This window comes from Peromyscus maniculatus, chromosome 21 (assembly GCF_049852395.1).
Source record: "Peromyscus maniculatus bairdii isolate BWxNUB_F1_BW_parent chromosome 21, HU_Pman_BW_mat_3.1, whole genome shotgun sequence".
NCBI lineage: Eukaryota > Metazoa > Chordata > Mammalia > Rodentia > Cricetidae > Peromyscus > Peromyscus maniculatus.
In genome coordinates, this window is record NC_134872.1 from 34,797,918 (window position 1) to 34,870,006 (window position 72,089).

The following is a 72,089-nucleotide window of genomic DNA, read 5'->3' on the forward strand; positions in this document are numbered from 1 at the left end:
TCATTGGATGACCTTCCTTAAAGGGAATATAGGAAATAGAGCACATTTCTCTCTCTCTCTCTCTCTCTCTCTCTCTCTCTCTCTCTCTCTCTCTCTCTCTCTCTCTCTTTCATTTCTAGCCGTGAGATACACAGGCTTTCTCTAATATATACTATAACAGGTCCCCAAATCATAGAGATAAATAGATTATAGTTTGACACTCCAAAACTGTGAATCTAAATAAACCATTTGTCTTCTAGGATATATTGGTGTTTTTACCAGCAACAGAAAACTGGTTAACACTGATGATTAAAATGTAGGCAGTTTCTATGACTATGAAATGTGGTAATTGCCATATTCTGAAAATATCTCTTATATTATAAGAGACTGGAACTTTTGCTAAACCTCACAGACAGAATAAATATTATACCTTGAGGCCACTTAAGACTTGAGACTGTTAGTTCACTGTCTACTCAGCCCATTTGTTCATCCTGCCTTTAAGAGAACAGTACAATAAATTAACTTTACTTGCCATTGCATTTTCCACATAATCAGTCTTAAGTCATGGTCTCTTCCTGACCCAAGAGTAATGCATGTGCATTTGTATGTGTGTTATGATAACAATTTGCTGAAAACAGAAGATACAAGTCCAAAGCAATCTTACAAAGTAAATGTCCACCATGAATGTTGAGGACCACATACAGACATTGTTGGATAAACAGTGTTATTTGTTATCTGGGTCATTTGGAGCCAGCTGCAGTCAGGGACTTAATCCCTTGTAAACACTATTAAACATTCCTGCAAAGTATCCTTCTCTCCTTCTCCATGTAACACTTTTTGTGAGTCTCAATAAAAGAGAGAACAAAGCTCTTTGTTAGGGGCAGGCATGTAAGGACAGACACAGGGACAGGAATCAACTGGCAAGACAGCAGGCAAGCAGGCATGGACTCAGACTGCAGATAGACAAGAACACCAGAAGACACTGGGAGACTCAAATGGAGAATTCAGAACTGGACTCACTCTTGGTTATGTGACACCAAGAAGAGCTATGGTTTCTTTCCTTAATGTGTCATTGATGCATTATTGGGGACTCTGAGTTTATTATTGATGTTTCTCAAAAAGACACCTTTTGATGATTTGTGTGAAGAATCAATGCAACAGATCTCTGTGATAAAAAAAAATGCTTAGCATTTAAAATGTATTTTTGAAGGAATCATAAAAGAAATGAATAGTTTGGAGATAATAAAAACTCTAGACATTAATAGACATTTATATAAGCACTTCCCTTTCAAGGTTTTGAAGTTCAGTATATTCAAAATGTTCTTCCTGTTTTAACTTTAGCTTCTTTGCTTTAAACTTGTATTTGAAGTCAGCAAGTATAGTTTTGTATAAAATGCAGAATTCAAAACCAGAAAATAATATTTTAAGTAGACTACCCTTGAAATATTACCTTGTCCTGGCCATTAACAGTTAATACTTTATTTCAATAAGAAGAGACATTGGCCTCTGATATTGCCAAACTTATGTTTTAGCAGATGTGGAAAAATGTTGACAGCAAGAGTACATATTGCCTGAAAATTCAAGTGAAAAAACATTCTATATAAAAATAACTGAGTCAACAACTTTTGAATTGAATTGAACTTTTTGACACACTTCAACTATTCTTTTACAAATAAAATGATGAAAACAATAACAACTTAAAACTAGGAAATAACTTTTTATTATAATGTTGGCATTAATTTTATGCTAATTTATCTTAACGCCCTTATTCAAAGATTTCATAAGTCATTTTGTTACTGTTAGACAGTGAAGCTAGGAGATGACATACTCTCAACTCACATTAAGTAAAACCTGGATGTGGTGGTGTAAATAGGAATGGTCACAGTAGTCTCATTTATTTGAATGCTTAGTCACCAGGAAGTGGCACATGAATCATTATGTATCACTCGGCTACTGCTCCAGCATCTGTCTGCATTATCTCCATTCTCCCTGTCATGATGATAATGGACTAAAACTCTAAAACTGTATGCAAGTCCCCAATTAAATACTTTCTTTTATAAGAGCTACCCTAGTCATTGTGTCTCTTCACAGTAATAAAATTAATGATTAGCACTGAGCTTTGATTAAGCATATATAATATATGCCTTTAAAATGCTACATAGAGTGAATTTTTATCATATCATTTTCCCTTCATCCAACTATTCTCAAATTCTGTCCATCTCTCTACTCACTTAGCTTCATTTCTTTTCTCTTTTTCATAAAAAAGACAAATATACAAAAACAGAAAAAACAAAAAGATGAAAATACTATACTAAATTAATACAAAGCCGCCGCCACCATCACCATCTCAAATAATCACACACACACACACACACACACACACACACACACACACACACACACACAAAACAAAAACAAAAACATGAAGTCCATTTTGTGTTGGCCAAATATTCTGATCATGGGACCTTCTTTGGCATGTGGTTGGTATACACAGCATCACTCCTTTGGAGAAAATAGATTTCCCCTCACTTAGATTATATAAATTGCAAGTAGTTTCTTGGTTAGGGTTAAGGCTTTGCCTCTGCTTTCCTTTCTCCATGCTGAGATTTTTGTCCGGCCTAAACTCGTGAAGAACTGGTGCATGCTACTATAGTCTCTGTGAACTCATATGTACATCAGCCTGTTGTGTGGAAGTAATCACAACTTCTCATTCTCCCTACCATGATATTTCTCCCTCTTCTCTAAAGATATCTGAGCCCTTAGGGTGGAAGGCTTTCATGAAGACATCACATCTAAGACTGAGTGCTCCATAGTCTTTGATTCTCTCAAAAATTTCCAGTTGTAGGTCTCTGTGTTAACTGTCAGCTAATGTAAGAAGAAGCTTTTCGGATAAAATGTGAGCACAGATGCATGAGTCATGTGTCATTAGTATATTTATTGCTTTGATCACTTAGCAGAAGAATAATCATAGGTTTTCCTCTAGAGCCCATGACCTACCCAGTCTCAGTTTCTTGTACTTTAGCAGTACCAGGTGTGGGATCTATTTATAGGGAACATACCTTAAATTAAAAAAATCATGGTTGGTTACTCTCATAATATTTGTGCCACTACTACACAAATAAATTTTGATTGAAGATGAATGTTGTAGGGTTGTAGGTCATGGGATTCATGTCTGAGTAATATTGATGATTCCTTTTCTCCTCTAGTAGTGTGTACCATACTTTCCTGCACCATGAACACTAGTCAATAGAGGTAAAGCTCCTAGTTGGCTACCAGGTTGATTTCTCCATGTTTGATGTATAAGTAAATAGTGTTTTGAGCAATAGGGTCTTATCATCAGGGTGTGAAAGGTAAACAATAATTATGGAAATAGCCTCTGATGTTTATGAGGGATTATGGGACTCCTTTGGGCAATGACTCAACAAGATATAATCTATTCCTAGCACTGGAAGTTTTACTTGGTGGCATAAGATGTTTAGTTGGGGCATTATTCCCCTCATTGTAAAATGACTCACACTTAAATTTACTTAATATATATATATATATATTTTAGGATGTATCTACAGTAGTAGGTGAGTCAGAAAAGAGGATATACAGCTCACTGTTTTAATAGTTATAAATTTGTCAAGATATTTTGTGTGTATGTATGTAATGGACAAGTATATAAAAATGTAACTGAAAATGAAAGTTTAGAGTCCTAAATGAAACTCCATGGGTTAAGAATGGCTACTCTAACTATATAAAAGTTCATTTAGATGTATAGACTTTGTGTCTCTGCAAGTATTTGTGTGAGTGTTTTCCTCAACTTAGCTATATGAGATTTTATTATTTACAAATTAATTAAAGTTATTTTATAAAAAATAGAAATAATATTTTAAGGGTTTACTGTTAACATTCTTTGTTTTATTCTTAAAGAAACAATTTATCCCCATTTAGTATGGGATTGATTATACATTTTTGTATGTAATCTTATTATTTTAAACTATGTTCTTGTTATAGCCCTTTTGCTGAAGTATTCTGTTTTTATATAAATGGAGATTGAATCTTGTGTCATTTATGTATATATTAAAATGATGATGAATTTTTAAAACAAAAAAAATATTTTAAGGGTTTAAAGTTCAAAAGAAATAAAACTGCACAGATATAATAAATTGTAATACCAGTTTTTTAATTCTTTCTATCCCATGCTCAGTGTTTCTACAAGCTGAAAATTACTGAATGTCTGAGTTTCATTGACAATTTATCTGCTTGTGGTTTGTATGAAAGTGAGATAAGTTTAAATGCCGACAGGAAATATTATGAACAATGTAGGTAAATAATATGGGGAACTTCTAGGCCCACTTATACTTTCAAGATTTTGAAAGATATATATTTTTTCATGGAGATTTAACTACATCCCTCTCATTAATAAGATCAGCTCTGCTTAAGAAAATAGCAACAATAAAAAATTCCATTTTATATGGGTCCATCTTCCCTCCATTCAGTTGCTCACTTTAGAGGAAAGACAGATGCTCAACCTATTGAAAAAATATTTATAACATGCAGACAAACATAAAACTACCTACCTCAAAAACGTCAGAATGAGGTGAGCCTTTGGAAAAGTTCTTCTTAGAAGTATTACATAACCATTAACTATAACTTTCAAGAACTACAAAATACCATTGCAAAGCTGACCTGTGCAGATCTCAAAAGGTTCTAGTTGACATGGATTTGGGAAAGCCAGAGAAGGAGCCTCACCAGTAGAAACCATCAGCATTATGGATAGAGGAAAGAACACATTTCCCACGGGTAGGACAGAAACATTACCTCTGTGAGGGAACCTGTGATGCAAGTTCTGGCAGAAGATTATTGGGGGACCTGAATCTTCTCCCAGTGCTGTGCTGTTTTGTCTCCTTCTCCCCTTCAGTTTTCAGCACACCTATTCACTGACTCCATGTGATAAACATGTACTAAAAAATTGTTTGTAAATAGTTGTCATGACTTGGCCAGCACTAATAGAACCCAAGCCCTAACACCTATGAACAAGTTAAGCATATTAGTAGCCAAGAAGAACATGAGGTTATGATGATTCAAGACAGTTGGCCTATCACATGAATAATTCTGAGTTTTATTGCAAAACCTATATTTCTATATCATATTATTTCTATATAGAAATCAGATATAGAATCAGATAATTAGAGAGGAATCTATCCAATGAGCAAACATTGTTGTGCTGGGAATGCTGGGAATGTGTTGCTCTGATTGACTGATAAATAAAACAATGATTGGCCAGTAGTCAGGCAGGAAGTATAGTGTAGGCAGGATAAGGAGAGAGGAGAAGACTGAGAAGTAGAAGGCTGAGGAGGAGATGCTGCCAGCTGCAGCCATGACAAGCAACATGTAAGATACCGGTAAGCCACAAGCCATGTGGCAATGTATAGATTAATAGAAATGGGTTAATTTAAGATATAAGAACTAGATAGCAAGAAGCCTGAGCCATTAGGTCAGTTTAAATAATATAAGCGTCTATGTGTTTATTTGAGTCTAAGTGGCTGCCGGCCCTGGCAGGATTAGAGATAACTCTAGCTACATTGTTGAGTCACTTTTAAGGATAGCTTGGTACAAAGACCTCAAGCAAAGGAGAAAGGCTTTATCTAAAGGGCCTAGGTATCATATTACAGAAATACATACTTCTAAGTCTCAGAACTGAACAATATTATAAATTAAGGAACAAAGAATATGTTTTAAAACCTTATGGAAAATACCCATAGAACCTCTTTAGATTTTTAGTCAATTCAGACCATCTTAATGAAGCATTGAAAGTGTGATTCTCACAGTTCCAGAATCTGGTAAGTCAAACTTTGAAGTGCCAGCACCATTTCTGTTTCATTGTGGCCTGCCTTCTGGGATATAGATGATGCAATTTTTTTTCTGTGTCTTTATTTGGTCAAAGGAGCAAGCCATGTTTGCCAAGGCAGTGTGTTCTAACAGGACTAATCCCAATCAGAAGCTCTTCACTGCAGAGATCCACTTTCCTTCCAAAGGCTCCTCTGGTTGCTCAGAGTTTGAAGAAGCCCCATACTGGGTGGAAAATATTGCTGAAGAAATTGTTTCTTCATTGGAGTCCCACTCTCTTTAATGAAAGAATTCTAAAGCAGATTCAATAATAAATTTCAGGTCAAATTAATTAAAGTTTGAGAGAAAAAAAGCAGGGAGAGTATACTGTCAAACTTGGTACCTACAGGGTGAAAGTATACAAGGCCGAGCAGGAGAGAGAGACATTTTTTTTTTTGAGACAGGCTAGCATGCTCAACCATAGAGGTCAATAAGCAGCCACAGAGAATTAATGTAGCTACATAGCATAAAGTGGTAGCTTTAGAGAAAGCCCAGAGTGTAAGAAAAAAAATATACTAAGAAAACAGAACAAAATAGGGAAGAGAAGTATTTTAGGAGTTAGACATCAGAACACCAGGCAGGCACCACAAGGGTCAATATCAAGGGTGTATTTCTAGGAAGGAAAGAGGCATCAATTCATTAGGGGATAATTATTTACCCTTTCTTTTTAGCATGGATTTAGATTAAACAATCCCCTTGAGGCATGACCTCCTGGTCAGGTGATTAAAAAGGAAAACTGAACTGATGCATGCCATGTTGTAATCTTTGGAGCAGATCAGAATATCTTGTCCCCACCGGAAACAGAGTTGTTCTATTGTTTGGATCAGGTCATAAGATTTATTGCTGTGATTAAATGTCCTGACAAACTCATCTTAGAGAAGAAAGGAGCTGTTTATTATTATTATTATTATTATTATTATTATTTTTTGTTTTGTTTTTGTTTTGATGGAATTCCAGAGGGATGAACTTCATCACAGCAAGGAAGCCATAAGAGCAGGTGAAGAAAGCAGGGAGGCTGGAGCAGGAATCTGGATGATTGTATTTTCAACCTCATCCAGTAAGCAGAGAGAATGGGAAGGGGGATGAAGCCAACTAATCTCAAAACCTATCCCCAGTCATGTACTTCCTTCAGCAAGGCTCCACCTCCTAAAGATTCCTCTTAAACTTTCACAAACAGTCCCACTACCTGGGGATAAAGTATTTAAAGGCATCAGCCTAGGAGTATAGTTCTGATTCAAACCACACACACACACACACACACACACACACACACACACACACACACACACACACTGAAGGAATAAACTTGCCAGCAAGAGCAAGGCCAAGCAGGCAAAGAGCAAAAGCTCCTTTCTTATCCTTTACATAGGCTGCCATGAAAAGGTGTAGCCCAGATTTAAGGTAGTAAGGTCTTCAGACCTCAAATAATCAGGATTTAACGTGAGACTTACTATTTCAAACAAACCGAAGAACTAAAAATTCCCCACAGGTGTGCATTGGCTTGGGTTTTTAGCTAATTCCAGATACAGTCAGGTGGACAACCAAGAATAGCCATCACAGCATCTTTGATAGAGGTTCTTTTTGTTGACAATGTTTTCCTTCGAGCACTTTCAATCTCACATTCTATTGACCTGTGGGATTCCATCTGACACATCTCCTAGTGGCCTTACTGAGATTCTGTTTACTCCTCTTATTTCTTGCTGTTTTCTGGAGATTCTCTTGGTTACTGATTTCTGGTGATGGGTACTTGTGAACTGTTCTTTGGCTTCTATATTGTTGTAGACCTCTGAGCCCCCCTACCTGAATATTGTCTTTCATTGGAAGATATTCATCTGTAATTGCTTTCTAACCTTGAATGTTTATATTCCACTTGCAATATGCATAAATACACATTTATGAGAAGCTTCTATAAGTGGGAAAGAAATGGAAGGGGGAAAGACCAGAACCAGGAAGGAAGGAGGGAAGGGAGAGAGGGAGGGAGGGAGGGAGGGAGGAAGGAAGGAAGGAAGGAAGGAAGGAAGGAAGGAAGGAAGGAAGGAAGGAAGGAAGGAAGGAAGGACATAAGATACCCAGAAAGAATGGAAGTGGCTAGATTCCTAGAGAAAACATTGCAATATTATGAGTCCACAAGGTAAGAAGAAGAAGTGGCCAGTACAAGGAAGGCTGAGATTCAGGTCTTGTAAGAATATTTCTTCCAGATATTTAATGAATAAAAGCACTCACCAGCAGAACCCCAAATCAAGGAAATGATAAATAAATGTCCACAGTGGATGTCAAGGGCATCTGTGATATGCTGCAAACATCAGGCTCATAATTGAATCCAGATTTACCTTCCTAAGTCATATATGGTTTAACACAGTCAGAGCAGTTTCTGAAGCTGCTGAATAGGGTTAGTCTAATGAGATAGTGTTTGGGAAGTTCTGTGCATCCTACGGCATGCAGTCATGGGATGGTAACCCTGAAACACTGACAAGTCCCTTCAGGACAGGAATTTATTTATGTATTTTTAAGTAGAAAAAAATGCTTGCATATGGTAAGCTCTAATTTAATATTTGAGGGAAAGCATGAATAAATAATTCAATCCTCAATGCAGTAATCTTGTTTTACTTATCTCTGCAGCATTCCAACAAATTCTTCCTCCCATTATTGATTCTGTAAATATTTCTTAATTGGATTCTCGAAGCAAACACTGACTTTCTTTGTGCATGTAGCATTTAGATTGGCAAAAACACACAAGCATCAAAGATACTAAATGTAGAGAATTATGTATTTTAAAAAGTTCTAAATGTAGATAATTTCTATCTTGCATTATTTCAGAAAGAGAAAGCAAATTGGTAGAAAATAAGAGCTGTCTAGAAATACAGGTTTTATAATTTATACTATTTATTAATGTAGTGGATCTACAGGTATTTAAAGCTATAGAAAAAAAGAACTACTCAGTCTATGGAGAGACCAGATTTTTTTTTTTTTTACATTGTCTTCATAAGTACTGCAGTAAAAAGTTCCAAACATTATAGGAATTACTTCTGAGCCAAAAGTAAGAACAATGGCAGCATAAGTACAACTCAGTAAAGTCCTTGTGACATGTACGGTATCCTTTGATTCTATTATAAAAATCATTATGATGGCTCTAAAGTTCATTAAAAAATTGTTTCATGTATGTCAATTACTAATAGGTGAATTTAGAAATTTTGTTTTGTTGACATTTTAGGCTATACTATGCCAGGTTTCATTTACTTTGCATATTGTTCTGAGTATAACATTACAAAAAAAGATATACTATGTAGAAAAAAACTTGTAGCAGGAATCTTAAAAGGTTTTATTAACAAAAACAAACCTGGAGCCAGGTATTGGGGTGAATGCTGGAAGATCAGAGAAACAGAACAAGCCACAGCTTTCTCACCTCACCAATTCCTCAGCTGATCCTGTTTCCTCAGACTGGAAGCCTCTGTGTCCTCATCCAAATGGGTCTCAGCTGAACTGCTGCTTAAAAGCCTAAAAGTGTAACCAGGCCTAGTTCCTGGTTTTCATGCTTTATATATCTTTCTGCTTTCTGCAATCACTTCCTGGGATTAAAGCCGTGAGTCACCGTGCCTGGCTGTTTCTAGTGTGGCTTTGAACTCACAGAAATCCGGAATGATCTCTGCCTCCCAAGTGTTAGGACTAAAGGCATGTGTGTCACCATTTTCTGGCCTCTATGTCTATCTAATGGCTGTTCTGTCCTCTGACCCCAGATAAGTTTATTAGGATGCACAATATATTGGGGGACACAATATATCACCACAAAGCTTCTTCACACCAGATGTAATCTTCACAGTGTCTTACGTTGTAACAAATCACTTTGGATTTTCTACAGTGAAAGTCCTAATTCAATGATAAATCCATTGTTCTTTATTAACATCTTTTGTCAAAGTATTAAATAATGAGTTTTTTTTTTTTACATTTTTCATTGTTCCATCTAGTAAAACCTGGGAGCTTTTCAGAGATGTATTTATCTGCAAGTAAAGGCTTCCCACATGTGTAACAGTTAATTAAGCCAAGCCTTTCTATTTCACAGTTGAAATAAAGATTCCAATTAAATATACATAAATAGCATAATTTCAGAGTATGTCTTTGCCTTTATTTTTGTTTCTTTTGGTAAATATTATCCTGGTGTTAAATATTTTAGAATATAATATTCTACATGTCAGTACAACACATCAGTCTCATAGCAGTCTTCATGATAGAGCTATGAATGAAACTCCATCTTTTTATAGATTTGCGTTTGTATTTTGTGAGGTTCAAGAGACCTGCATTACAAGAACTAACTCTTTTAAACACTTATTTATTAACCATATTTATGTTGAGCATCTGTTCATGAGCAAGAAGGAAGCTGTCCAAATGTATCTAAAGATTCTTACCACCGATTTCATTGGTCATGTGAGAAATGGATGAGGGGGTAGGGGTAAATCTCACTTTTGTACATATTTATGAAGTATAATTTCACTTATTAAAATTAAAAAGATTTTTATAACATAAATTAATAAATGACATTCATAAAGCCTACTCTTTGAGCAACTGTTAAAATTGTGCAACTATGTGACACCCTGCCACATTCACTGACTAGGATTGAAAAGTTGAGACCTATCTAGTAAGATAATAATTATTGTTTCTCTGTTTGGACGGTGAAGCAATGGTTGCACACTTTCATTTTACTTAATTTCTGTCTATATGCAATGTGGATGAATGTTAATTTATACATAAGGTAGAAGGAGCAAGTTGCCACTGTTTACTATAAGAAAGCATATGATTTGGAAGCTTTAGGGTCTCAAGTTTATTCATATGACAAGGTTCATTTTTGTACCATGTGGTAGGAGGACAAGAAAGTAAGCAGCTTGGTTTGCTGGCACTGCAGCAAAACATGGTTTTAATTAACTCATACAGAGGACACATTGAGGAAAAAGTGACATGTCATTGAGTAATATATTATTAAACACAACCCTCCTTGACCCGCCACTATGATAGTAGGAGCTAAAAACTGCATGACTGAGTAGAAGTCTTTTGGTGTCCTTTAACCCAGGGGCATATGGCTCATTTGCACAAACATTTATTTCAGGACTTTCTCAGTACCTTGAAATCTGACTACTGAGTATCTTCATATTCCCTCAGAGAATGAAACACCGATCTTTAATGAAATTAAAGGAATGGCAGTTATTTGCTGGAAAAAATGTAGTGATTAGGCAGAAAAGTTTCCAATTGCTAAATTAGTAATAGGTCACACGAAGTGTTTTGTTTCTGTTCAAAAGTTCCCTTGGGGGAAAACATCATTTACCTTGCTTTTATCAGTTGTCTGTTTGAAAGTTGGTATTAATAGTATATTATTCGAGCTTTCATGTTATTTAGGGCTTCTGGCCACTGTGGCTATTAAGGGTATATTGATTCTAGAAAATCACCCATGTCCTTCTCACTGTGGTTGTCCCTATGTAACTTGCATAGCTGTGTGATCCCAACAACCTTTAATAACCACTAGGAAAATCGTTTCTCTTTTAAAAAATTCTCCCAAAATACATAGATCTTTTATCCTGGGAATTTTGTTCTCATATCAATGATGGTTTCATTCATGGTACTGTAATTACTTAAATGTCTCTATTTTCTATAAAATATAAATACTTTCTACCTTTGCTGGAGTAAGTACAAATGTATTTAGCCCTTACACTATTTATTGAATTAATATATTCATGAATTAAAGCATATGAATTAGGCTAAAGGGAGCTAATAATATGCATTCATGAAAAGCATTTTTCTTGTATATTGTTTATACTGTCATAGCGTTTGAGACACTTAGTGTATGACAAGTCACTAACATTTGTACAGCTTTGTTAATAATAAACATAGCCAAATTTGTAAGTTGCTGAATGCCTGACTGGTTAGATAACCTAAAATTGCCATTAGTAATCACAAGGCATGTGACAACAAGGGCTTGAAATTCTATTGCAATCCCATTAAAATAGGAGAGGCTAATGTTTGAATAACTAAAATAGAAGAGAGATTATGTTGAACAGGAACTTCTTAAGAATCATTACAAGTTCATTTACAAAGTGAACTACTAGGAAACTCTTGAATATATTTTGCTTCCTAATTTCCATGAAACAAACTGGTCTTTGAATTGAAGGCTGACGAAGTGCACACTTTGCAGTCAGGCAAATCTGAGTAAATTCATGACTTTATTTAAATTTCTGGCCATTTCACTATTTTGAATTTTTACAATTTCATTAGGTACAGAGAAATAAATTGTAATCATGAACCCAGGCAGCAGAGTGAGCACAAGTTGCTTATAAGAAGAAATGTCACTGAGGACATTCAGTACTTCCTCAATCTTGCTTCCATGACTATGTTCATGATGGAAGTCCAAACCATTCTTCATACATATTTCTCTGCCACTCCTAACCACATTTAAAAGGATTAAGATGACGTGCTGAAAATTACTGACAGACAAATAGAGGAAGATGGTAATGGTAAATTATACTATTTCATTTATTGATTGAGTCACCACACAATTTTTAGATAATTGCTTTCCACTAGACACAAAAGATGATTGACATGCATTTAAGAGTTCCTAGTCTATGTAAATGTTAGTTTGTTTCATAGCTAGTCACTGCTGTGTTACAAGCCATGGATATAAGGCCAATCAAAATGTAGCAACTGTTCATTTAGGACGTTTGTGTCACTTGTGCGTTTTTGTGTTTCCAGGTTGTCACATAATTAACATGAATGGGAGAGAACACCTACCAATGGCAAGAGAAAGGGGGAACTACTTACTTCCAGTAGACATTGGTCATTAGCATCCTGTATGGATACAAGGTGTTTGAATCTTGAATAGTAGAAAGTGTAGGAAGATTATTGGATAGTATAAGGGTGGAGGGTGGAGGGTGTAAATGCAGAGATGGGCAAGCTACTTTGTGAAAGGCTGATATGTGTCATTGGTACCCTTTGATGGCAATGTACAGGTGTGGGAGATGTGTACTGTAGGATGCTAGATAGGACAGGGTATAAGGTTTGCAGGGTTAAACTCAAAAGCATGAAAATAATTACAGGATAACTACCAGTTAGTGTAAGAGATGCGAAGTATCTGAATGTGGAAGTGGCTGTGAACAAGATCAGGAAGAATGATGGAGACACATGGGAACTCATTGTGTGCCTTACTCATATCCATTTCAAAATCTTTGTTCAACCCAATACAATGTTTGACCTTTGTAGTAAGCAGGATGTAAAAAGGCTAAATAAAACCTGAGAGAATCCCCATTTTGTCCACAAAAATGTTGGCATCACAGGCTGATAAAGCCCTGATGATACCAGATTCTGTGGGTTCAGGCCTTCCACATTCACTGTAATTGCTGACAATGGTCACTCTTCTCATACCAACTGACCTAGTATTGGCCCCCTGCTGTGGGATGGTGTGTATATCAAATTGCTCTGATTGGTCAATAAATAAAACACTGATTGGCCAGTGGCCAGGTAGGAAGTATAGGCGGGACTAACAGAAAGGAGAATTGAGAAAACAGGAAGGCAGAGGGAGTTACTGCGAGCCGCCACCATGACAAGCAGCATGTGAAAATGCCGGTAAGACACAAGCCATGTGGCAAGGTATAGATTTATGGAAATGGATTAATTTAAGCTATGAGAACAGTTAGCAAGAAGCCTGCCACGGCCATACAGTTTGTAAGCAATATAAATCTCTGTGTTTACTTGGCTGTGGGACTAGCGGGTGACAGAGATTTGTCCTGACTGTGGGCAAGGCAGGAAAACTCTAGTTACAGCCCCCTACTTCCATATTGCTTCCCAGCCCAGTCCTCCAGCAAAGTCTTCCTAGAGATTTACATAGCAAAAACATCAAACTGTTTGCCAGTCCTCGTCTAAAATGTCTCTTTGCTTGAGTTTATCATCTCTGAATTACCATTCTGCTCTCATCATGCCTAACCAGGTATCTGACAATTAAGGATCCCATAATACACCATTTATGCTTATAAAAGTAGTTATTCAAACCAAGCAACTAGAAGCCTGCTTCTCTTTCCTCATATGTTCCATGAGGTGGTAAAACTGTTAAGAACAGTCACATACCAACTTCTCCACTCTCTGCCTCACCATAGATCCAGAGTTCACTAATGGAGTCACAATGCTTGCAGCATGTACACCCTTATGTTGGAAAATATAAATAGTAATGCATATGTTCTATACTACTTATCTCCTGAAATTTTGGCCTTCTTATACTTCAAAATTTTAATTAACACACACATTTTACAACACATTCAATAGGAAATGGCTATAAAGAGTTTATTTTTTTTTTAATTTTAACTTTTATTTCTTAAAGTAATGGTAATGCAAGTTTAATAAAAGATTGGTGATAACAAAAAATAAAGAATTAGAAAGGAAACTAAAACAATTAATATGTGGAATGAGGCCTGCGAGAAGTCTGGAAACAAAGGGATAGCTGAAGACACACAAAGAGCATACATCAAAGGCCTGTATTTACTTGGATCAAAGTTAAAAACATTTGTTCTTCAAATGACATTATTAAGAAAGGGAAAGGCAAGCAATGGCATAGGAGAAAATATTTGCAACAAATTTATCAAACAATAAACTTGTACCAGAATATATAAATAACTCATAATTCAATAATAGAAGGTTAAAAACAATCCATAATAAAATGACAGAAAGATTTTATGTAAGAAAATAAAAATATCTATTGAGCACATGGAAATATCATTAGAAATGAGAGTAATGCAAATTGAAACGATAAGAGACAACAAAGATTTATCTTATGCTTTTTGAGGCCAAAGAAGCAGGTATGTCTCAGACCAGTGGCTCTGAACAAAGCACAGGAGACAGACAAACTGTTGCTAGGAAGTCCAGACCCACCTGATGTTGCAACATGAAGATTTTCTTCCAGACTCTCTCTATGGACCTCTGAGCTGAAAGCCTCAGGTCTTCAATGCTCCTGCCAATATGGCCTCCTGTCAACTGGCATCTCCTAGAGTGAGTGTTTGGAGGAGGGGCACAGTTAGACAAGGGCTTCTTACCCAAAGCTATCCACATCGTAAAAATAGAAGTAAATTCTTGAATCAAGAGTTATATCTAAAAGTAATCCACAAACCAAATGCTGACAATATCAATGTCAAAAGTTGGGAGCAAATCACTATATCTGGCTCCCCAATGCTGGAAAGTGAGTCTATGAGCAAACCATTGGAAGGGTCATTGGCAACCATCTTATAGCCTGAAGACTCTAGTATATTGTTGGATTTGATCTACTGGGCTGTTGTTTTCTTGTATGGTCATATTTTTGTCAGGTGTAGGATAGAATCTATAGAAGTGAGTGTGGGAGTGTATAGCACTCTCCTGTTTTCCAAAACAGCTTGGTTAATTTGGATCTGAAATGCCCCTTAAATATTTTATAGAGTTTACCAGAAAATCAGACTCTCTTGATGGGGGTGGATATTTATATTTAAAAGGTGAGTAAATACATGGAACTAGAGAGATAATTCAGCAGTTAAAGGTTCTTGCTGTTCTTTCTGAGGAACTAAGTTTGATCCCTAAACAGCAGGGTTAGGTAAATCACAACCACCTGTACCTCCGTGTCCAGTGGATCTGATACTTTTGTTTGGCCTCTGCAGGCACCTGCACATGAGTGAGCACGAACACACACACACACACACACACACACACACACACACGTACACACAGATACACACACACATATACACACCCAGTTGCACACACACACACACACACACAGAGACACACACAAATATAAATGAAACTAATTCATAGAAATTTATTAGATATAAAGTCATACTACCTACTTGAATGTGTGTGGATTTGGGCAATTTGTATCTTTCTTTCACAAACTTAATTTTATGTAGATTATGACATTTTTTGTTCTTTTACTATCTGTTCATAATAATAGGGAAAATAGTGACTTTTGAGACCACCGATTTGTGTCTTTTCCATTTTTTTTTTCTTTTTTATCTTTTTGACATGTTCTTACTTTTGAGGCTAGATCATGAATGTCGCCCAGTCTGGTCTCAAGCTGGTAATTCTTCTGCCTCAGCCTCCTCGGTGCTTGAATTATAGGCCTATGCCACTGTGTCTTTTCTTGAAAATTCAGACTAAAACATCACTAAGTATTTACTGTTCCAACATCTGACCTTGAAATATTTTCTGCTGCTCTTTCTTACTTACCCTTTTCATGGACTGATGTGTCTCTGCTCTGTTTGTATCATTTCCTGATGTGAAAGAATAGACTCACAGCCATGGACGGTATCATCTGGCTTGGGGTCATACTACTTTCACCCCCCTCTTATGCAGTTTCCGGTAAACATTTTGGCCTTTCTAGAATTTCTGTTTCATTTGGAGTGTTCGATTCTGTTTCTCTGGCAGTTTCCAGAGTCTCTGTTGTTTATTGTCACCAACTGGGCTACAACCTCAGGCATGAGCTTTTTACCATCTATAGGTGGGATTCTATAGATTTCCTACATTTCTTCGTAATCAGTAGAAACTGACTTTAAATGTATCGGGCATGATTGAAAGAGAGGTACCACCTGGGTACTTTTCTTTTACCCATGTGAATTGGTCTCTCTTGGATTTCCTGTACACACCATGGCAGGCATCTGGACCTATTGCAGAGAACACCAATATTTCCAATAGTCATATACAGTCTAGCCGGTAGCAAGAGAATGTTCCAGAACTCTGTACCGGCACCAGAGTCTCAGCAGCAAGAGCTGCTTGTTTTCGCGCATCACTAACCCTGTGCCAGCCCCAGCACAGTTGGGTCCATACATGACAAATGCCATTTGAATCCAGAAGGTGAATGAAACACAGAAGCAGGCTCTCATGCAAATTAGCTCCACTCCTAATATCCCTGACTTCATTAAACCTTTATGTAAGAAGTTCGGAGTAAACACTGTCAAGACAATGGGATGCTCATGGAAAGACAATAGCTGTGAGGTACTAAAAACGCACCAAAAGGAACCGGTGACACCTCAAATCAAACACATAATGGGGGTCTCCCCTTCCAACCAAAATTAAATGCAAGAATGGTTTGTGTGTTTACCAAGATTATACAGTCTTGGCTCTTTGAGGTGACAGCAGATGGTCCGATAAGAAGTGGCAGGACTAAGTGCAGGCAAGCAGCGTCTCATCTCAGGCTCCCTTAACCGTGAAATCTCTGAATTTATGCTTCACGGAGCGACAAGGGGAAAAGAAAAACATGAGAAGTGTTAGGGTAAGGCATGGGCACCTTGTATTTCTCAGGACCAACTAAATCCTCAGCATCTTATCTCTTACCTTCTGACAAAGAGTGTGTGCTTTTTGACTTTTCTGAAAATGTCATCAAAAAAAAAATGTCACTTACACATGCTTGTACTGTTTCATTTAGTTTTAGATACTTTGTGACTTGGCTTAGAACGTTTTTATTTCTAATTTCCAAGCTCCAGATCCTCAGCCAAGTAAGCATCAGTTCTGACTTTATTTTCCAAATTCTATCATTCTTTAAATATCATTTGGGATGATTTCCAGTGCTTCATGGATTTGAATGCTTTTCTCTTTTGTTTTTAACTGGGAGTAGGGGTAAGATATGGCCATATTGTTTATAGTTGCAAATATATGTACAGGTTCTTGAACATTAGTTTAAGTTGGTATCAGATAATGGTGTGCTAAAAGAAAAACAAATAAATGAAAATAAATAAATATTTGGTATATTCTTTTTAAAGAATTTCAAAACCAGTGAAATATGCTGAAAGTTTACATGAGCAACAAACAAAGCTGATCAATTCTCTTTGCCTTTGTTATTCTTAATTCTTAAAATGATTTCCTTTTTATAAAATATTAAAACGGCATTTCCTCCATCACATACCCATATACCCTGATCACAGATACATTGCAGCACTGGATGATTACTATCTCCTGAGACGTGATTACTAGGCCTTGTATATGCAAAGTGGAAAATATAGTCTGTATTTCCCAAGAAAACTTATATTATATAACCAGAATCCAATGCATGTTTTAAATTCATGTATTTCACCAATTCATGCATATGAAATTTCTGATGATCACCCCCCACATTGTCTTTTTTTATTCCCCCCACTTTCCCACCAAATGGAAACCAACATGAATGACAAATGGTTAGAAATCCAGGGATGAATTTGTGTTTAAAACAAACAAAATAAGTAAATAACCAGAGAGTACTTAACAGATGAGATGAAGTGGTCACTGTAACATTAAAGGACCCCCAGATGTTGGCCTCATGAACATTTCCTGTGCCAGGTATGTAGATTCCTACAATCTTAGCCCCTAGGAGGCTGAGGCAGTTTAGTAAGTTCAAGGATAGTGTGGGATACCTAACACTAAATCAAACAAGGAAGGAAGAAAGAAGGAAAGAAATAAGAAAGGAAGAAAACTTTCTGTATCCATTTAGTTGATAAATTGCCAAATAGACCTTACCCAGAAATACAATTGGGTTTTTAAATCACTAAGTCCTATACCCTCATAACACAATAATCTTGCAAGTTCTACACAGGAAATACATGGTCTCTTTTGAAGTATCATTGGAAAATCTTTACAATGAAACATTGGAGAGGTTTACCTAGTGCACATGCTTTATGTGTACATCTTGGCTTGAATATGATGGCAGTTTGTTACATACCAATAAGCAATTTAAATAGAAGATCATTCAAAACTACTAAGTAGTTTAGGCACCTTTCCCCTGTCTACCCTGAAGTACTCTGTAGGATTTTCAGTGGGCATCCAAGTAGAAATAAAATCAATTAGCTAGTTCAAAGATGCAATAATTTAAAACTTATGACTGAAAATATGTCGTCAGTATTTTCTTGTTACACTTTATCTTATCTTGCAATGTCATATTCAAACCAAAGGTTTCACATGAGCTAAGAAGATGCTTTACATCTCTGTATACCTCAGCTACACTGCCAGCTATACATAGATAACTTCTTTTTTTTTTTTTTTTTTTTTTTGGTTTTTCGAGACAGGGTTTCTCTGTGTAGCTTTGCGCCTTTTCCTGGAACTCACTTGGTAGTCCAGGCTGGCCTCGAACTCACAGAGATCCGCCTGCCTCTGCCTCCCGAGTGCTGGGATTAAAGGCGTGCGCCACCACCGCCCAGCTAGATAACTTCTTATTTAAAGGTCAAATGCTCAAATAAGTGCCAACTAATTCCTGACATAATAATTTGAGGTTTGAGCTTGTTTTGGCTTTTACTTTGACTTTGTTTTAAAACAGGATCTCACAGTGTCCTACAACTCATCTACCACTCCTGCTGAGGTCCCTGTACCTGAAATAATTCACTCGACTCAGCCTATTGGGAGTTGGGAATATAGATGCAAGTTACCATACCTGTCTTTTGTTTTCTTGAGAGCTGTATTTGTAAGAAGTAATATGTCTTGATTTTTATTTTATTTTAAGAATTTCATTTCCATAGTCATAAAAAGTGACTTGAAACACAAAATAAATCTCATTCTGGCTTTTAAGTGGCTTTTTACTCCATGGAATTATTTTATAATTTTAAGATGTATTTTATGATCATATTTAGTCTAATGTCTAACATATGTAAATATTTAGTATATTACATTGAGGTTACTTCATTCTTATCAATTATTACTTTGTAATTATTCCCCATTTAGCTACAAAATACTAGAAAGTGGAAAAATGTTGACAAAATACAGCAAGCCTGAGTAAATGTGTTCTGGTATGACCAGAGACAAGAACAACTGTCAATAACATAAGAGAGAGAGAATGTAGAAAATGTACAGGTATCCATTCTTAGGTTTCTTTGAATAAAGCTTGAAATTTACAAGTCTCCATTCTTTGCCCAGATGTAGGCAAACTGCCATTTACCAGTTAGACAAGGAAAAGTCTCATCCATGCAGAACCATCCATTGCCCACATTCTAAAGATGAAGATGAAATTCATCTAAGTGAAATCTTAGGCTAGACTGCCCAGATGACAGTCCAAGCTGCCTCAAACACAGGATAATAAGAGAAAAACATGAGGTTCTGAAGCCAAAATGAATTATGACATTTCCCTAATTATTCAAACAATAAAAAGACTTTTATACTGTGATATTTTGCAGCAAGAATCTGGATAAACTCATTTGTGATAAAAGTATGAGTAACAGTCAAATCTCTGAAGCAAGTGTTTAATATGCAAGGGATGTATATATATATATATATATATACATATATATGTATATATATATAAAAGGAAGTCTGTGAATCATTAAACATCTATTATTGTTATTTTATTATCATTTTGTTCTCACATCAATAAATTATTACAAAGAGAATTAAACTGTCATTTTAAAAGAGTCTGTTAGATTCAGGTGGCAACTGATGGTGTGAATTATTCTTTAATAAAAATTCCTTTCTCAAGGATGTAAAATATATAACATCTTACAGAGATCTATTAATAATCTTCACTAGTTTTTTTTTATTAAGAAATATCTTTTATATGTTTGAATGGAGGCTGGATACCTAAGGTCAGAAAAATATAGAACCTCTAACTGACCTCTGTTACTTTTGTTGGAATTCTCAGCTTGTTGATTACCAATTAATATTGCACAAAAAAAAATCTGACAGTTGCTAAGTAGGAAAACAGTGTTCACTTGACTTCATGATCATTGTTCAAGAACACATTTTTTTTAAAAAAAAATGAAATACCACAAATAATGAAACAACTGTTGCATCTATAATCTGGTTTGGAAGAAAATTTGTATTTAGAATTCAATACCCTGGGATTATACTGCATTGATAATCTCAAGAATATCATAATATAGTAGGTTTATAGCTCTTCTGGCTTATATGAAATGTGCAGCTTGCTTAATTATCAATGTATTTTGTATGTCAGTGCTACCAATTCAGATAGTTCTTTTTTTTTTCATATGCATTGGTTTTAACATAAAAGTAGGAATTTAAAACACTGTATATTTGTGCAAGTCAATTTCTATCTTTCCAATTGATCAGAATCATTTTGTAATTTGAATTATACAAAATAAAGGCACGGTTCAATGTCAACTTTTTAGAATTTTTGTATTATTTCTTTGTAAGATTTCCTAGTGACAATCATAAAGTAAACATAAGTTATCAATGTGAAAATCAGAAGTAAAACCAATTTCTCTAGCACAGTTTAAGCCAACATGGTAAATGGTGTGCAATTCATTCCAATCTGCATTTAAGTTTTTGATAACTTGGTTACAGTAAAAGGCTTATCACTTGATCAATCTGCAAAGTCTGGGCAAGGAAGGGTTAACTTATGCAAAACAAAGTTTGTGCCCATTGGAGGAGTTTGTGGAAACTGCATCTCCATTCAAATTTTCTTTAAAACTAAGATTGTTTCACAAGAGGCCTAGTTATTTAAAATAATACCTATATAAAATGCCCCAAACACAGTCACTTTTAGTAGCATGTTTTTTTTTTTTTTTTTTTTTTTTTGCAAGCCAGGGACAGAGAGACATATTCAGTGGACATATACCAGGCAAGTATTTATTTCTGGATGATGTAAAGTACCCCTATGCATTTTGAAGTTCGTCAAGCCAATAGAAATGAACGCAACTGCATATACTAGTCCGGAGATTCATTGAGTAACACATAGCCAATAACATAAGAAAGATATGCAAGATAGGCATGTGTAGCCAGCAGGGGAATCCCAGTGCAAAACAACAAATAGATGCCTTCAAATGAGCTGAATGACCACTTTGAGTGCTAAATGCTGGCAGAGATGAGAGCAAACTGAATGACTGGTGGGAGTATACAATGTCAAAGGACTGCCTGGCAGACTAGAATTTCTTCATGAAATAATCTGTATTCTGAAAATGTAAAAGAAGAAAGAAAACACTATTAAATATGTAATTTGGAATGAGTCTTATAAAACATTGTTCTATAAAAAATATTTAAAATGTAAGAAGAAATTCTGTGCTCTGTGAGTCTACCTGGTGTCTGTGAATATTCAGTTTTTCTTATTGATTGTGAAAGTCAAATATCCCCATGAGTATGGTGGGGCATGGCAGAGACTGAGCAGAAGGGGCACAGGAACTATCTTGGTTATAGAAATGTTTTCCTTCTCTGGCTACTATCCTGATTCATTGAATTGTATTTGCTACATTCAATTCTTAAAGCCACCAACATTACTCTCTTATTCAGGGTTTCTTTTGCTGTGAAGTGACACCATGACCATGGCAACTCTTACTAAGGAAAACATATATTCAGGGCTGGCTCACAGTTTCAGAGTTTCCATCCATTATTGTCATGGTGTGTGACTTGCAGGCAGACATGGTGCTGGAGAAGGAGCTGAGAATTCTGCGTATTGATCCACAAGCAACAGAAGCAGTCCGTGTCCACACTGGGCATAGCTTGAGCATAGGAGACCTCAAAGTCCATCCCATAGTGACACACTTGCCCCCAAAAGGCCCCCTACTCCAACAAGGCTAGACTTCCTAATAGTACCACACCCTATGAGCTTATGGTGGCCAATCACATCCAAACTACCACAATTACTATCTTTAATAATTAAGTAAATTGAATATGTGTGCACGTCATGTATCTGAATCATACTCAAATAAAAATAGACATAAACATGAATGCTAAAATAAAATTGTTAAAAGCAAATTTTCTTTTGAAAAGAGTTAATATGAAGTTAAATGATTTTTTAAGCTGATGTATAAATAAAGTATGGATTATCCCTGTAGATGATTCTGAATTATATGATTAAACTGTGTATTATATTAGTTTTTCATAGACTGCAGTCAGACTATTACCCAGAAGGGGTAAAGGTACAATGACCTGTTACCAGATGATGGGATGATTCCATCAAACTCAACAAGGAGTTTTTGTATTTGCTTACATTTACAATGTGGCTGATGAAGTTCAGAGTTAAAATGAATTCTGTGCCTCTAATGAAATAGTGTGTGCTAATGTAACAACATTAAATTATTGATTACAAAAAATATCACGGATCTGTATGTTAGATAAAGGATATAGATGTATATTTGGGACTTGAAAGCCCCTTTGGAGGTAGATTTAAGAAGAGTAAAGAAGGGATATAGAGAGATAGTTCAGCATTTAAGAGTTTGTGCTGCTCTTCAAGGGACCCAAGGTTGTGTTCCCCACATCTACATTAGGCAGCTCAAGACTGCCAGCAACTCCAGCTTCAGGAGATCTAGTATCTTCTCCTGGCCTCTACAGACACAGACAAAAGTTTGGCATACATACATACATAGACACACACACACACACACACACACACACACACACACACACACCTAAATTAAAACAAAATCTTTAAAGATATAGTAAAACAAAGTTATCATATAAGGTTTTATTATCAATGTCATTATACAAATAATAGTATATATTATATGCTGAATCCTCAATATCATTGAGATGATTTTTTCTCTTGATAAGGAACATATAAAGTCATTCTCCCTAGTTCTATAGACTAGATAGGGGGAGATCTTAAAATTACTGTTGTGTGAAGAATCCAAGTTAGTTCTTATTTACTGATGTTCCACAAATCTGCTAAATAAATTCTACAAGCTTAGTGAAATTAGCATTGTTCTCTTCTTACATTTCATGTGTGCTTTTTGGTGTTGGTGTTGGTGTTGGTGTTATTTTTTGTTGGTTGAGACAGGGTTTCTCTGTCTTGTCCTGGCTGTCCTTGAACTTGCTGTATAGATCAAGCCAGCTTCAAACTCTTAGAGATGTGCCTGCCTTTACCTCCCAAGTGCTAAGATTAAAGGTATACACCAGACAGCTAAGCAGATGTGTACTTTTTACACTCCCCTCCTCCCCCCGCCCCCGCTTGGCAAAACACGGTCTCTTTGTGAAGCCCTAACTGTCCTATAATCCTAGAATCTGCTTACAGACCAGGCTGGCCCCAAATTCATGGATCCACCTGCCACTGCCTCCTGAGTGAAGTGATAGAAGTGTATATTTTAGGGCCTAAGCAGATGCCTAGCAGATAGTATACTTGATGTGCAGATATAAGGGCCTGAGTTTGGAAACTTATACTTATTGAAAAGCCTAGCACAGTACCTTGTTTCTGGATCCACAGTGCTGGACTTAAATAGATAGAATCCCAGAGTTTGCTAACATGAACTGGAAGCCACAAAGTGGAGAAGGATTTAGAAAGACATCAATATCGGTCTCTGGCCTCTACACATGCACATGCACACACAAATACACATATGAATATGCACAATGCTATGTGTGTCTTTCAAATTATACACATTGAAAAATTGGAAGCTATCTTTTAATATGTTAATAGATTTTAATGCACATTGGCAAAATATTTACCACCTAAAAAATTCAGACTTATTTTCCTGAAGAGTCTTTTATCACTGAGTTTGTGTGTGTTGCTATGTGCCTAGAAGTACAATATTTTGAAAATGAAATATTCCCTTTTAACTAATGTCCAATATTTCTTTGCTTTCTGTTTTTGTCCATTCCTCCTTTATCCATCCCTCACTGGAAACAATGACCAGGTCTTCCTTAGAAGAGTCCTTGACACATTCTTATCTATACACAGCACTGTCTGACCACATCCCATTCTTCTTTATCTTTTCACCCTGATTCGCCTCTTAATAACAGAAGGGACTGTAGCATGAATCTTAAATGGTCTTATTAATAAGATCAAACCTGGAGCCAGATATTGGGGTGAATGCTGGAAGATCAGAGAAGCAGAACAAGCCACAGCTATCTCACCTTGTTCCTCAGCTGATCCTGTTTCCTCAGACTGAAAGACTCAGAGTCCTCATCCAGAATGAATCTCAGCTGAACTGTAGCTCAAAAGCCTAAAAGCTTAACCAGGCAGATGTTTCCAGTTTCTGGTCTTCATGCCTTATATATCTTTCCTTTCTACCATCACTCCCTGGGATTAAAGGCTTGCTTTCTGGGATTAAAGGCGTGAGTCACCATGTTTGTATGTATCCTTGAACACATGGATTTCTGCCTCTGGAATGCTAGGATCAAAGGCGTGTGCTACCACTGCCTATCCTCTATATTTAATATTGTGGCTGTTCTGTCTCCGACCCCAGGTAAGTTTATTAGGGTGTACAATATTTTGGGGAACACAATACCACCACAAGGGACCAAGTTCCACTTTAGAAAACACAAATTGGACAAATTAGATCATCTGTGTTATCCAGTAAATATTGAAAAACAAGCAGACATAGAGAAAAGAGATTGCCAGAGACTGTGGTACACAACCTGTAATCTTCATTTCCAGTCAGTTTCCTAAAATTCATTATGGTTAATACCTGGCTTTTGTATTCCAGAAAGACCAGTTTATCTCAGAGAGAAGATGGCTCTTTTTTAAACTGTTTTAATTGTTCCTTATTCTTATTTTCTATCTCAGTAATTCAATGCACCCAACAGTTATAGAATAAAAGTGTAAAAAAAAAGTAAAGAAAATAAAAGAAAACTGGTGTTATTTGACAAATTATACTTAAGTGCATCATAATTTATAACAGTCATTGACATAGTTATAGCCATCTGTGTTCACTACACTCAGAAGTTGGGGTTTAGAGTTAGTCTACAGCCATACAAAGGAGGCAGACCTGGACATGTGCACTGAGCTGCTCAAAGGCATTGTGCTGTGTTTGACTGATTTGGGAACTTTCTTTCCATGGAAGTTGCTTCATTATCTAAAAGGGCTGAGAATCACTGAGCCTCTAATCAAATGTCAGTATTATCTCATGTTGTTAGAAATCATAGATAAAGAAATATACCTAATAACTAACATTCTAGGTAGGAATTGGTGGCCATGAAACACTAGTCTATCAATTGGGATGGAAATATATCCCCACTACTAAAACATTAGTAGGGTGTACAAGTGGGTTTGTCCTCAGTCTAACTGAAATTTGAAAAGGCACTGGCTGAATAGTAGTTATGTCACCAGATACACCTATTGAGAAAACTGGGACTTGGTCTTTACAGAGTAGCCACAGATATTGGGGGGATTATTTTAAGCTTCATGTAGTTCCCCCAGTGTATTAATTTCTGCTTGTCAGCTGTCGCTTCTTATCCATACCCTTATCAATACATATCATATTCTCTTGACACTAATACTGCTGGAATGCTTCAGGAATGGAGCAGAAGATCAAGTCTATTGAATGTCTATCTAAACATGACAGTGCACATCAGTTAAAAGATATAAAGGGTTCTACCTCAAGTGAACTTTTATTAATATGGTAAAATTTGTGATGTCCCTCTTCTATCCCCAAGGGTAACTTTGCAATTACTACTACTGGTTGGGTTTCAAGGAAATTAGGCTGTTGGAGAGATGAAATATGGGCAAGGTTAGTTGTTGTCCATTGAAATACATGGTTCCATTTTCCTGACTGTCAACTTTCTAATATGTCACATTCTTACCATCATGTTTCCAAAAGAAGTGGCAGATTTTACTGATACTGTGAATTAAAATAAATATAACTTCAAAATGAATCGTAAATTAAGTATTTCTGATCCATTCCATTTTTTACATTTTTCCTCTATTTTTCTTTAGTGAAAACAGAGTTTTCTTTATTCAAAATATACTGATTATGCTTTCCAAGTTCCCAACTCCTCCAAGATCCTCTCTCCTCCCACTCCCATTGAAATCCACTCCCTTTCTTTCTCTCATTAGAAAACAAACAGGTATCTAAAGAATAATGACAAAATAAAACAATCAAAGTGAAATCAGGCAAAACAACAACAAGAAAAAGAACCAAAGAAAAAGTGTAGGGAATACTTAGACACAGAAACACACATGTTCGTACACAGGAATCTCATGAAAGAAACAACAACAAAAAATCAATAATCACAATATATACACAAAGGACTGTAACGTAAAAGTACCCTGACAAAACCTTATGAGATGAAGAACTTTGAAAGATGCCATTGAGTTCATCTTATGTAGGTTTTCTACTGCTGGGCAAGGTAGTAAGCAAACCTTAATAATGGTTTGCATACCCAGTGAGACACTGTTGGAAAGAACTTGCTGTGCAATAATCCTTCTGCACACTGTGAATATGTATTATTCTCATTGGTTAAAAAATGCTGACAGGCCAGTAGCCAGGCAAGACGTTAGGTGGGAAGCCAAACTAAAAATGATGGGAAGAAGGAGAGTGGAGTCTGTGGAGCCATTGGCAGATGCAGAGATAGCAAGATGGACATGCTGTACTAAAAAAAAAAAAAAAAAAAAAAAAGGTACCAAGCCACGTGGTAAAGCACAGATAGAAATATGGGTTAATTCAAATGTAAGAGTTAGGTAATTACAAGCCTGAGCTATCAGCCAAACATTTATAAGTAATATTAAGCCTCTGTGTTGGTTATTTTGGACTGACACCCGGGATTGGGAAAGAAACACCCAACTACAAAACTAATTGTCTATTTGTGAGTGGTTATCAACTGGAGATAGCTTCTGGCCTAGGGGTGGAGGCTTATAGTCACTTCTCTCAGCACTGAAACTCCATCTGACATAGACCATGCAAGCCCCATGCATTCTGCCACAGTCTATGTGAGTTCATATGTACATCAGTCCTGCTGTGTTTAGTTCTTATTTTTTTGGTGTCCTAAAATCCCCTTTGACTCTTATATTAATTCTACCTCCTATTCCACAGGGATCCCTGAGCCCTGAAGGGAAGGATTTGATGGAAACATTACATTTAAGACTGGGTGTTCCAAGGTCTTTCACTCTCTATACATTGTCTGGCTGTGCGCCTGTATTTATTCCCATTTGCTGCAGAAGGAAACTTCTCTGATGATGGCTGAACAAGACACTATCTCTGGGTAACGTCCCTGGTCTATCTGGTCTCAGGTTTTCAGCCACACTAGCAGAGTGGAGATGAGTTCCATCTCATGGGGTAGGCCGGAGTTCCAGTCAGATGTTGGCTGCTTACTCCTACAAGCTTTGTGCCACCATTGCACTGGTGTATATTGCAGACAGATCATGACTGTAGATCAAATGGTTTGTAGCTGGGCTGGTGTTTTCTTTTCTCCTTTGGTTGCATAGAGTTCCTTCCAGTACCTTGAACACCAGTGTAGATGTAACCAACCGTCTTATTAAAATAAGAAACACAGAACCAATGTAAAAGAGAAAGCTGAGAGGTCAGAGCTCAGAGCTAAAATATTACCTCCTGCAGTGCTCCTAGCTTCCCTGAGAGAGCGCTACTTTCTGTGTGTCTGTCTTTAAATAGTCTTGTTCTGCCTTCTCATTGGTTGTAAACCCAAACACATGACTGCCTCGTCACTGCCTGTAAGTACCGCCCTCCAGGTCTTAAAGGCATATGTCTCCAATGCTGGCTGTATCCCTGAACACACAGAGATCTACCTAGCTCTTCTACCAAGTGCTGGGATTAAAGGCGTGCGCCGCCACCACCTCACTCTTGCTATGGCTCTAATAGCTCTGACCCCCTGGCAACTTTATTTATTAACATAGAATCAAAATCACATTTCAGTACAAATAAAATACCACCATATTTCACCTTTTCTATTTTAATAAAAAGAAAAAAGGCAAAAGGTTATAACTAACAAAAGAAAAACTATATACAAAAGTACAATAACTATATATAATATATACAAGTAACAAATACCTAAATGATGTCTAGTCCATTTGTATTTGACAAACCAGAGAAAATAATTCCCTTATCTATCCTATTTTGGTAAGTCCAAAATGTATCTAATTCACTTTCTATCCTAATTAATCTTCAGCTATAACTAACTAATCTTCAACTCCCTCAGAGACCCAAGAAGGAAATAATATTAGCTAACAAAAATAAAAACAGGAAGTGCACGCAAGCAACTTCCAAAAAAATTGTGAGTTGACAGAAACAGCCAGCTGCCTGGACAGTCACCTGAGGTTTCTCCGTAGTGTTGGGGCATCATCTTCAGCCTATAGGCTTATCATATCTGACAGACTCATTTGTGAAGTAGGATGTACACAAGGTCAACAGTTCAACCTCGCATTGGGTGAAAGCAGTCCATGTACCAGAAACACCTGAATTCCACTAGTGTCATGTCATGATTCAGGATTTTAAATTCTGGAAATTGTTGACAGTTTTTGAATTCAGCTGTTCATTCTTCTTGGCTGTGTATATATGGCTTCATCTCAGCATCCCCTTCTTCTCCACATCCTTCTATTAACTGCCAGTCTACTATTGAGAGGCGTGAGCTTTCAGCTGCTGTTCCATTGCACAACAGAAGCCATTGGCCCACTGCCTGTTCAGCTGTCTTCAAAGAAAAGGGCACTGTACCTTTTCTGGATTGTGAAGGCCACTTCAGGGATGGTGCCATACTGTCCTGGCCTCAGAAGATGCCTTTTGATAAAGCCATAACCACACTTGTTTTGGCAACAATCAGTAGTCCTTTGTTTTGTGTCCTGTCTGTCCATTTTGTACTGTTGATTCAAGGATACTTTGTTGTCCAGTGGCTAACTTATGCCACAATGAAAGTTAACTCCATATGCAGTTTCTTCAATGCCCAAATTTTCTCTGAAGTAGATTGGTAATGCCAGGAGCCGACATGTCTCAAAAAAGAAAAATTTCTAAGTTATTAAAACATTTTAAATGCCATATTCGGTAGATCTCTGAAGGGTTTGAAGATGACCTGTCTAAAATATATCTGCTCAATTTTTAAAATATATCTAGTATGACTACAATTTCTATTGTAATGTCTAAGTACTAACTTTCATTTCTTTATATCCTAATAGTTGGTAATAATGTAAAGTATTTAAAACTAGTAACTGTCTTTTTCTTTTCTTTCTTTCTTTTTTTTAAAACAAGAACTTTTAATCTAATCTCCTTTGCTTAACCTTTTTCCTAACCCTTGACAACAACTTGTAACCAACCCCCCTAAACAATGAAAATTATCCCAGACCCAAAACCCATTAAAAGAACCAAAAAATCACCCGCCCCACACCACCTCTTTGGGAATGTGGGCGTCGTATTCTTAAAATTGCTTCCTGCTGGGTATGGGCGAAGTTTTCTTTATCCTGAAAGAAAAATTTTAGGTTAATTGTCAAATTCTAGGAAAGGTAACTATATCCTTCATTACACCAGTCTGTAGGGAAGCAGGCTCTGTAAGTACAAGCTCAACTTTTCGATGTTTAATGAGTTGTGTAGGTGTTATCAGCAATAGACTTACTATTAGTTTGTGGAGGATAACCAGTAGCCTTGGAAATAATCTCCTTTGTTTGGTGTTTCCATAGGCCCTTTTGCCAACAACTTGATTAGATGTAACCCAATCCTGGTACTGGAAGTTTTATTTGGTGACAAAAGTTGTCCAGTTGGGGCTCCTCTCCCTTGTTGTTTGGTGTCTTTATTTAGATTGCCATCATATATGTACATATTTTAGGTAGTTTCTGTTAAATTGGGCTCCTTCTGATAGCTTAAATGATGCTTAATTTTACCTGCCCCTCTCTATATTCACTTACTTACTTCTCTCTTTCCTCCCCATCCCAATTTGACCCTCCCATTCCTGCCCGCACTTGTCCATCCATAACTATTTCCCTTTCCTACAGAGTTCCATCCCTTCCACTAGTCCCTTACTGTATACATAACTTCAGTGGTTATATGGATTGTAGCTTGCTTATCAAAGATTTAATATCTAACATTTACATATAAGTGAATACAAACCATATTTGTCTTTTTGAATCAAGGTTATCTCATTAAGAATGTTTTTAAGCTACACTCATTTAGTAGTGAATTTCATGATTTCATCTCTGTTAATGACTGAGTAATATTCCATTGTGTAAATATACCACATTTTTTTTCATCTTTTATCCACTGACAGATATCTAGGCTTTCTCCAATTTTTGGCTTTTATGAATAGAACAGCAATGAACATGATTTTTAGCAGTCTCTCTGAAGAAGGATGAACCATAATTTGCATACGTGTGTATAAATGGATTCTGAGGTAGATCTATTTTCAACATCGGAGGAACCACCACACTGATGTTTTATATTTTTATCTTAAAATGTTTATTGGAAGTTTTAACAATCAAAATGATTACTTCATAAGTTTTCAGCCTATGAAAGTTTTCTATGTATTTTATTCATTTGTTATTTATTTACTTACTCATTTGTATTTTGTGTGTTTAGGAAGGGGTGCACTTATCATAGCATTCATGAAGAGGTCAGAGGACAATTTGTGAGAGTAAACTCTCTCTTTGCACTGTGTGGGTTTTGGGGATTTAATACGTGTTATTAGGCTTGGCAGCAGTTTGCTCTACATGATGAGCTCTTTAATTGTACTGAAATAATAGTTTTCCCAAACTTTGTTTTGGCTAACTTTCATTTCATTCCAAATTCTTAATATTTCAACTTATCTTGTAATTTGACAATATAACTATGACCACAGCAAAGTCTCCTGTACTCCCTTGTATCTACATACTTTAAATAGAGTGTTTATTATGCTATGCCTTAAAATATTTTCATAGGTAAATTAATGTAATATTTTATAAAGTTGCAAGTACATATTACCTCTGGTTATCAAAGGTATATGTGCTCCATTAAATTATTTAAATATTTAAAATGAACCTTTAAATATAACCCACTATACCTACTATATTACAAAATCTTTAACTCTAAAGATCTGAAGATTTGTAGGTATTTAATGAAAGCTGACAAAGATGACAAGCATTGTGTCTAATAGTCCATTTTTGTCATTGTCCCCATCATCAATCAGAACCTATGTGACATTCAACTTTATCACTTCTAATAATCTCATGTAATTTCCAACTGAAAGTAAGAATTGAATATTGTCATATTGTAAAAAAAATAGCATTGAACAATCCAATTTACTATCAACTAGACATATGTTACAAACATTGTAAATGGGCTTTATATATTAGCTCTTCTCAGGACTGCCCAACTTTATGCAACATAGTGTCCTGGGGACATCAGTAATTCAGAGAAACGAGTAGTCAAATTAGAATCAAAAAGTCAATATGACACTGTTTCAGGGTGGCCTGATTGGTAAGTAAATGAAATTTGTTTCTTTTTTCTAATAGCTCTTTGATAAAAACTTAGGTAATTTGCATGATACTAAGTCAACATACAAGAAAATAGCAACAAAAATCAATGAAGCAATTCCATTTATAAAACATGTAAAAATAACCCCTAATAAGTAGAAACAAAAAAGTGATGTCTACAATAAAAATCACAGAATTGATAAAAATAAGTTGAGAATATACAATAAAATAGAAAGATATTCTGTTATCATGAATCAGAAGTATCAACATTCTTTTAAGCTCCATAAAACTCAAAGATATCTATATAATTATTGTAATCCCTATCAAAACACCAATGACATTCTTCACAGACCAAGAAAAATCTCCTAACATTTACATGAAATCACAAAATAGTCCAACTAACCAAAGGCTAAAAGAAGTAAGGAAAGAATGAATACAGCCCAACTTTAAAACATTCTACAAATCAGTGCAGCAGATCAATGGCATAAAAATGAACATACGGACCAATGAAACAGAATTGAGAGTCTATATCTCAACTCATACTTCTCTAGCTAGCTGCTGATTTAGACTAAATATGATTAAAAAACAAACATTATAAAAAAGATAACTTTAAAAAATAACTGCTCTCATGAAAATTACATGAGTAGTTAGAGAAAACCAAAGTAGACACTTAGGCCCCATCTATCACAAAAATAGTCTCTAAATGGATTAAAGACTGAAATCTAAGACCCCAAACTAGAAAACTACTTGAAGAAAATGGGTATAAGGATTTATGATGTTGGAATATGCAAAAACATTTAACAAGACTCTCAAAGTACAGGAAACCAAAGAAAAGAGAGTATAGTGGGATCATTCCAAACTAAAAGTTTCTGTGCAACAATGGAAATGATTAAGTTAAAGAGATAACTATAAAATGAGAATGAGAGTGTTCAATAATTATACATCCAACAAAGTTAATGTTCAAAATATATGATATTTCAGTTTTTATTCATTTATTAGCTAGCATATAAAATATTTCATTATAGCATCTTACATATGAATATTATTGTCCTTTTCTCATATCATTATATTTCTCTCTCCTTTCAGAATTTCCCCCTTTATTTTAGAGAGATTCATATATACAATATATTGTACATACATGATCAGAAAGATCTCAATAAATAACTTAATGATGCATATTAATGAGGTATTACCCTAATTATTCTTTATCACTGAAAATCCAGGAGTCAGATATTAGGGTAAGAGCCTGAAATGTTAAAGAAGCAGCCACCCACAAATCTTTCCTACCTGCTCCATTCCTTCCTCTAAACATAGAGCCAGATCCTTTTCCACCCACCTTACTACTTCCTCTTCTATCTGTCCTCAAAAATCTCTGTGGTTAATTTTGGTTGGCTAGTGACAAACTCCACCTTTTGACTACAATCAAGCTTTATTTGTCAGAACATGATCAAAATATCACATAATATATTAAGACCTTGGAAAAATAAGAAATAAGCCAAACCCCAAACTAGTAGAAGGAAGAAAATAATTACAGTCAGGGAGAAAACAATTAAACAGAAACAGACAAAAATTAAAAATAATTAATGAGTTTCATGAGTAACCTTACTGAGCCTTGCTCCAAACCCAGGTCCTTCAAACCCACTTTGGTCATGAGAAACTTTTAACTGATAGGTGTACTTATCACACCTCATCAAAGAAGCTTTTTTCCCAGCAAATGAAAAACACTGCAGAAAATCACAACTAGACAGAATACAGAGTTCAATGGTTCCTGATGACCCCAGTTACAATGAGTATATTGGCAGCCAAACTACTGCGTCTGTGGCTTAGATAACATCACAGATGAGGAAAAGGGAATTATTATGAAACATGGAACACAAGAAATCTGCTGTGTGGCTGTGTCTCTTAGAAATGGCCACATAAACAAGAACTTAACAATGGCATTGCAGATGATGATGCAGGAGTGTGGAAATCTCTAGTGGTCCTATCATTATAAAAATAACTAAAGACAATTAATGACATCTGCAAGAGGGAGAATTATTCTCTCCCAGGCATGAGTCCAGTCTTGGGGTATATGTTAGTTCCCTTGTATTTGGGGCATAAATGTTCAGAACTGAGACTTCATTTTGGTTGATTTTTCCTGTGATGAATATGTAGTGTTCTTCTTGATCTCTTTTGATTGATTTTAGTTTGAAGTCTATTTTGTTAGATATTAGGATAGCTACACCAGGTAGATTCTTAATTCTATTTGATTGGAAAGTCTGTTCCCAACCCTTTACTGTGAGGCAGTATCTGTCTTTGAAGTTAAGGTGTGTTTCTTGTATGCAGCAGAAGGATGGATCCTATTTTCATATCTATTTTGATAGCCTGTGTCTTTTTATAGGTGGATTGAGTCCATTGATATTAAGGGATATTAATGACCAGTGATTGTTAATTCCTGTTATCTTTTGGTGGTTGTATGTGTATATTTCCCTTCTTTGGAATTTGTTGTGGGGTTATCTATTCCTGTGTTTCCATGGGTGCATCTAACTTCCTTAGGTTGGAGTTTTCCTTCTAGTGTCTTCTGTAGGGCTGGATTTGTGGATAGGTATTAGTTAAATCTGGTTTTGTCTTGGATTATCTTGTGTACTCTGTCTATGGTGATTGAAAGTTTTGCTGAGCATAGTAGTCTGGGCTGGCATCCGTGCTCTCTTAGTGTCTGCATTATGTCTGTCCAGAACCTTCTGGCTTTCAGAGTCTCTATTGAGAAGTCAGGTGTTATTTTGATGAGTCTGCCCTTATCAGTCACTTGGCCTTTTTTGTTTTCTGTTCTTAAAATTCTTTCTTTATTCTGTATGTTTAATGGTTTAATTATTATGAAGCAAGGGGATTTTTTTGGAGGTCTAGTCTATTTGATGTTCTGTAAGCGTCTTGTATCTTCATAGGTATTGCCATCTTTAAGTTGGGTAAGTGTTTTTCTATGATTTTGATGAACATATTTTCTGTGCCTTTGAGTTGGTATTCTTATCCTTCTTCTATCCCTATCATTCTTAGGTTTGGCCTTTTCACGGTGTCCCACATTTCCTGGAGTTTTTGTGTTATGACTTTCTTGGCTTTAGTGTTTTCTTTGACTGATGAATCTATTTCTTCTATTGTATCCTCCATGCCAGAGAATCTCTCCTTCATTTCTCTTATTCTGTCGGTTATGCTTGCATCTGTGTTTCCTGTTCATTTACTCAGATTTTCTATTTGCAGCATTCCCTCAGTTTGTGTCTTTTTCATTGCTTCTGTTTCAATTTTCAGGTCTTAAACTGTTTCCTTCACCTGTTTAATTGTCTTTTCTTTGTTTTCTTGACTTTCTTTAAAGAATTTATTGATTATTTTCCAATTTTTTGTTTGTCTTTTCCTCAGTTACTTTAAAGGAATTATTAATTTTCTCTTTAAAGACCTCTATCATCTTCATAAAGTTATTTTGAGCTCTTTCTGCTTCTTCTATGTTGTGTTGTTCAGTTCTTGTTGTAGAACTGCTAGATTCTTGTGGTACCATATTGCTCTTTATGTTTTTGTATATATTTTTGCACTGGCATCTACTCATCTCTTCCTCCAATAGGGGCAAGGGGTTTCTATGTCTGAGGGAGCTGTTCTTGGTCCAATCTGTGCTTCCTGTGTCTGTGTCTCAGAGGACCAAGATCAGAGCTCTTGGTCTATTTGGAGATGGTGGATTCTGTGTCTCAGAGAGTTACTTTTGATCCAATGAGATCTGACAAATTCTGTGTCTTGGGGAGCCAATGAAGATGCAGGGGGATGGGTGGTTTTGGAGTAAGGAAAGGGTCTTGTAGATTTGCAGGGTCTTATGTGGTTGTTAGTGGATAGGTCTGCCCACAGAAGTCTTTCCTGCTGGCCTGTAACTGGGGCAGTGATGGGTGGGGGTGAGCTTACATGTTTCTTTAACTAGTATATTTTAATAAATATTTTTGGATTTGGAGAAGGGAATATTATGATATAGAAATTTTCAGAATCCATACTGTTACTTATTTATTCATTATTTTACAGTTTTATACACAGATATTATGTTCTTTTGATCAAATCTCCTCCTTTAATGTATTTGTTCTATTATCTATCATCTTCTCTCTCCCACAAAATTTTGTCTTTTTCCAAAGTCATCCTACTTTTAAACCTGCTGTGTGTGTGTAGCTTGTGACCCACTGTTTCATGCATAACTATGGTGCAGTTATTTGCTTGAGTGGGGCCCTGTATCAGTGTTTTTACCACTAATTAATGTTGCTCTCCCTCCCTCTCTACCGTAAAAGTACGTGTAGTTACCCAGACAAAAGCAGAGATTTATGAGCCTCTTTCCTATCCATGATGGAATGTTGATGGATCCAACCTTGTGCAGAAAGTCAAAGCTGCTCAAAGTCCATTGGTGTGACAGTCATGTCATATCCAGTTGGTATTTTGCCTCAGTCCTAATCCTCCAGCTCTTACAGTCTTTAAATTCCCTTTGAACCATGTTCCCTGAGACCTTGAAGGTGATATTGATGGTTCGTATAAGGGTGAGCACTTGTTCTCTGTGCTCTAATGGTGTATTAGACTCTACATTAACTATTGCCCACTATGAAGAGAAGATTCTGTTACAAAGTTGAGCAGCTAAAATCTATTGTTTTACACACACACACACACACACACACACACACACACACACACACACACACATTTAGAATGTAGTTGGATCTCATGTACACTTTTCAAAGTAATGGTAGTAGGTTCCCTCTTAGGGTCTGTGGCCTCCCCACTTACAGGCTTTGACCAAGTTTGTAGTACTAGATGTGATTCCTGTTGTGGATCTAAATTCTAAGCAGAAGGAAATAATTTTCCCCCATAACAGTCATGCCACTATTGCAAGAGTAGGCACTTTTTGCTGATCGGTTGGTAATATAATTTACAGAGTTCACAGGTGGGTAAGAATTGATACATGGTATCCCCAAGTAGCTTGCAGAGCACTTTCTAGCACTATAAAAACTATCCAGCAGAGAAGATGCTTTCTATTTAGCTCCTGCCAAGTTTTTCTAGCTCTCAAAATTAAAGTTGATAGTGTCTTTATATGTAGGGTATTTTCACATAGTTCTGGGTGGTCACCCAAAGGGAATAGCAAGAGCCTATGATTTTTGAGGGGAGAGGGACTTCAGCAAATCAAATAAATATCAGCCTTAAAAATTTTGTAAAAGATATATTTAAAGCATCAAGGAAGGATCTAAAGAAAGCCAAAGATGCAATATGTAAATATTCAGGTGTAATTAGAGGATAGCCTGTGGTGGATTCTTAAAGCATAGAAACAATAAACTAGTAAGCCTTGGCCTGCTTCATTCTAAAGACTTAGCGTATTACAGTTTAATGCTATGGCTCCATCCTTTCTTATTCTCAACCTTGGAAATAGGAAATTTCTCATGGTAAAACTGGAAACAATTTTTCAGAGTTTGCATGCTATCGTGTATGATCTTCATGTGTCCTACTTGGCAGTGATATTATTTTAGTGAAAAATAATATTTTACTCTAGAGCGTGCAGCTCTAGATCCCAAGGAGCGAACCAGTTACACATGGTAAGCACACATATTAGCTTTCAAACATTAAAGTTTCTGAGTCAAAAAAGACAATGGAGGCAAGATTTTCTGATGAAGTATCCAAAACCTGCCTGTGTATAGTAAACTCTACATTATAGGTAAGGACACTAAGTTGCAGTCTGAGAAAGAAAGTTGCCTAAAATAAATGTCAGAGCCACATTTTGAGACAACATGATACTTGTAGAGTCCATGTTGCCTATATTTTCATCAGAGTGAATGTTTTTTTTTTTTTTTTTTTTGCAGTCTGTGCTTTTATTTTATGAAAAAGCTGATTTCCAATCTACATTAAACTTAATTGAATACATTGAATAGTGAAGGCCTTATGGTCTCATTTACAAAACATGGCCAGTGTCCTCCTTGGCCTTAAAATTTGAGGAAGGGTACTTCGAATGGCTTCGAGTTGGCGTGTTTCAGTGCCAGAGCATAGGCGTAGACCTTGGCATCCACTGTAATATGGTCTTCTGCTACCAAAGCGTCAAGTCTATTCATTAGGTCATTCTTTGGGAAACAAATCACTTCCACAAATTCTCCATCCCCTGGTTTGGGCTTCGGCCTTACATTTTCCGCATCATCTCCATTGATGGTTACTGTGACAACATGTGTAGTACAGTTCGACAAGCCTGGATCCAGACACACAGCTGGAGAACACTCAGCGACATCACCTTTGTAGCTGGTCTCTTCCTCTAGCTCCCGGAGAGCGGCTGCTTCTGGGCTCTCACCATCATCGATGAGCCCTGCTGGAAACTCCAGGCAGTAGCCACCCATTGGGGGCCGGAACTGCTTCACCAGAACAATACACTCGTAATGAAGAGTTCTTTGCAGCACTGGGATGATGGACACGGCGTCAGCAGATTTCCCCTTCCTGGTTGTAAGTTTCACTGTTTCCCAAGTTCTCGTTTTCCCAGTAGGATCCATGTAAGTTGTTTTTTCAAATTTGACCCATTTTCCTTCTGAAATCAACTCCTCTGAAATAATGTGCTGTCTGGTGTTCTGAGGAGGGTCTGTGGATTCTTGGTTCTCCATTCCAATCTAGTTGGTCTCCGCAGTCCTCAGGTGGAAAGTTCCGCTTATGCCTCTGGGCTTCTACTTTTCTCTTCTGTAAATCTTAATCCACTCTTACATGTGTAACTGGTGGCTGGCGCCTGATGTCTTCCTCTGCTTGCTTCTCTTCAGAGTGAATGTTTTAAAGAGTAAATTGATGCCAGATTTTTTTCATTTCTTTAGTTCCAAACCAAAGAGTCTAAACATCATTCCTTGGAAAAAGAAATTAGGAAAAACAGTGTTCCCAGATACTGGAGAAGTAGAGTTATATACCATATAGACTGAAGCATGAAACAATCTATGCCAAACAAATTAATCTTTTAAAGTAGAGCAATTTGCACTTTGAAATTTACCAGAAAAAAAAAAGTTTACAAAGAGTGTTAGCTCATAGGAGGCAGATTCTTGGGAAGCTTCATATTACTGTGGCATGTAAAGGATAAAATAAGTTTTCCAGTGGTTTCTCAAAGCACAAAAATGACTTATGCTGTCAGTGGAACAGTGATTACCCCCATTAGTGAAATGTAAAAACCCAGCTCAATTAAATTACTTATGCTATTTTTTTTCTTTCCCTATGAATATATTTTGACAGTCAAGTACATCTTCATGAACTAACAGAAACCGAAGCAGCTACAATTTATTCTGTTTCTAATTGTGGCTAAATGATGATGTGATTCATCAATAAACAGATAGCTGAGTTTCACAGTATATCCTAGTTTACAGAGGGATTATGACACCATGACGTGCAATAATGTGGCGACAGGGGGAAGGCGAATGCAGATTTGTTATTTCACAAATGCTTCATGACTTAGAGTTTGATTTAATGTTTTGGCTGAATGCTGTTATCTTAGAGGAGTTCAGTAAAATAAATTTCAAAATGTAAACTGTAAAAGAATACAGCATTTCATCTCACTTAGGAGGTTGTAATTATTAACAGTCACATCGCAAGGGAAGACATGAATGGGGAATGGGGATGACTTTTAAGTTATTGCACATCCCCCCACTCATAATGGAACTAATTAAATTAAAAGGTTTGATTATGAGAACACACACTAAATCCTTATTAGATGGTGGAGACTTATTTTACTGTATAAGCTTAATGTGTCGCTCAAATTGCTATTCACTGGCTTGCATGGATATCTTGCGGATAGCTTTGTAAATATGACAGGCAATACAAGTAATGGTGCTACTTCTCCATGACATTGCTAACAAACCACACACTACTATGAATAAAATGTCTACTGTTACACTGTTAATTACATACATACTTAACATAGCTCTTCGAGAAAAAGCATTGAATTATATTCTTTCTGCCTGTTATCAAAAATAATAGTGAGGCACAAGGTTGGAATCCTTTGGTATGAGCTACAGTCTTAACACCATTCACATACTTGATTTTAGAAATTTAATGAAGTTGCAGGGGTCCCTTGGATCTCAATTAAACAGAGAAAAATGAAAAAAAAATGAGGGGCCATATGTGGAATAGACCAAGCTTGTGGTGTGGTTTTGATTTATAACAATTCACTTTCCTGAAAAATATTCCAGGCAGTGAGTTGAATCTATTCCACTAGAGTCTGCTCTAATTCACCCAGGAGGATCATGAAGGCGTGCCCTAATTGCCTCCCATAAGCACTGTCTCTTAAAGATACACACACTTCTCAGAATTATCACACTTGGGGCCAAACTTGGAGTACACACATCTTTGGTGAAAACACTCAAATCATACAGTTTCATATGACGAGGAGAGTCAGGTTGTAAACTACTAGCTGAAATAAAGTCTATTTTGCACACCAGAACTTGAGTATTTTGACAGAGATCATACTTTGATAAGACAGATGGGGTCTAGGCTTTATAGTCACATAGTAATATCCCAGTGTGTATGAAACCATACTTTGCTGTACTTAATGATATGCAAATCACCAAGTTAATTTTTATCAACTATAGATACTTCAGTACTTTTTTTTGCATATATAATATTCTTCTTGACATTTTGAGGACCAGTTTGTGGCTTATTCTCAATCAAATGTACACTTTTTCTATTTTTCTTTCATACATATGTTTCCACGCATGTACACATGCACACACACATAACTTGACTGTTACCCAATCAATGATAACAAATAAAACAGATTTTTGTGGCTGGGACTAATGGACTTTTTCAGCAAAGTTAATGTGAAAACCATCTTTAGAAAGAAATGTGTGGCCAGCATGTAAGACAATATCCCACTTAGATTATCACAATCCATGTAAATTACAGAATACAAACTACCAAGATATAAATACTAAAGGAACCTATCTGAACATAATGGGTATAGTAATAAGACTAAATCTGCAGTACACAGATGTTAATGGATCACTTTGGAAAACGTGGCACATTGGCACACAGATCTGAGTTTCTTGACTGCTGACAGCCACTTTAGAAGAGTAACCTTTTTAAGTGAATTTTCCATGCTCAGTCTTTGCAAAGCAATGCATTATGGCACTGAGGAAATTTTTCAGTAATACAAAACCAATTCGTGACAGAAGCTCATATTGTTTCCAATACTGCAAAAATGTTTATTCCTGAGAATGTTCTGGAAATTGCAGCAAATACTGTCTCTTGTTCAAAGCACATTAATTATAAAAGGGAACTTGAGAAGAAAGCAATTTTTGCTGAATATTTTGATTTCAAAACAAAATGATAACATTTTCCACTTTGGGTTAGAAATTTTGGCCCCAAATATGGAAAACGGTAGCAATAACAAGATTCTGTGATATTCTCTACTGTCTCAGTTCACCTTAAGTAAATAAACAACTTATTTAGTGTATTGGAGTACTAGCATTTCAAGGTTTTAGGCACAATAGTTTATAGAGTTTTCAATTTAAATGTAAAAATGATAGCTTTATTTTTTTTCTTGGAGCCTTCTCATCTCCTTTCAAATGTGTCAGTATACATATACAACATGACTATGAAGTTTGATTATTGTTGCCTGAAAGATGGCTTGATGGGTAAGCGAATTTGTCACCAAGTCTAAAGACCTCAGTGAGATTCCTGGACACATATGTTGGAAGGAGAGAACCAACTTTTATAACTTATTCTCTGACCTCTACAAGTGCATGTCTGCACACACACACACACACACACACACACACACACACACACACTCAAATAAAAAATGAAAAAGATATGTATTGTCTTAGCCTAAATTTGGCTTAGCATTTACTTTCTTAGCATTATCAGTTTGAAATTGACTCCATCCCCTTCTTTATAGTTATGATTTCCCTTCTTTTTGACTCATATATGTTACCTCTTCCTCAAATCATCAAGCCAAAACCCAGAGTACCACTTAGTGCCTACTATGAGATTGTAAGATAACCCAACAGTTGAAAGAAGTCATGTCATTTCCCTCAATTTTCCAGTGCTTTCTTTAAATAAAGCCGTTCTTGGGTCCCTTGAGAACTCAGAGCATACTACCTGTGGACCTCAATAAAGGTGTGATCCCACCTGTCAGTCTGAGCTCTTTCTTATTCACCCTTCTCCCTCTCTTTCCTTCTCTACTGACTGAACTCTGCAGCTTTTCTTTCAAATTCCCAACAGCCTCTCTAATTTCTCTGAAAACCAGGAAAAATACATTTTCTCCTAGTCCATGTATTTTTATTTTAATTCCATGTTTTATGTTATATAACCTAGGATACCTAAAAGAAATTTCCTTCCTTGTAGGGCAGCACAAAGGTTTATGAATCTGCTTAAGTGAGAAGTCTCAAAACACAGTAAATAAAACTGAGATCCTAAAAGCAAAAATCATAGCAGGTCATACCTGATTATGTCATTCAATAGCCTGTCTTCAGTCACCTTGTAGAGAAAATCCAAGATATTTTGGTTCCAACAAATTTCAGAAGAATGTTCTAGGAAGATTTTGCAAGTTTTTCCATTCAGCTCAAAATAACAACTAATTCATATCAAATAATTTAAAATCTAAATGTTATGATATAGGTAAATATTTTCTTATTTTAACTGTTTATTAACTTTCTTATGGCAGAATGCCAAGCTTTTCAGAGCTACTAAAAACCTTTAGAATATTTTCCCCCCTACTTTATTGGAATCAGGCATAACAGTATTTCTATTTCTTTAGAATTAATTTACATATTATCTGTTTATAGAACACATGATAATAATAGTTTTGAGCAAGGCACACTCATATGCCTTTAATCCCAGTACCCAGGAGTAGAGGTAGATGGACTGAAACTCAGAGATGAGTCCAAGGTCAACAAAATCTACATAAGAAGATCCAGGCCCAACAGAGCTACATAATGAGACCCTGTCTCAAAATAATTATAATTAAAAATGATAACATATTTATGGAATACAGAGCAACATATTGATATATATAAAGAATATTTTGTGGCAAAATCATAACAATTAGCAGATCTATAACCTCAAATATGTTTGTGTTAATAAATGATAGTCAAAATCCTTCTAGATGTTTCTTATGTACAGTGCCTTATTAAAAGCTACAGTTACTCTATTATGTTAAATACTAGGACTCACCTTTCCTTTCCCATTGCATTTTGTATCAGTTCTCCATGGCTTCCCTTGCACTCAGTTCATCATGGCTTCTCATGCCCTCAGTTCACATGGCTTCCCTTGCCCTCAGTTCACCATGGCTTCCCTTGCCCATTATCTCCCTGGAAGCTCCCCTGCTTTGGAGAATCACTGCAGCATTCTCATTCTCTATTTCTCAAAGGCAAATTATAACTACTAAAGTTGAGTGGTAAAATGTACTGATTTCCTTTGTGTGCTTTACTTATTTTATAATGCTATATACAGTAAATAAAAACTTCAGCTCAAATACTTTGATAGATGTAGCTAAAAAGAATGTTATGGTTAAAAATGACATAATATTAGTGAAATAAATTAAAAATGCTACAAAAATTTCAACATTTTTGTCATTTTAAAAAATCTCATCAGTTGATAATGTAGTCTTTTATACTTCAGAAATTACTTAAAATATTGGCACTCTGTAGTGTCTGAGGATGGAAATGACAATGGTTGCTCTTCTCTACACGATGACAGTGATAATCCAGTTACACACATATTGATGCCAAATAAATGATCAGAGATTCACATTTTATATTACAAACAGCCTTATGAGAACAAGCTGTTCTCATTTTACCTATTTACTGTCAGAAGTTATTCAAGTAAAGAATATGACTTATTACATTCTAGAACCACTCCTGTGAGGTCACTACTGTAACTCCCTTACATCTTGTCTCAATATTGCCTTGAAAAATATCACGAAGCATTGCTGTGGTTTCGTTCTTATTAGCAATACTACAGTCATGATGTTCCTCAGTGCTGAAATTATATTTGTACTTTATAAAAATAAATATTTATAAAACATATTTGTGTAATTGCTAGATCGTGAAGGAAGGATTTCTGAGTTTTGTTGTTGTTTTTAATATTATAATGCTTTCTTGTGGAATAATCTTTCAGCACACTGTGAAGATGTGTCTTTGCCAAGGTGCCTTCTGATTGGTTTAATAATGAACTGAATGATCAATAGCTGGGCAGGAACAAATTAGCTGCTACTTCCAGGCAGAGAGAGAAAAGGAAGAGATGAATCGATGTGAGAAAGAGACACCAGAAGGCATGGAGAGGAAACAGGAGGTGCAAGATGGAAGAGAGGTAAAAAGCCATGAGGCAAAACATAGATTAATATAAATAGCTTAATTTAAGTTATAAGAGCTAGTGGGGCAAGCCTAAGCTATAGACTGGCTTTCATAATTAATATGTCTCTGAGTCAGTTTTTGTGAGCTAGCCACCCAAAGAAAAACCGGTCTAAATATTGCTCCATTGTGGGAGCTTGAATATCCAAACATAGGGCCTGGGAAAGGTAAAAAAAAAAAGTTCTTGACAAGGAGCCGGTATGGCTTTCTAGTCTTGCAGTCTCTCAGATGGGTTGGTGCTCAGGGTACAGAGGCACAGCTGTCCGCCGCTGCCTGTGGGCTGGAGCAAACTGGCAGCACCATGCACCAGCACCAGTGCTAAGTTGTGCCACATGGCGGCTGACACAGCAGTTTAAGATTTGTCTTACATGGTCAGAGAACACTGCAGGTGCTCAGTGTAAAAGCAGATCCAGACCACCCCCCAAAAAATATTCAACTAAACATAACAAAATAAAATATAAGAAGATCTAACAAAAACTGTCATATTGAAGTTGGACGTGGCAACTTAACAGAATACAAGAGTTCCAAGTACAAGGATAAGGGTCATAGACCCTCTCCTCACAGTCAGGAGTTCTATAAAAACACTAAGCTAAAAGCTATAATATACACACAGAGGCCCTGGTGTAGACCCATGTAGGCCATGTGCTGTTGCTTTAGTCTCTGTGAGCTCACATGCACCTTGCTTAGTTGATTCGGTGGGCCTTGTACTCATTGTGCCCCCATCCTCTCTGGCTCTTACACTCTCTCTGTCCCCACTTTGATGGGATTTCCTGAGCTCTGATCGGAAGGGTTTGATGGAGACCTCCATCAGACTCTCTCTTCCCCATGACGTCTGGCTGTGAGTCTTTGCATCTGTTCTTGCCTGTTACAGAGTAAGTCTCTCTGATGATGACTGGAAAAGGCACTAATCTATGAGTATAGCAGAATATCACTAGGAATAATTTGGCTAGTCATATATACATCTTTAATCCTAGCACTCAGGATGCAAAGCCAGGTAGATCTCTGATTTTCAGGCCAGCCTGGTACATATAGTGAGTTCTAGAACAGCCCAGGCTACATGGAGTCCCTGGTTCAAAAACAAACAAACAAACAAACAAACAAACAACAACAACAAAAACCAACCAAACCTAAGTGTCCCTTACTTTTTAATAGAGTTTAGGTAAACCTTCACACGGGTGTGAACCAGATTGTAAGACATTTCCCAGGACAGTTGGGGAAATAACTGATTTTTTATTACTAGATAAATGATATGGTACTATTGGAAATCTAAACAATGTTAAAGTTCCACATGTTTGGGAATACATATGCTATCCTTTTAGCCTTTTGCATTTTTCTTGTAATAGTGACAGGTGTTAAAACATCAACCTCAGAATTACATGGAAAGACATATCTATTTTGTAGAAACATATCAAGAGAGAGTAAGTAAAACTCATTAAGGATATCCTGTTTGTGTGAGAAAACACCAAGTTAACTTTGTAATTATCCATGTGATAGGAGTGTTTTCTGAATGAGTGGCCTTATACATTATTACAGATAATAAACATAATTGTTGAATGCAGATTTTCATACAGTACAATATTTCTAAACACCATTTCATTTAGAGTGTCAGCAAATTGTTAAGAAATAACATTATTTGCATTAGAAAAACAGAATAATATGAATTCTTAAGGGCAGTGCAGTTTCACGGAAACCAGCATTGTATTAAATAAATAAAAAGGGGTCTGACTTATCTGACTCAGTGTGAAAAATGCTCAGACTTAGATGAATGTGAAGCCTTCTCTCTAAATCATCACTGCTACTTGTGGATGAAGACACAGTGGCTATGTTTAGTGGTTGTTTTATATTTTCTTGCCATATTGTCCTCCCAGAAACTGATTGTAACACTAGCATTCTCTATTTCATTGCTTCTCCTAATTAAATCACCTAAAATATACTGAATTAGATGTCACTTTCAATTACTTTATTGAGAAGAACAAAGTCTTTCACTTTTGTTTTAATATTTGATAGTCAGTAAAGGGAAAAAATAGATACACCTTTACAAATTTGATTAAAATATATAATGATGTTAATGATATGAGATAGCCAAACAATTTAGGGAAAAATCATACTCTTGGAAAGGATAACCTGACTCAAGTAACTGATAAAATACTATAAAGATGTGTTTTACTGCTAATTAAAAATCTATTTCAAGAAATTAGCTGTCCTTTGTTGAAATTTCATGGTGGAACTTAAATAATAAAAATTACACAGTACAGGACTTCAACTCTCAAAAATGGCCTTGAATAGCTAGCTAACAGTGTCCCTACCAAGGACAGCAAACTAAATATGAAGAGGAATGGTCATAGTGTCAGTGAATCTGGTGAACCCAATTGCAGAAGTTCAGCTTATCACCATGTCCAAGGAGCAAAGATGCTTTATAGCAGTGGTTCCCAGCAGCTGAGTATCAGATATCCTGATATCAGATATTTACATCGTGATTCGTAGCTGTGGAAGAATTACAGTTACAAGGTAGCAACAAAATAATTTTATGGTTGTTATTGTTAACACAACAAAACAAGGAACTGTTTTGAAGGGTCGTGGCATTAGGAAGATTGACAGTCACTGCTTTATAGCCTCAATTTTATAGATGCAGGTAAGAAAACAATCTTACCCTCATCATGGGTTTTGTGTGAGACTTAAGGAAGTGAAAGGGCACTTCATGTGTTATAAGGATGTCAAAAAGTAGCATTTGCTTTCATTTTCTTTTCTATTCCTTCTGTTTTCATTTGGTTTTTCTTCTTAGGCATGTGTAGTTAAGAAGATGCTCAGGAGGCTGAAGAGATGGCTCAGTTGGTGAGCTAACTTACATTCAGGCACAAGGACATGGGTTTTGATTCCCTCCTGGGTGCTCTGGCAAATGCCTGAAATCCTAGTCTGTGTGGGAGAGACAGGAGGAGCCCTAGATCTAGGTGACCAGCCAGTTCAGCCAATCAGTAAGCTGTAGATTTAGTACTTGTCTCTAAAAAAAATAGAAGAAGATGGAAAATAATATATGCATACACTCAAAGTTGTCTGCTGGCCTCAACACATGTATACACACATGAATTTATACACACAGATGCCCCCTCACACACATCATCATTATGAGCAGCAGCAGCAGCAGCAGCAGCAGCAGCAGCAGCAGCAGCAGCAGCAGCAGCAGCATCTATGTTAACTGAGTATAACTAGGCAAAATGTGATTTTTCATAAAGATGAGAAAAATAAAATTGAATAAGACTATCTTAAATACACAAACAAACACATGAGGTTCACATTCTTGGTAAATTGTCTTTTATTGAAGAGATGCTTGATATAACAAATTGATAACTTAGATTTCCTTAAAATTAAAAACTTTATATCTCTTCAAGAGGATTTTTATTGACAAAAAAAAGGAATGAGAAAACAAGCCACCAAGTGGGAGAAATTTTTTTGCACATGGTGTGTCTAATAAATGATGCATATAAAAATATCCACAGAATCCCCTAACACAAAAACAAGGAAACAACTCAATAAAAAGGGCAAAATACCTAAACAGACACTTCAATTACAATTTTAAAGCAGCAAATCAAAACGTAAGATTTTCATCACTGAAACCAAAGAACAATGCAATGGAAACACATACTTGAATAACCAAAGTTAAAATAGTAATTATGTGAACCATGGATAATGATGTGCAGGAAATAAAACTCTAATATTAATTAAGTTACAAAATTCTACATGCATTCTCCACAGATCCAAGACATGTCAGGTGCAGGAACTACTTGCAGCCAAAATTATAGGTTGTGACATTTGTCTCTCATTGCCTATAAAGACACACATTAAAACTTTAAACATGTTTTCTAAATCTTATTTATTCTATATACATAAAGATGATATTTTATCAACAGGTACAAAAGTGCATAAGCTATTGATCTGCTTAATTTCCTCATAAGTGTGTGTATGTGGTGTGTGTGTGTGTGTGTGTGTGTGTGTGTGTCTAAGTGGCTCTGGAGGCCAGTGAACAAACTCAGGTGCCATTTTCAGATGCACCATCCACCTCCTTTAGGACAGGGTCTTTCATTGGTCCTAGAAATCATCAATTAGGTTAGAATAGCTGGCCAGTGGGTGCCAGGGATCCTCATGTGTCTACCTGGCCATCATATGGGAATTACAGGGGCATACTACCATGCTAGGCATTTTTATGTGAGTTCTGGGGATTGAACTAAGGTCTTCATGCTTATTATTTTTTTTTTTTTTTGGTTTTTTGAGACAGGGTTTCTCTGTGTAGCTTTGCGCCTTTCCTGGAGCTCACTTGGTAGCCCAGGCTGGCCTCGAACTCACAGAGATCCGCCTGGCTCTGCCTCCCGAGTGCTGGGATTAAAGGCGTGCGCCACCACCGCCCGGCGTCTTCATGCTTATAAAGGGAGTGCTTTCCTGTCTGAGCTATTGTTCTAGCCCATGAGAGTTTTCCTTTGGTGCTCACTGCAGTTACTACTGTTAGCTTTACACATAGTGACTCATTAAAGAAATGGTAATTAATCTCTTGTCAAGATGAGTTATTAATTAAGTTTGCCTCTCAGCCTCTACATTTTTCACTCAGGGGTTACACCTTTACTTCTATTCCTCTTCTACTTCAGACACAGGCTTTCTCTCAAGTCTCCTTACCTTGGTCTCCATATGTAATCAGATGCCTTGAAATTCCACCATTCTTGATCTGGCCTTATGCCCATAGCTCATGCAGTATGGATGCTGTGTATTATTCTAATATTAACATAGCTATAAGCTTGTTTGGAAGATGAAACTTGAACTTTTGTAAAGAGTAAACAAATAATGTAAGTAGATATAGGGGATATTTCTTTTTGTTTTTTATTGAAAATAGGTTTTTATACAATATATTATGACTACAGTTTCTCCTTTCCTAGTTTCTATCTGTCTCCACTCCCTTCCAAATACACAACCTTTCTGACTCTTGTTAGAAAGGAAGAAGAATTTAAGAAATAGTAATAAAAAATAAAATAAGGTAGAATAAAACAAACGAACTGTAATAGAACACAACAAACAAACAAATTTTAAAAAGCCAAAGAAAAAGCATAGGAAACACATATAGACACACACACAAACACACACAGGAATCCCATAAAAAGTATGAAACCAAAAGTCACAAAATATACATAAAGGACTTGTAAAGTTAAAAAACAAAAATCCCTGATACAACATGAAACAAAGGATCTACAAAGATGCTCTTTAATTCATTTTGTGTTGGCTAGCTACTGCTTGACATGAGGACTACCCTTAGGAGTGGTTTGTTAAGTGAGATTCCTCTTAGAGAAAACAGTTTTTTTTTTCATATTCAAGTGGTTATCTATTGTACATAGCTTCTGTGTTTGTGTTGTTGGATATTTGTACACTGTGTATAAATGTATTGCTGTGACTAGTATAATAAAAATGTGAATGGTTAATAGCAATGCAGAAAGTATAAGCAGGACTTGCAGCACAGAGAGAAGAAGTAGGAGGCAATAATCAAGGCACAGAGAGCTGCCAATGATAGATGAAGGGAGCCAGACATATAAAATGAAAGAAAGGTAAAAAACCACAAGACAAAACGTAGATTAATATAAATGGGTTTGTGTTAAAAGAGCAAGAAGAAGAAGCATAAGCTAAGGCTGAACTTTCATAATTAATAATAAGTCTCCATGTCATTATTTTGGAGCTGACTGCCCAAAGGAAAGTATGTCTAACATGCAACACATACACAGAGAGCCCACTGCCCTCAGTGTACAGAGGTATGGCTCTTTTAAGAGACCCTGTTGTGCCACTTGAGTGGCAGGCACACTAGGTAAAAATTACTACTTTTAAAAGAGATTACACTTACCTACTAAACACATAATAAAAAAAAATCTTTAGCTGACTTTTGCACACTGCACTTTCAAAGTTGTGTTAATGAAGATACATATGTTACCTTGAAATTTGTTGTATTTTCAGAAAAAGAATTGGGCCAGACACCAATGAAAACAAGTAGCCCAGGTGATACAGACTCTCAGAGTTTCTCATTTGCAGTTACCCAAAAGTTCTGCATCCAGAACAAGTTCAAAACTGCTAGATGAGATGGTCCAGCATCACAGACTATCCAGCTAGAACTTCAGATAAGCCTTGCACTTTCCCACACATGGATACTGGACAACAGCTAGCTCTTCCAGGATTTGATCATTACCTCAAATATCTCAGGGTCTCCTAGAGATGTTTTCACCTTCAGACAACAGGAAGCAGTTAGAGAATATGATGCCCATATTCTCAAAGCTGAGCTTGATGGTTTTTGGTCATTCAGCATATTATGGATGTTTGTCATTATTTAGGGGGGTTGGTTGCTAATTGTTATTGGTCATGTTCAGAAAAAAAAGCTAAATAAAGGACGTTAGATTCAAAGATCTCTTTGTAAATGGAAAAGTGGGAAACATAGTATAGAAATGGTGAGATAAAAGTCTGGATTCTTGGCCGGGAGGTGGTGGCGCACGCCTTTAATCCCAGCACTCGGGAGGCAGAGGCAGGTGGATCTCTGTGAGTTCGAGGCCAGCCTGGGCTACCAAGTGAGTTCCAGGAAAGGCGCAAAGCTACACAGAGAAACCCTGTCTCAAAAAACCAAAAAAAAAAAAAAAAAAAAAAAAGGTCTGGATTCTTGAGTCTGCTTTTCAACAACTATGATTCTCAAATATGTTACATTGGTATCTATTTTTGTATATTGATACACATTTAGGGTTACTTTGTTATACTGTATATATTTTTATACTATTGTTTAAGGTATTGTACCCATGCAGCTCATTTAAAAATGTAATGTAAAGTTTTAGTACCTAAAAGCTATTTAGGATAAGAAAGAACAGTTAGTAGTTAGTCATCAACAACAAACAAAGATATAGTCATGTTAGGTATGTTTTCAAGGTCAAAAAGAGACATAACTTAAATAGGTAGATGGACTTGAAACACTGAAAGCAACTAGAGAACATGGCAACGAAATATTTTAATATCATAAGACTTTTCATGACAGTGAGACGCATCTGTTCCAGACAGCACCAATCTATTTCATAAAAGGATGATGGGCATTAAAGAACCTCCAAATATAGTTTGCTTTCTTTGTGGCAAAGTTAGACACTGGGGAAAGAAACTGTCCTTGCCTTGACTGCTCACAGTATGCTATTCACAATGGATGAGCAACACAGAAAATAAAGCCACTGCTGAACTTTGCCGAGACAAGGTAGGACAGTCCTTCAAAATTCTTGCTTCACAAAAAAAGTCTGTCAGATATTCTAGTCCTGTAGGCCAAAGAGGGATGACCCAACATTTCAGAGGAGCCTTGGGTGACTGTCCAGGCATCCAGATGTCTTTCTCATTTCTATAGTTTTAGAAGTTGCTTGCTCTGCACTTTCTGTTTACTCAGGCTATAGCTTTCTCTGGTCTCTGATTGAATTGTAGATAAGAAAGTTTTATAGTTTTCCTTGTTACCAAATTCAGAAAAGTAAGTTACATAAGAGATGTAAAGCTGATAAGGTTTAGAAGCATAAAAGTTTAAATTGTTTATTTAAGGAAATGTTCTGAGGTCTAAAAAGGTAATTTGGGGTTAGTGATACAAGTTATGATAGAAAGTAAATTAGATACACAACTTTTAATTCACCAAGATAGAGTAGATAATAGAATATTTTCTCTGAATTTGCCAAATCCAGATAGAATGAACATTGTAAATGTAATCCTTATGTGGTAATTGTTCTTATTGTATATAGTTTTACTGATTTAGAGTTAAAACCTTTCCTTTTTATCTAGACAGAAGGGGCAAATGTTGTAGAGTATTTGTACAATGCGTGAAAATGTATTGCTGTGATTGGTGTAATAAAAAGCTAAATGGACAATAGCTTAGCAGGAGTACAGAGAGGGGAAGCAGGAGATTAACAAGGTGCAGGAAGATGCTAATGAGACATGGAGGGAGTCAGACAGACAGAATTAAAAAAAGGTAAAAAGCCACAAGACAAAACATAGATTAATATAAATGGGTTAATTTAAGTTATAAAAGCTAGTGGGACCAGCCTAAGCTAAAACTGAGCTTTCATAATTAATAATCAGTCTCCCTGCCATTACTTGGATGTTGGCAGTATAGGGAAAGACTCATTACAGGTTATGGATAAGGAATTGTGTCCACTTCCCCTTTCAGTACTGGGCCCCTATCTGGTACAGACCTATGCTTATTTGTCTTTGTGAGTTCATATGAATGTAGATCCTGCTGTGTTTAGAGGACCTTCTTTCCTTGGTGTCCTCCATCTCTCTAGTTCTTACATTCTTTCAACCTCATCTCCCAAAAGGTTCCATGAGCCCTGAGGGGAGAGAATTGATGGAGGAATTCCATTAGGGGTGAGAGTTCCAAGGTCTCTCCCTCTATATGTTGTCTATCTTTCAGTCTCTCTATTTCTTCCCATCTGTTTCAGAAGGAACCTTTACTGATTGATAAGTATAGCAGAATGTCCATAGGTGCCATTTTGTGGCTACATTCCTTCAGCAGATCATAGTACCTGATTTTCCCCTAGGTCCCTATTTTTAAAAGTTATGAACAACTGAACGTATGATTAAGAGTAAACTCTTAAAAAATCTAGGACAAGTGCCATTAAACAATGATGTCATTCTTGTAAGCCTTACTTTATTCATAGTTAGAAACTTAATTGTTAAATGACCCCTATGATCACTAAAATTATGTATAATGGTTAGAATTTTGTAACTGAATGGAATAACACTGGCAGTTAAATTCATAAAGATCAACAGCTGATTTAGCTCCATGTTCTTGAGGTTCTGTTTTTTTGTTTGTTTGTTTGTTTGTTTGTTTGTTTGTTTTTTTCGAGACAGGGTTTCTCTGTGTAGCTTTGTGCCTTTCCTGGAACTCACTTGGTAGCCCAGGCTGGCCTCGAACTCACAGAGATCCGCCTGCCTCTGCCTCCCGAGTGCTGGGATTAAAGGTGTGCGCCACCACCGCCCGGCCTAGGTTCTGAGGCAGGTTCCTTCACATCCTTAGTTCTGATGAGATCTGAAAGCAACTGGTAGAAAGCAAAGGACAAGTGTATGCCAGAACAAGTAGTTACCTGTGGAGACATAAAGAGGAAAAGGGAGACTGGGTTCTCACTATGTATCTATCTCGTAATTTAAGAACTTTACACTACTTCTACTTCTTCAAAGTTCTGTAGCATTTCCTATACTGACAATTTGGGAGCCTAGCCTCCAATTCCAGTGAATCTTTGGGGAGCCATCACTCTACAACTATAGTGCTCCCTAGTAACCTTTTTCAGTTTGTTACTTCAAAACAGTTTAAGCCTCTATGTACATGTACTAACAAGATTAAAGGATGTCAACCAGTCATAACTTGTCACCCAACAACATAGCCTGTTCCACCTCCTCCATATCCAGCTGAGGATGACAGTTCCTCACATGGGAGCCTTCATCATTCTTTTTTTTTTTTATCTCTGCTCCCTCTGCTAGCTCTCTCCTACTGGGCATCTTTTTGGGTCCTATTTCTTGATCCTAAGACTCTCCAGGGGCTGAAATGACATAGGTGACATGGTAGCTATTCTGCTGGTTTTTTTTTCTGCTTGTTAGAAGCAGTGTGATAGTTTGCTAAAGCATTCTATGAATTCATCATAGACAGAACCCTATGACTTGAGGCCATTCTTTATCTACAGACTTTAAGATCATGTATTAGATGATAGGGTTTGAAAAAAATTCTCTTGAAATTCTCATCACTATAACAGATTTTAACTGACATTACACATTGTCATTATATTAAGTACTTCCAACAGAATGCCCTAAATATGCTAACTTTTATAATGATGGTGTATTCATCAGAATTATTTTACTGTGACAAAATGCCTAACATAATCAGTTTTAAAAGAGGAAAGGTTTTTGACCCATAGTTTCTGAGTTTTTTTGGACTTCTTGTCATTCTTGGTGGTGCAGTATATCATGATAAGAGTATGGAGGAGCAAAGCTGCTCACCATATGGCTTGTGAGAAGCACAGAAAGTCAGTGGAAGGGCCCAGTGTATCACTATCCCCATTCAATGACATGCTTTACTTATCTAATGTCTTCCCACCAGGTGCCATCTCTTCAAGGTTGGAGGCTAAGCATTCAGCACATAGACCTTCAGAGAACATTTCAGGTCAAAATTCTATCAAGAGAACTTCAAATTACAATAGAATTTGAGATTTGGTAGGGACCCAAGGCAATTTAGGTAATTTACTATAGCCATTAGGGTGGCTATCATTAATTGTCAAGTTGGGGCAACTGAGGAATTATCTACATTGGATTGGCCTTTATGCTTGTCTGAGAAGTGTTATCACAATTAGGTTAATTGATTTGAGAAGGCCAGCCCAATATCAGTGGCACTATCCCATAGGCATGGGGACTGAATAATACATGAATAGAGAAACTGAGCTGAACATAAGCATGAAAGTGAGTAGCATGCACACATTAATTGTTCTCCCCTTATGACTGTGTATGTTGCACAATTAGTTGCTTTAATGTCTGCTTCTGTGACTTCTCCACAAAAACAAAAGGGACTGCAATTTAAAATTGTAAGATAAAATAAACTCCTTCTTTCTTAAGTTGCATTTGGGCAGGATATTTTTCACAACAATGGGGATGAAGCTGGGAAAGCCCTCTAAGAGAAAGAGAGGAGAGACACAGTCAGAAATAGGGTCTATGAGGCTGGAAGTCCAGCTGGGTTTGATGGGCTTTGGAAAAAGGAACTAATGGTCTAGAGCAAGCAGAAGCATTGGATGGGAAAAAAAAAAAAAGACTGAGAGAATGAGAAACACAGCCCAACTAACACCTTTGTTTTAATGCAAATAGATTTGGTTTCTGAGATTCCAAACTATGAGGTCTTTTATTTGGTGAGCTTAAGCCAGTGGATTTGTGACAATTTGTTACAACTGTAATAGAAATCACACATATAAAGTACCAGAACCAGCAGGAATGTACATATATTAAAATTGAATATGTGATATGCCTTACACTCCTGGACCTTTCACTTTTAAATGTGAAATTTTAATATAATATTTTTATCAATTTTTTAATTGCACTCAATGTAGTTTTATCATATTCACCCCATTTTCTCACCTCAACAACTAGATCTATGCCCTCACCTCTCCACTCCTCCCAACTTCATGCACTCTTCTATTTAAAAACAATCCACTAAGATCGATTTTTACTACAGATATACTCATAGGTATTGGGCTATCCACTGGAACATGGTCAACTTAACAGGGATCATAGTTATGAAAGAAATTAGCTCTCACTCCCAAGTAGTCAATAGCTACTCAGTGACAGATGGGGTCCTGTGAACTCCTCCCCATGCCATCCTAAAATGTTAAGTGGCTTTATCATATGCACGTCTTTTATGTAAGCCACCATGGGTACTGCAAGTTCATCAGTGAAGCAGTCATGTTATGCCCAGAAGACACTGATTTATTCCAGTGTATCCTAACTTCTGTTTCTTACTATTATCTGCCTGTCTTCCTCTGTGGTCCCTGAGCCTTGGGTGGAGGGGACGTGATGTCTCATTTGTTGTTAAGCACCGCACTGACATGTATTCCCTGCTCTCTGAGTAGTTGTGAAGTTTTGCACTAAGATTCATAAACTTCATAAGAAAATTCATCTGATGAAGACGGATGGTAGTAGCACCAAGCTATGGCCTCAGCAATACACATTAAGAGAGCAGTTTGATACTATATACATTTAGCAAAATAATGACAATAAGTTCACCTCTGGGGCCTGGGAGCTTCTCAACCACACCGTCTTGGCCAAATTTACAGTACAAGGCATATGTTTCCTCCCACTGAGTAGGACTTAAATTCAAGCAGAAAGTAATTGGTTACACCTATAACATTTACACCTCTGTTATACCTATGGACATATCTTGCCAAGCGATTTTTGTAGCCCACAGGAGTCACAACTGTGTAAAGCTGGTGATTTCCCTTTTCCCTTGGCAGCCAACATAGTACATCCCAGTACTATGAAAGCTTCCCAGAAGACAGGAAGCTTCCTGACTAGTATCAACTTTATTTCTTCATGTTCTATAACCATGTATGTGGTTTCTTCAGTAATATGATCTCATCATCAAGTTCTAGTGAGCAAGCAAGGGTAGTGGCAATAGCCTGTCTTGTTTTAAGGGTCTGCAGAAAATAACTTAGAAATAAGTATCCTTCAGGTGGCTCTGGGATTTTTATTTGGCAACCCAAGGCTTCTGGGGGGAACATTATACCACGTGGAAGGCAATCCCAATTAAATTATTTTGTATGAATGTGTATATGCACATGTGTGTATATAGGGAGCTTATAAACTAGTAGATTTAGTGTTAGTTTTCTCTCTCTTTCTCTGCTTTCTACTGTCCTAACCTTCGGAACACCTACCCCCTACTTTACTCCATTTTCCCCTTCAAAGCACTTTTAACTCACGCTTAAAACAGTTTCACACCATGTAACCCAGCTGTTTCATGAAAGAACATATAAATAAAGGAATATGCATCCTACCACACCAATAATTTCATGCATATACTTATTTCTGATTTTTTTGCAATAATGTGAATAGAAGCAGCCTAAGTGTTCATCAATAGATTAATGAATAATTAAAATGTGGTACCTGTACACAATGGAATTATATTCATCTGTAAATAAATTAAATTATCAAAAGTTCATGTAAATGAATGGAACTGGAAGTGAAGTAGCTGAGAAGTAAATGAGAGTGAAGTAAGTCAGAACCAACAAGAAAAACACCTCATGCTCACATTCTATGTAGATCCTAGCATCAAAAGGTTAGATTTATTTGTTCAGTTGGAGCGCACATAGAATCAATGAAACCAGAAAAATACCACTGGTGTGAATGGGAAGAAAGATCTTAAGGAAGGAGGGATAGCAGAACACAGAAAATATAAAATAAATTTTTATTATACAATTCAGTATGACTCAAGGGAACATACCTGTTTCAAACAATATGCTAAGTTTTTTTTTTCTGTTGCTATAATAAACATAATAATGACAGTGTTATACTTACAAGAGGAATTACACACTTCATTACTATCAAGGTCCCTGCTCTCCATAGAAAATCCTCATTAGTAACCTGTGATTTCCACCCATTTAATGAAGTAGGTATATACCATTGGCATGATAAAATATTTTGAAGTATTTATATTTGTTCTTTAAAACATTCATACACAGATATATTACATTTTGATTGTATTTACCCCTCTCCAAATTCTACTAGATTCCCTCCTTCACATCATATTTTCAACTTCATGTTCTCTTTTCTTTTCATTCATTTTTTTATAGCCCACTAAGCCAATGAATAGCATCTATGTATGGCTGAGTAAGGAGAAAACCACTGAGGCATGGGTAACCTAACCGGGGCCACTACCCTTAAGAAAATTGGCTTCCTCTCCCCCAGAATCCATCATCTATCAATAGCTCCACAGCTAGGCATGAGAGTTTGGGTCTCCCTATTCCCATACATATTGTTGGCTGCCTTGATCTGATCTAGTCCTTAGGCGAGTCATCACAGCTGCCATGAGTACATGAGTGCAATATCCCTATGATGTTCAGAAGACCCTGTTTCACAGCAGTCATTCCTGACCTCCAGCTCTTGCAATCTCTCATCCATGAGTTTTCTAGAGCATTGGGGGGGGAGGGACTATGACAGGATATTTGATCACATTGTGAACACTGAGATTGTGTTATTTACTGGAAAAAACCTGTTTCTACTTACTTGCCATGTGGCTCCACCCTAACACACACCTTTAATCCAAGAGTTTTCTGCTTGACTATTGTAAACATGATTAAATAAAGTCAACCATAGGTCAAGAGACAGAGCAATGAACCAGTTGACAGGAAGTGAGTGTACGATTATTAAGAAAAAGAAACTATAGAGAATTAGGGGGATAGATAGAGAGATACACAGGAAGTAGAAGGGAGGGACATTGAGTTTGAGAGACTTGTTTGAGATGGTAGGAGAAGAAGAAGGCTTCTGAGACATCTGTGGAGGAAGAAGGTCAGCTTTCTCTGCCTCTCTGTGCTAGCAGGCTTTCATCTGTGCATCTGGGTAATGAGTCTTTATTGGTAAAACTGAACAATTGAGATTTTGTTAAAAACAACAAGGGACTATAATATTGATGTCATATTTATTGTTAAGTCTTCCACAAGAACTTACTATCTGCACTTTGCTCAGTTGTGGGTTTATGTATTAATTGCCAAACTTTGCACAAAAAAAGCTTCTCTGATGAGGACTAAGAGTTGCACTAATCTCCAAGTATAGACATAAATATTTATAAGACAGTCTAATACTATCCCAATTAGTAAAGCAATGCTTTCTTCCCTAGATTCTATGGCCTTACCAGCCATGGGTTCTTGGCAAAGTATACAGTAACAGGCTTGAGTCCCCTCCTATGGAGCAGACAAATAAAGAAGCAGTTTGTAACTGCAATAACATTCATACCACTAATGCCTTCATGGACAGTTATTATTTGCTAGGTCAATTATTACTGTAGAGGGCTTCACATGTAGATAAGGTTGTTGATTATTTTTATCTTCTAGTAGTCTACATAGCAACTTCTGGAACTGTGAGAGCCAGTCAGCAGGAAGAAAGTATCCATGTCATGACATCATCAAGCTCTCCTGTAGAAATACAGATCAATGACAATAACAAGTATTATTTTGAGGGTCTCTGGGACTGTCCCCCAACCAACAACATGAAGCAGATTACTGCATATCTGTTACTAGACTTTTGATTTGACAGCCTATGACTTCCAAGGGGACCATTATCCACCAATCAGTAATTCCATTTCAATTTTATTTTAAGAAACCAAAGTATTTTTATATGATTAAATTTTATAGAATCATAAATTTTTTCTAATCAATTTCAATATACTGTTTTTATGGTACTCAATATTATATCCATTTGAGTCATATGCAGTCATAAAAAAGCTTTTTAAAATTTATTTTTACTGTTGTATAGTACCCAAAAGTCTAAATGTATGAATTAGGTATATTAGTTGATTCTTTGTTTGGATTTCATTTTTCACATGCAGGCTTCTCCGACAACAAAAGTACATTGGCTCTAAGAATAGAGTGGCTTTACAAAGTGTTATAGCTAGGGTTTCTATTGCTGCAACAAAATATCATGACCATAAAGCAAGTTAGGGAGAAAAGGGTTTATTTGGTTTACACTTTAGCATTGCTCTTCATCACTAAAGGAAGTCAGGACAGGAACTCAAACAGGGCAGGATCCTGGAGGTGGGAGCTGATTCAGAGGCCACAGAGGGGAGCTGCTTAGTGGCTTGCTTCCCATGGCTTGCTCAGCCCACCTTCTTATAGAATCCAGAGCAGCAGCCCAGGGATGGTTCCACCCACCATGGGCTGACCCTTCGCCCATTGGTCACTAAATGAGAATATGACTTACTGATGGATCTCAAATAGGCATTTTCTCAGCTGTGGTTCCTTTCTCTGGTGACTCTAGCTTATGTCAAGTTGACACACAAAACTGCCTAGTAGAACTGACGCCTTGTCAACTTGACACATAAACACATCACTAGTAAGCCACAACCCTTCCTTTCATATTCATCCCCAAGATCTTAAATGACTTAAAAATCCCACAGTCTTTTCAAATTCAAATTTCGGTTCCTTTAAAATAGCCAATCCCTTAAAAAATCCAAAGTCTTCCAATACTCAAGTCTCTTAACTGTGGGCTCCAGTAAAATACTTTCCTACTTCAAGAGGAAAAAAGCAGGGCACAGTTACAATCAAATCAAAGGAAAATTCCAACTGTCCAATATCTGGGATCCACTCACAATTTTCTGGACTCCTCCCAAGGACTTGGGTCACTTCTCAGACTCTGCACTCTGTAGCACACACAGCTTGTCTTCTAGGCTCCGGCTAGCTCAACTCTAATCCTACCACTGCTCTTGATACTGGCGTCTCCAAAATACTGGGGTCTTCTGCTTCAAATGGGCTATACTTTCACCAATAGACTCTCCTTGTGGTGGCAAACCTAAACTTTTTTGAATGACCCCTTCAGTTCTGGGCCTTCCACTGCCGTTCAGGCTGCTCCTTCATCAATGGCCTTTGCTGGTCTCTCACAGTGCCAAGCCTCAACTGCTCTCTATGACCCCATCATGCCTTCAAAACCAGTACCACCTGTGTGATCTTACACATTACTAAGTCCAGCTGCCAGCATAAGTTACAGCTTTGGCCACTCTGGGAAGCAGCTTCTCTGTGCTCTCAGAAAACAAATCCCAGAAGATTTCAGCATCAGGCATGATGCTGGTCTCTTCTTAATCACCACTAATTTCTTAGCTCCAGCTGACCAGCATCAGGTATCCCAGCAAAGCAAAATTTTGCTTTAGTATTTCTAGTGTCTTGTTAGTCACAGCTGCTTTCTTCATCCCCAGCTAACTGGGACCACACAATCTTAATTCAAAGTAACAATTGGCTCTGACAGAGTATTTAAACTTTCCTCTGAAATTTCATAAGCCAAGCCTCCATCTGCTGCACTGCTTTTAACATTCTTGTCTTCCAAGTTTCCACAGAACATCCCACAGAGCTCTTAACACCCAATGGCTCTTCCAGCCCAAAGTTCCAAAGTCTTTCCACAATCTTCCCAAAATCATGGTCAGGTCTGTCACAGCAATATCCCACTTCTGGTACCAATTTGACTTAGTTAGGGTTTCTATTGCTGGAAAAAAAAAAAAAACCATCATGACTGGCAAGTTTGGGAGGAAAGGGTTTATTAGACTTACACTGTAGCATTGCTGTTCCTTACTAAGGAAGTCAGGACAGGAATTCAAACAGGGCAGGATCTCAGAATAAGGAGTTGATGTAGAGGCCATGGAGGGGAGGTGCTTACTGGCTTGCTTCCCATGGCCCACCTTAGCTTGCCTTCTTATAAAACCCAGGACCAGCAGGCCATGAATGGCACCACCAATCATGGGCTGAACCCTCTCCCATCCATCACTAAATGAGAAAATGCCTTACAGCTGGATCTCAAGAAGGCATTTTCTCAGCTGAACCTCCTTCATCTGATAACTCTCTGGGGTCAAATTGACACACACACACACACACACACACACACACACACACACACATCACCCAGTACACAAAGCATATACTTTTTTTTAAATGTTTGTATGAAAACTTATTTTTTAAGTTTTTTTAAACAAATTCACATTGAAGCTTAAAGATTTTCAGAATTTCTAATTCCTTACACCTACACCCTGTACAGTATTTACTCTATTAGATTAAGAACTTCAACAATAAAGTAACAGAAAATGGTAGAATTCTGAAAAATTCTTCCATACTTATTTGCTTGTTTTTTTTAATTAATTTAATTAATTTACTTATTTTACATCCCAGCTGCAGTTTTCCCTCCCTCTTCTCCTCCCATTCCCTCACCTACATCTCCTCTACCCCCTCCAATCTATTCTACTCTGTTTCTGTTCAGAAAGGGGCAGACCTCCCATGGGTATCAACAAAACATGGCATATCAAGTTGCAGTCAGACTAAGTACCTCCCCTTGTATTTAGGCTGGGAAAGGCAATACAATGTGAGGAACAAGTTCCTAAGAGCCATCTAAAGCATTAGGGACTGCCTCTTTCCCCATTGTTAGGAGTCTCAAAAATGGACCAAGCTACATAATTGTCACATATACATAAATGGCTTAGATCGGTCCCACACAGGCACCTTGGTTGTTGGTTCAGACTGTGAGTTCTTCTGAGCTAGGTTAGTTGGTTGTTTCTGTTTTCTTGTGATGTCCCTGTTGACTTTGGCTCCTACAACCCTTCCTCTTTCTCTTCAGCAGGATTCCCCAAGTTCTGCCTATTGTTTGGCTATGGGTCTCTGCATCTGTTTCCATCTGTTATTGGATGAAGGCTCTCTGATGATAAGTGGGATAGTCACCAATCTGTTCAGGCCCTGTGTCCACTATTATTAGGAGTCTTTGACCGGGTCATCCTTGTAGATTTGTGGGAATTTCCCTTGCATCAGATGTAGCTTGATTTTTTCGCCTTGCCCACAGTCAGGACAAATCTTTGTCACCCGCCAGTCCCATAGCCGCTCAGACCCAACCAAATAAACACAGACAATTATATTGCTTGCAAACTGCATGGCCGTGGCAGGCTTCCTGCTAACTGTCCTTATCTTGCTAACTGTGCTTTTATCTTAAATTGATCCATTTCCATACATCTATACCTTGCCATGTGGCTGGTGGCTTACTGGCGTCTTCACATGCTGCTAGTCATGGCAGCGGCTGCAGTGTCTCTGGTCATGGCGGCGGCTGCAGCCTCTCTGGTCATTGCAGCGGCTGCAGCGTCTCCTTCTGCCTTTCTGTCCTTTTATCCTGCCTAGCCACGGCCGATCAGGTTTTATTTATTAACCAATCAGAGCAACTTGACATACAGACCATCCCCCAGCACAGCCAAGTGCAGACCATCTCAAACACCTGCACTCCGGCCCATGGTCCTAATCATCCTCTATACGGACCTGCTGGGTAACGCCACAAAGAACCTGAGAATGGGCTCCCACAGGACCTACAGGACATCCCACAGCAATCAGATTTCTCTCTGACCCTGAAAAGCCCCACTTTCCAGTCATCTCTTTCAGTACACTCCCCATCCAGCTACCCCCAACCCAATCCTTGAAGTTTCCATCCCTACCTACCTTCATTCCACCCAGGTGATCTCTTCTATGTCACCTTCTCAGGGAGATCAATATGCCCCCCCTTGCCTCCTTGGGCCCTCTTTGTTACCTAGCCACTCTAGGTCTGTGGATTGTAGCATGGTTATCAATTTCCTTTATATTTAATATCCACTTATGAGTGAGTATATACTTTGTTTGTCTTTCTGGGTCTGGGTTACCTCACTCAGGATGATTTTTTTTTCTAGTTCCATCCATTTGCCTGCAAATTTCATAATGTCATTGTTGTTTTACAATTGAGTAATACTCCATTGTGTAAGCGTACATTTTCTTTATCCATTTTTCAGTTGAGGGGCATCTAGTGTCTTTCCAGGTTGTGACTATTACAAATAAAGCTACTATGAACGTAGTTAAGCAAGTGTACCTATGGTATAATTGAGCATCCTTTGAGAAAATGCCCCAAAGTGGTATCACTGGGTCTTGAGATAGATTGATTCTCAATTTTCTGAAAAAAAAAAATGCCATATTGATTTTGAAAAGTGCCTATAAAAGTTTGCACTCCTACCAGCAATGGAGGAATGTTCCCCTTGTTTCATATCTTCTCCAGCATAAGCTGTCATTTGTGTTTTTGACCATTCTGATGGGTGTAAAATGAAATCTCAGAGTCATTTTGATTTGCTGTTCCCTGATGGCTACGGATATTGAAAAAATAAACCAGGATAGCCAAAACAATCCTGTAAAATAAAAGAACTACTGGAGATATCACCATCCCTGATCTCAAGCTCTACTACAGAGCTATAGTAAGTAATATAAACCTCGTGTATTGGCATAAAAACAGGCACATTGATCAACGGAGTCGAATTGATGGCCCAGACGTAAATCCACACACCTATGGATAATTGATTTTTGACAAAAAAGCCAAAATTATACAGTGGAAAAAGAAAACATCTTCAACAAATGGTTCTAGCATAACTGAATGTTGGCATGTAGAAGAATGCAGATAGATTCATATCTATCATCCTGCACAAAACTCAAGTCCAAGTGGATCAAAGACCTCAACATAAATCTAATTACATTGAATCTGAAAGAAAAAATAGTGGGGATAACCTTGAACACATTGGCACAGGAGACAACTTCCTGAATAGAACACCAATAGCACAGACACTAAGATGGACTATTAATAAATGGGACCTCATGAAACTGAAATAATCTATAAGGGAAAGGACACCAACAATAAGACAAAACAGCAGCCTACAGAATGGAAAAAGATCTTCACCAACCCTACCTCTGACAGAAGACTGATCTCCAAAATACATAAAGAACTCAAGAAACTAGACATTAAAAAAATCCAATTGAAAAGAGGGGTACAGACCTATTTATTTTTAAGCTAGAGCTGATAAATGTGAAATTGTTCATAGAGTCGGGGAGATACTCAATGTGTGAACACAATTGAAGTTGTGTGTGTGTGTGTGTGTGTGTGTGTTGAGACAGAGCTTTACTATGTAAGCCTGTATAGTCTGACGCTCATTATCTAAACTAGTGGTTTCAAAGGTATGGCATGCTCTTCCTGCTCCTGCCTCTCTATTCCTGGATTGTCTCTCTCCCCACAACTGGATTAACTCTTTCCAAAGGGATATCTTTCCAAAGAGTTTTCAATTTCAGAGTCTGAGTGGCTTCAGCTATTTCTGAAATCCTTGAAGGCTCTTCCTATGAGTCAGTGTGAGTCCTATGTCTTCTTTCTCATATACAGCTCTCCAAAGCAGCTGCAGCCCCTTTCTCCCACTTGTGTGTTCGAGAACTTTCATCATGTTCACACTCCTTTCCTGGAAAGTCTGTAAAATTTCCAAATCCTTCAGCTCTGTGTTTTTATCTTCACTGTATATCTGGCTAAAGGCAGCTGGTGATGACCATGATACTGAACACTTAATTCTGACAATATAGAAAGGGACAAATAAATCTACTCTTTCCCTATTTATTCACCATAACAGCAAAACTTGTAGGCAGCATTCAACAAGATAAAAAGTGTATAGGTTGTGAATGAAAGTAAAAACGAAAACCATAAGAAATAAACTGCCAGAATTTGTCTGTAAACTAATTTTTTTGTGACACAGTCTCAATGAATCTATACAATATTGGCTAAAATTATTGACAAAGTTCAGTAAGTTGACTGAATAGATTAAAAAAATTAACAATCAATTTATCGTGTGTGTTAGCAAGAAGCAAGCAGACAAAGAAATTAAAATTGCAATACCGTTCAAAATTATTCAGATCTGTAACACATATACAAACTTAGTGAACCACGTATAGCACATCCATGCTGAACGCTTCATACACAAATAAATCACCTGTAAAATAAGATAAAAATGAGTCCACAGTTTGGATAATTCAACACAGCAAAGATGTAAATTCTCCCTAATCTAAAATAAAGGTTAATTGCTATTCTTATCAAAATCTGTGAAGAATTTTTGAAAGTAGAATCAAGTGTTTTGGTTTTTGTAATAATGTTTGTGGAAAGGCAGTGCATTAGGAAAGCTAAAATAATTTCAGCAAACAGAAAAAAATGTAGAAGAATCAATCACCTTAATTTTGACTTATTATATAACATGCTAATTAAGACTAATTTATAGAGGCAAGAAATAAAAATAGACACGCAGTTCAATGAAACACATTAGGGATGTCAGCCATAAATCTACAGGAATATAACTAACATTAATTTTACAGAACTGAAAAAGTGATTCACTGAAGGAGAGATAGCATTTCAACAAATGATTAGGGAGCAATTTGGCTGATATCAAAAATACATAAATAACTTCCAAGCACAACAACAATAACAAATCCAAAACACTGTAGTTGGTAAGTGAGCAAAAAGCATAGAGAAGTATTTTGTCTCCAGAGAAGAAAGTAAGTCAGCTTCCCACTAAGTCGTTCATTCCACTAGACTGTTGACTGAGGGTGCTCACCCATATTGCTCAAGACATCTTTGTTATTGAGTGTGCCAGTTCAAATGTCTTCTCTTCCAGAAACACCTTCATATCCAGCCTTCTAGACAACCTGTATCCCAGTCAAGTTGACAAAAGACACTTCTGAAACACCACATATACACCCACACACATACACATACACTCATGTACATGCACACACACACACGCATGCACACACACACACACATATGCACACACACACAAACACCTAAATTTTCCCAAAAGCTTCATTCATAGTTAAACATGAAAACAGGTTCAATGTACATGAAGGGATAAACAGACAGACCAATTGGGCTATACCTACATGTTGGGGTTCTCCTTAGAAATGAAAAGCAATCGGGTGTTCGTTAATAGACAAAAATGAGTGTTTCAGAATTTATGCTGAGTAAAGCAATTCTGACCAAGTAAAGTATGTGATCATGATTCTTTTCATAGGAAACTGAAATCATAGTACATTCAGAAAGACAGTAAGTTGGTGGCTGATGAAGCCATGGATGAGATAGATGAGGCACAAGGTACATTGAAGAGGACCTATGGTAGCATGGAGACTAGGTGTATGTTCTTCATCTAAGCATATTAACAATTTCTGGCCTGCATGTGTCTGTGTCTGTACATCAAATCATTCACTGCAAATAGGTGTACTTAACCCTCATAAGTGGTCAAAATAAATTTTTTTTTAAAGACTGCATCTGACTGTGTATCATGGTTTCTGAACCAAATTCTCTAAACTCAAAGACAAAAGATTTTTATTGTTTGGATCCCAGAGCCTTCTCCCACATGGTCTCATTTCTTGCCTCAGGATGACTGATTGGGAATATTGAATTTGCTTCAAAGGAAACCCTGCCCTCTCCTAGCTCTGGCTCTTTCTCTCTCAAAGTAAGAAAGTAGTTACACAAAGAGACATCAAGTCATCTGAATTTTAACTTTTTGAATATTTCATCTTAACTCGTGATTTTTGTGAAGCTCGGTTGTCTCAGTGTTTATAAGTATCATGCTGCTACTAAATTGCATTTATATCTCACCTGTAATATTCTACAACTTGGGCCAAACTGAAAGTAATTTCCTTACTGTGTCAGCATATATCAAAAAGCACCAACCGGATGCTCCCAAATGAAACATTTTCTTATGCATAATTGTTTGCAGGTATTTGTTCCCACTGGGCTCCCAGATCAAATCAACTTCTTGATTTGAATATCGTGCAGAAGATGGGGTGATCAGGTGTAATGTCTTCCTACATCTTTACAGGTAAAATGCAGTCAGTTGTCTCAACCTAGGCCACTCCCTCCTTCCAGCTTAGAACTCTGAATCTCTGTTCATCATACATTTTAATGGCAACCTGCAGTGGCATGGACATCTTGCTTTGACTGTGTTAGTGTGACCACTGGCAGTCTCTGAAGCAGGCTGGTCCTGTGTGTTACATAATTACAAATTTAATGTGTGTTCCTTTTCCTCCATATCCTCTGAATAAGTTCTTTTTCAGCTTGGGTTATTTTCAATCACTGTCTGTTAGATGTGATTAAAGATAATAAATATAGGCTGGAGAGATGGCTAGATGGTTAAGTGGACTTGTGCCTCTTGCAGAGGACTCAAATTGGGTTCCCAGCAGCCATGTCATGACTCACAACCATATTTATCTTAAGTTATAGGAGATTCAATGCCTTTTCTAACTTCTCCAGGCAAAGGGTATACATATGATGTACATACACACATGCAGGCAAACACCCATAAACATATGATAAAAAAAATAAATCATAAAAATCATCTTGAATATATATATATTCACACACACACACACACACACACACACACACACACACACACACACACACACACACCAACACAGACAATATCTTCACTGGGTCCCAGCACATACATAAATACATACTCTATGTATTTAGTGCTCTGAGACCATGGAAAGAAGACAGGGATGAGAAGCAGGGAAACTCAAAGTCCTTGCTCTAACTAGTAAGACTGTGGGTTTCAAGTCAGAGCCATGACTTTTCTACATGATAAGTTATATGAACTAGAGCAAATAATGTCTCATCTCCAAGCCTCAATTCCTACATAAATAAACTGAGAACAAACATCTCACCCTTACAGTGAAAATTACTAGTCCATGGCAATATTTAAATGATGTGCATGGTATAATTACTTTTTTATTTTTCTAGTTATTACTGCTGGTGTTGTGCATTTACTGGGCAATCTGATAGTCTATGTTCACACTGATTAATTGTCTGACTTAGAGAAACACATACGTGCTCATTAATTTCTAGTTCTATTGCCTATATGATAGAGATACTAATATGATTATTACATAGTAATTAGATAATGAAGGCAGACCATTTAGCAGTGACTGTGTGGCTCTTAAAATAAGAAATGAACCTCGTAGGCACAGGCGTCTGAACACTCAGTTCCCAGCTAATGGTGCCGTTTGGGGAAGCTGAAGAGCTGTGTGGTCTGGCTGGAGGAAGTATGTCACCGAGAAAAGGCCTTCAAGAGTGAAAATTCTTGAACTACTTTAAGTTCCCTGTCTCTGCCTTGTGCTTTCATTCAAGATGTGAGCTCTCAGCTCCCTGGTCCTGTCACTATGCCTGATATCTGCTGCCATGCTATCTCTGTCATCCTGAACTCAAATCCTCTGTAATCTTAAACCAAAAACAAACAAACCTCTCATTTTCTTTAGTTGCTTTTGTTCACAATGTTTTTTCACAACAACAGAAAAGTAAGTTATATAGTCTCTTAATATAGCATAAACGTTAGCTATGAATTTAACTATTAATAATTTTAATTTTAAGTGTATGTGTGTCTGTATGTGTCGTGCATAGGTGTGTAAATTCAGGCACATATGTATGGAGGTCAGAGGATGACTTTAAGGGGTGGTTCATCCATTCTAGCATGGGTTCAGAGGATGGAGCTCAGGTGCCATTTTTGTGTAGCAAGTGATTGTTCCCATGGAGGTATATCCCTGGCCCAAACTAGAATTGTGTGATTGAATTTATCCAGGCATTTCAGTCCCCTTAACATAGCAAAGACATTGAAACTTAATTAAGCTTTCTGTTTTATTGTGGGTGTAAAGTGATTATATTGTTCTCTGAACTGATTTTTTAAGGTTAAACTTAAGCAAAATTCTTAATTACATTAGGATCCTATTTCTTGTACTGGAGCCAAGAACCCACTGAGTCAGAAATACCCTAAGTGCTCTTTTAAATGAAGATCTTTGGGCACACTGTAGCGTGATTAAATTAGAGTATTATTCATGGTGCTGTACAGGAATCTACTTTCTCCCCTCCCCATGTCTCTTTGTGTGTATGTGTGTGTACATATATATAGGAGAGATATACATATATAAACACACATATGTGTGTGTATACACAGTATATATATATATATATATATATATATATATATATATATATAGAGAGAGAGAGAGAGAGAGAGAGAGAGAGAGAGAGAGAGAGAGAGAGAGAAAGAGAGAGAGTCTCACTATGGAGCCATGTTTAGCCTGGAACTCACTATTTAAACCAGGCTGGGCTGGAATTCACGTAGATCTGCCTGCCTCCTGAGTGCTGCCTCCACACCAGGTTAGGAAGCTGGAAGTTCAAAAGAATATCTGTAGTCGAAATTAGGCAAAATACCCTAAGATTCTTTGATTAAGGTTTCTTCAACTGAAAATTTTATAGACAATTAATTTTACATTATTAATCAAGGCTATATGAACATAAGCTATGGAGATACTTAAACACAAACAGCATATGTTTCCTGAAATTTGTGACCTACTGAGCAGAGTAAGAAAAGAGTGGGCTGAGTCTCAACATTGCTCGGTGGACTCTGATTTATGTTTGCTGGTGTGAATGGAAGTGACACAGGCTGGAACACGTCGTGAAGTTTTAATTTGGGGACTATCTGGGCACCTCTTGAGTCTGGGGTTACTCGGTCTCACTGACTGTGTTTTCATGAAGCATCACACCTGCTTTGTAGGCACGCTCTGTAGCAGTTCCCAGGTCCTCAGTCAGGACAGATGGAGATGCTGTTACCACCGCAGAGCCTACCATGTGTGTGCCATTAGTGTTCATGACATCCCTTCCTGGGAGATGCTGATGAGAGCTTCTGGTCTCTCACTTTGGTTTCCGTTCACATTAGCTGTGTCGTCTGTGGCTGAGGCCAAATCAGTGACAAAACATGACCCTTCTGCTTATCAAACTGAATTACCTTGAGTTTGCAGAAGTAATTCTGAAACTAGACTTTCAACATCTGTGACAATCAGAACATGTGTTTTGATGATCAAGATGTTAAAATGCCTAGCTATTGGTTGGTTTAATTCAATCTAAAGTAGATCAAAGTGCCTTTTCATTCTTCACTTACATTTTCAGTGATAAAGGTTATTTACTACAGGTGGAAGTTTTTGAATTCCATGTTAGGAATTTTGTGAAGTAAGACATTAAAAGCTATTATACAATAGTTTTTTTTTCTTTTTTTTTTTTTAGGAAAAAAATATGTGAAAGACAGAAAGCAACACATTTAAGGAAAAAATTGGCACTGTGTAGTTAAATAGTGTATAATTTCTGAGAAAAATATGGTTTTATGATATTTTGTTTGAGTTCTGACAAATTAAGCTGAAAGATCAGAGAAGCAGCCAGCTGCCAGAGACTTCTTACCTCTGCAAATCCTCAGGCTGAATGGGCCCCAAGTTCCTGTCTCCACCAGCCTTATATTCCTGTCTCCACCTCCCTAGTGCTGGGACTAAAGACACGAGATCCTAAGTGCTGGGATCAATGGTGTGAATCACCACCAACTGCCTCTGTTTCTCTTTTAGACTGGTTCAATTTCATGTAGCCCAGGGTGGCCTTGAACTCTTGATCTTTCTGCTTCCTTCTCCCAAGTACTGGGATTAAAGGTGTATGCCACCACTGCCTGGCCCCTGTGGTTAACTAGCGGTTAGCTTTGCCCTCTGATCTCCAGGCAAGTTTTATTTCTCAAAACACAAACAAAATATCATACAACAGTTTTACATGAAGGGCTATATTCTTGAAATGTCTCTTTCCTTTCCTCCATCCATGTATCATGTCAAGGGAACAAGGGACACATGTTAACACCACTCAGCTAAGGCCTCTATGGAGGGAACAGGCAAATATTGCAATCTGAAAGAAATCTGTCTTCCGGTACCCCCTCTAAACCATCTGTCCCTGAGGATGCTGGTGTTTCAGAGGAAAAATTGTGTTCCTAAATTATAACCTCTTCACCCTGGGGTGACCAGAGATGCTAGGGAGCACTGTAAAGGGAACAGGGATCCACATACTTTGGCTATCAGGAAACCTCCAGGTTAGTGTCACGGGGAGGAAAGAGGAGGCACTTGTCCAACTTCATACCACTGAACCTCAGCAGTAGTTTCTCTGCCTGTGATGTCACTAAGCCTGAAGGTTCATCCATGACCCCAGGCAGTTTCTGCTCACACAGCAACCTCTTCTACTACTGCAGGGCAGCTGAGCTGCGGATATTGCAAACATGTGGCCCAAGTCCTCCCTGTAGCTTTTAGAATAAATAGAGGTTTCAATAGGGTACCTTCTCCACACATGGCCCTTCATGGTGACCCATGTTGAGGTATTAAGTTATGCTTAAAAAATCTTAAAATGAAATTCCTTTTTAAACCTAGAAAATATGAATTCTCCCTACTTTTTGCCTCTATACAAGGCTAGGTATTGATTGACAGGAAAGTGAGGGAATTGGGAAAGTTGAGCAAGGCAGGGTTCCAAACATGAACTCAATGAGCCATTAACAGGTCCATGTTGGAAGGATAGTTGTATCTCAACCAATAACATTAGTTATTTCTGGTATATGGAAAGGGAGTGCTTCCAAGATCACTGTATTTTTTTTTTGAAATTCTAAAGAAACCTATCTCTAATTTCTAATGAGGTTTATGAACCCTAGCTTCTACCAGTTATTAACTGTATTTGACCTTGGGACAGGCAATTAACTTACCAATATTTGAGTTTCCTCAGCTGTAATATGCAAATTATAATATCTAACTTCACTATGGTTGTATGAAAAAAAATTCAAGCATGTTAAATGATTATGAAAATATTTGCTAGAGGCTAGCAAGATAGCTCAGTGGGAGGTAAAAACTGCTGCTGAGTCGGATGACCAGAGTTCGAGTCCCATAACCCACATGGTGAAAACATAAAGTTACTCCCACAACCTTGTCCTCTGTTAGCCACACATTAAAAACACCGTGCACACTTTC

At 37.1% G+C, this 72,089-nt stretch overlaps 1 pseudogene; it reads right to left on the reverse strand.

Moving 5' to 3' along the window:
• Window positions 1-37,653: 37,653 nt before the first annotated feature.
• Window positions 37,654-38,522, reverse strand: LOC143269916 (ADP-sugar pyrophosphatase pseudogene; annotated as a pseudogene).
• Between the last annotated feature and the right edge of the window lie 33,567 nt (window positions 38,523-72,089).